The 69859-nt window shown below is 35.3% G+C and overlaps 6 protein-coding genes across 8 annotated transcripts; 5 read left to right on the forward strand and 1 right to left on the reverse strand.

Moving 5' to 3' along the window:
- The first annotated feature begins 15709 nt into the window (after positions 1-15709).
- LOC140958899 (uncharacterized) lies at positions 15710-16324 on the forward strand. The gene has a single exon (XM_073416490.1). It carries the CDS (start codon positions 15710-15712, stop codon positions 16322-16324), a length of 615 nt encoding a protein of 204 aa, XP_073272591.1.
- Positions 16325-16357: 33 nt separating this feature from the next.
- LOC140958900 (uncharacterized) lies at positions 16358-16918 on the forward strand. Its single transcript, XM_073416491.1, has one exon. The coding sequence runs from the start codon at positions 16358-16360 to the stop codon at positions 16916-16918; it is 561 nt and encodes a 186-aa protein (XP_073272592.1).
- Positions 16919-26684: 9766 nt separating this feature from the next.
- LOC140958575 (uncharacterized) lies at positions 26685-36917 on the forward strand. Of its 2 annotated transcripts, XR_012171810.1 has the most exons (9): positions 26685-27192; positions 27424-27918; positions 28079-28299; positions 30439-30543; positions 31671-32933; positions 33247-34419; positions 34497-34710; positions 35790-36796; positions 36902-36917. XR_012171810.1 is itself a non-coding variant. In XM_073416070.1 (8 exons), the coding sequence occupies exons 1-8, from the start codon at positions 27072-27074 to the stop codon at positions 36542-36544; spliced, it is 4347 nt and encodes a 1448-aa protein (XP_073272171.1). In that variant the 5' UTR covers positions 26685-27071; the 3' UTR covers positions 36545-36878. The 2 variants fall into 2 exon arrangements, 1 of the variants encoding a protein (XP_073272171.1); XM_073416070.1 differs by lacking the exon at positions 36902-36917 and having other exon boundaries at positions 35790-36878.
- Positions 36918-40037: 3120 nt separating this feature from the next.
- LOC140958901 (uncharacterized) lies at positions 40038-43104 on the reverse strand. Its single transcript, XM_073416492.1, has 4 exons — positions 42248-43104; positions 41472-41758; positions 41094-41414; positions 40038-40510 (listed from the first exon to the last, which is right to left on the reverse strand). The coding sequence occupies exons 1-4, from the start codon at positions 43102-43104 to the stop codon at positions 40038-40040; spliced, it is 1938 nt and encodes a 645-aa protein (XP_073272593.1).
- Positions 43105-54695: 11591 nt separating this feature from the next.
- LOC140959458 (protein CNGC15b) lies at positions 54696-60286 on the forward strand. Its single transcript, XM_073417283.1, has 8 exons — positions 54696-54943; positions 55590-55672; positions 55784-56327; positions 56405-56617; positions 56716-57008; positions 57125-57236; positions 57346-57582; positions 59438-60286. The coding sequence occupies exons 2-8, from the start codon at positions 55644-55646 to the stop codon at positions 60143-60145; spliced, it is 2136 nt and encodes a 711-aa protein (XP_073273384.1). The 5' UTR covers positions 54696-54943; positions 55590-55643; the 3' UTR covers positions 60146-60286.
- A 3009-nt stretch (positions 60287-63295) lies between these two features.
- Positions 63296-66875, forward strand: LOC140960000 (GATA transcription factor 11-like). Of its 2 annotated transcripts, none has more exons than XM_073418098.1 (3): positions 63296-63457; positions 64882-65127; positions 65960-66875. In XM_073418098.1, exons 2-3 carry the CDS (start codon positions 64885-64887, stop codon positions 66599-66601), a joined length of 885 nt encoding a protein of 294 aa, XP_073274199.1. In that variant the 5' UTR covers positions 63296-63457; positions 64882-64884; the 3' UTR covers positions 66602-66875. The 2 variants fall into 2 exon arrangements, with proteins under 2 accessions (XP_073274199.1, XP_073274198.1); XM_073418097.1 differs by lacking the exon at positions 63296-63457 and adding an exon at positions 64691-64800.
- The last annotated feature ends 2984 nt before the right edge of the window (positions 66876-69859 follow it).

Raw genomic sequence — 69859 nt, forward strand, 5'->3', positions numbered from 1 at the left:
ATGTTTATGATAAAAATATGATATTTTTGTGATATATGCAAAGGCTATATGATTTTTCCTGAAAAAATACTATTTTACGATTTTTAAAGGATACAATATTTTATAAATAGGAGGAAAGGAAAAATATTTTGAAGAATGTGAATTGACTATAACATAAAATGATATGATTGGGGATATCGTGAGGGAAAAGGTCCACAAGGAGCCCGACGATCGTATTTCCATATTTGACCACGGCCCAATGCAAGAGTTGCTGACGCCCCACCGCACCCCAAGGTACTTGGTGTAGCTAAGACTGATCAGTCGACCACATGATGATATAATTACAACTAGTCACTTTCAAGGATCAAACTTCATCCAAAAATGATATACGATGATGAAAAGCTTTATGATTTAATGATTCATGATATGATATATGATTACGAGCTTTTACGCTTGCTTATTTTATTAAAAGATTATTTTAAAGCTGCATTTGTCTGTATATGTATTATTTGTTACGTATGTTTAGAACGTGTCGAGTCATTAGGCTCACTAGGTTTGGGTGGTCGCAGGCGATGATGATTTTGAGGGAGGCACTGACGCTTGAGTGGATCGGGTCCGACAGTGCACTCCCGATGAATTTTATTATCCGCCTTAGCTTAAGATTTAAATATTTTAAAGTAAAGATTTTGAAGATTATTTTATTAGAGATTTTCTGCGTTATTTTGAAGTTTATTTTTGGGATTATTTTAAAATTGACGTACGATTTTGTAGTTGACGGTTTATGGATTGTTATGCATTTAAGATTTTTAAATGTTGGGTTTATTTTTAATTGAGGGTTCAAATTTCATGGGCATAAAAAAAATTAGTAGTATTTTAAAATTAAAAAGTAAGGGACTCAGTTGATATCAGAGCGAAAGATCCCGAAGGAGTTGTGTTTCTGCCACTCCGAGAAGCTCAAAAGGTCATGCCTCAAGTCTGTGAGTTTTACTACTTTAAGATTTATATGCTGAGTTTTAAATGCTTATATGATACATGAATTAAGAGGCTAGAAGTAAATTTAAATTTAAATGCATGTCGGTTACGTGGTTTGGACGACGTGAACAGTGATGCCTCCCACACGTGTTATTCCCATGAGTATTGAGGAGGATTGAGAACTTATGGACTAAATTATGTAAATATAGAAAGTTAAGGGGCTAATTAGCAATTTTAGAATTTATTGAGGAGGAATTTGACATAATTCGATTTATTGATGGTAAAATTGACTTAATTGGAAATTTTGGGGGGACTTAATTGCAAGTTTTCGAAAATTTTGGGGGTGATTTTGCTATAATTCATAAGTATGGGGCTTAATCGTGTGAATTCGAAAACTATGAAGGCTAAAATGCGAAAAAAAATTGGGTGCTAAATTTGAGAATTTTTGGGTCTTGATTGTAAATTTAGGAAAATTATGGGGTCATTTTAGCAATTTTCGAAAGCTATGGGAGCCGTTTTGCATCAAAATTCGATAGTTTGAGGGGCTATGAATGCGATAATTTAGACTTAATCGGATAATCCGAGAATTTGGGATTTAGATTGCAATTTTCATAAAAATAAAAGGTGCTAATTGAATGTGGTCGGTAAGTAAATTACCAATTAATGGTTGCATAAGGAATTGTGATTGAGGAAGTTAGATAGATATATAAATATGAGGATGTCCTAGAAGGAATGAGAAATATTGGTATTAGCAATTTTGATGAGAAAGTAAGATATTTGAGGGGACAAATAACTGAAGGAGAAAATCGGAAAATGAAATACATTTATATTAGGATATTATGAATAAAACTATTGAAGTAATGTTATGAAGGAATCGAGAAATACAAACTAAGAATATCGGAATTCTTATAATTTTGGTAAGCTTCATTTTATAGGATTTGAGAAAAATATTATTTGTGTACTATACGAGGCAATTGTGAAATTTGGGGAAGTAAGTTAAAAAAAGAATTTCATTTTGGGTTGACACTGCGATTGCTATGATTAAGGTCCAGATAGCTCTATTTTTTAATTTTGTCGCTAAACCTTTTAAGGATGAAGACATTTGGGGAATTGTCAAGAAATAACTTATAGGGTCATAAAATATTTATTTTTGGAGATTATGAAGTTTTGAATCCATGTTTTAATTGGCGATTAAGAGTATAATTGTTGTCATGAGATATTTATTGCATATGTTGGGATTTTAAGAATACTAAACACTTAAATTAGATATGTAGGACCTTGAATTATCTCGACTACAATAAATTAATGAATGACATTTCCAGGTTAAAGAAATTACTCTGATTTTTGGGATAACAAATATGTGGGGGCCCGGACGCTAATCATGTTCTTAATCGTCATTGGGACTACTTAATCAATTATAATAAACATGGTCTAAATTTTTTTATATATAATATCAAATGCGGAACGTAATGAAATCACTCTCTTAGACATATCAGTATAAAAGGAAAGTACAAGTCTTGTACTATATACAATCATTTACAAACTAAGGTTCAACTACTAAAGATCAAGTGTTCAACCCTATCTCAGATCAAGTCCGTAGTCTCCACTCTAATTACGATCTCTCTCTTCATCTCCTCGACCCTGAACCTGTCTCACCTGTTGTCATGCACACATACAAACACGACAACAGCCGGATAACTCCGGTGAGAATAAATCCCAGTATAAATCAACGAAACGTGCAATCATTTAATTAATATAAAGCATGAAACAGATATCAGATATATATCAAAATCTGAAACATAATTAATATCACACTATCAATCATACTCGTGACTCCACGACTCAGACTAGACTCAATCCTAGTCTAGGGATCCCGGTTTCCAGACGTTGGTATTCCTATATCGACCAACAGTAATAGAAGAAACTCCGATTCTATCCACGTCGATATAACCAAACATCCAGTGTCTTGACCTATCCGTCACAGACTGTGGCACTATCGCCAATACACTATCTTGTGACATCGTGCAATGTGCCCGTGGCGATCCCGCCACTATCAGGTACTTCTGTCACAAGATCACTTATCTAATATTCGTCTAACACATGCTCTCTATACATCAATAGAACAAGCATATCAAATCAAATCAATGCAAATAATAACAAATAGTATGTGATTTAGGGAAACACAAGTATATCCTACTTGTGTCGATCTCCCAGTACCACATTGACTTATACCTTTCGTTTGTAGTCTCGGTCTAAAGCAATTGAAGTTCTGAACTCAAGACTGTTTCTGTATAGCTGAAACGATATATCAAGAATCATAATATTAATATTTCATTCTCAATTCAATACTAAATCGGATTAATCTGAATATAATTCAAATTAACGGCACAATCCCGATATTCCCGTCAATACAATATCAACAACTATCAATTACAATCCATAACCCATATCTGATACAACTCATAATCAATCTATAACTCAAATCTGTCCGATTTCCAATCAATATACTCAGAAATTCCTAACAATTCCATAATCAATCTGTTCTTCGATCTGACTTCGATTCTACGATGTCTAGTATATCAAGAACATCATATATGAATTTTATTCAATTCTGATAATAGCATAATTTCAACACATATCAAAACGTAACAAAACTTACGTCCAGTTGGAGCCTGCGTCGATAGGAACACAGTACTGAAGTCGGATTGAAATTCTGACGGCCGGATCTTTCACAAAAAGGCGTAAGGATTTTCAACACATTCACAGAAACTTTTCTCGATTTCTTCTGATGGATTTTGAAGAATGAACGTTTCTTTATATATATATTGCATGTCTAGAGCTAGCTGGCTTATCCTTTCACGCAACACGTCTCGCGCATATGCGCGACATCACTCGGCGCATATGCGCGAGACATTATGTATCGGCGCGTAGCGTGCACAGCGCCTCGCGCATATGCGCGCCCCTGCTCGGCGCATATGCGCGAGGTTCTCTGGAATTGCACTTGATTCATCGCACAACTCGCGCATATGCGCCCCCTTCTCGCCGCACATGCCCCACACCCTCTGGAATCAACATGCTGTAATCCAGCCTCTCGCACAGCTCGCGCATATGCGCGCTATCTCGCCGCGCATATGCGTGAGACCTTCGGGTCTCACACCCCACTCAACTTATGTCATTCCAATTCTTTCCTCGAAGTGGTCCGTCTATCATCCGATCAATTTATAATTTAATCAATCTCAGATTACCGTGATAAAATCTCAGGCATTACAAAATAGATAACTACCTTACATAAAATAAGTCACAGAACATAGATAGGCATTGAGAAAAGAGTAGCTTTTAACAAGTTTTGTATTTATACGATACTAAGAGTAAAAAATATTGGAAGGTGTATAAAAGTTTTCTTCCCTAGATGTTAAGATTTTTGTAATTGTAAGGTCATTTGACATAATCTTAAATTCTGAGGTTACATATAAGTGTTTGATTTTATAGCGGGATTTAGAATGAAATCATAATGTGAAATGGTGACTCGATAGACTTGAATCTTTAAGTACTTTGAATGCTTGAGATTTAAGAAAAAAATGATGCTAGTGTTAAGGACAATATGTTTGGCATATACAAGAATGATGTTTTAGTAAGTATCAGTCATTAAAGTATTTTATAATCATGGTTACTATATGATGACTATGGATCGAAACTGGGTTTGGCAATAGGAATATATTTTGGGGAAATTAAATTATACGATTAGGACGACTTAAGGTAAAGTCAACTAATTAATTAATCTTTGGGAAAATAAAATAACTTAAGGTAATTTAGGATTTATAATTGATAGAGGATGTAGATTTAGTTAAATCTTTGATTTCCTTGAGAACAAGAAATTTGGTATAAATGTATAAAAATGAAAGATGGCATATCAGAGTACGCAGCGAAAGCGTGATAGAGTGAATAATTTAATCCAATCAGATTAAGTATGAATTGAATGAGGGAGCCTAAGCTTTTCAATAATCAAGAATAGACAAATTTCGAGGACGAAATTTTATTAAAGGAAGGAGGATTTGTAACGCATGAAAATCAGTCTACGTAGACCGCATGCATGAAAAACTTTAAATTTGCTAATTTATTTTATTTAAATGATTTTTAAAGGTTTATATGTTTATTTTAAGCAAATTGAAATGTTTTCTCGAGTTTTAGCTTTTCAGACGAATATTCGTTGTCGAACCGAGAAAAAGAGACGGGTGACGTTTAAGGTGCCAAAATTGAATGTTAAATTTTATTTTAAACCAAAGAAATTAGTTATTTTAAATGATTCACGAATTTTAGCATTTAAAAGTCTACTTTAATTTATTAGGCAATTAATAAGATTTTAAGCGTTTAAAAATATAGACTTTAAAACTTAAGGATTTAATCCTTGAATTTGGCGTATAATGTTTTATAATAAATTTATGATTTAATTAATTAATTTACTTAGTATTTAAGAAGATTCAGGATTTTTATATTTTAAGCAAAAAAAATTTTAAAAATAGAGAATCTTGATCTTTTAAGATAAGTGATTTAATCTTGTTTAAATTTGGGCACTCAATCTTTTTAAATCAAAGAGGTGATATTTTAATTTATTTATCTAGTGTGTGTTTAAATTATTTATTAGTGTTTTTTTCCAACGTAAACCACTATAACTACTCGGCTAACACAATCACACACCTAAAACACATACTAGCATACGACACTTTGGCCGTGATGTTCTCAAGCTTAGGAGACTAGGATTTTTTGCACCATCTGGGCTTCTACCATCAACGATCACACTACCACGTGTATTCCTAAAGTTTTACGTCATTTTCGAGCAAGAAAAACAGCCGCAAACGTCGCTCCGATTGGCCTCCGTCTTTCCCACAACGATACTCGTATATTCGAGCGTTTTTAACGCAAGGCACGTTTATAAAAAAATTTTTGCACCATTCAAATCATATTATGTATGATTTATGTTTTATAGCATGAAAAACGTCTACGTTCAAATTATTTTACGTTAGACGTATATTTTTGAAAGATTAGACGTTTCTATGCATGTATGAGTCATGTTATATGATATAAGTGACACGCTGCCTATATTAGAGATTTAAGGGACGGGAAAGGGGTCGTATAAGGACACGATGAGGGCTGGACAGTAGCTATAAGGATTCGCGCTTGGGAGAAGTTACAACCTAGGGTTTCCATAAATGGTATGGGTTATAGTGAACGGTTTTTGTGATGGCTGGACAGGGGCTCAATCAAGCAGGGTTGTGACCTTGTGAGGGCTGTGTCCTAGTATAGGGAGAGTCCTAGAATGGCTGGACTCATCGACGCACAAGGATGAAGCAACCGCGGCCGTGGAGGAACTTTAGGGCTCGGTTTGGCGCAGCTAGGTTATAGGGTGCGTAGGCTGGTGAGCGCTGACCCAGGCTGGTCAGGGGAGGTTCAGGTAGGGTCCAGGAGGGTCTGGTCCATGGTGGCTCGAGGGTGGCTCGGGTTTTTGAGAAAGGCGTTGTTTAGGAAGGCTTAGGGTTCGAAAATGGCTTGGGAAAAATAATGGGTTTGAACCATGGTTCACGGGGGTAGTTTAGGGATGAAAAACTTATGTTTAATGTTTGGGAAGAAAATATTAAGTTTTGACATTATTCGGGTTTAAAACGTTTCACGGTTTACCTATTAAGTCAATAAATCGAAAGGCTCGGGTTTACGTCTAAGAAAAATATTAGAAGTCAAAAATAAGATTATATGACGCTATGAGATAGGCTTGAGTCAATAAAAGTAAGAAAAAGTCAAAATTGGGAAGTTCGAGTTCTGGGGATAAAATGGTCATTTTACGTCCCGCGAAGTACGGAAGGTCTGGCAGTGTCCCGAAGAATCATAATACATGCTAAATGATATTTTAAAATGTTTATGATAAGAATATGATATTTTTATGATATATGCAATGGCTTTATGATTCTTCCCGGAAAAAAACTATTTTACGATTTTTCAAGGGTACGATATGTTATAAATAAGAGGAAAGGAAAATATTTTGAAAGATACGAATTGACTGTGACATAAAAGAATATGATTGGGGATATCATGAGAGAAAAGACCTCAGAGGGAGCTCGTTTACGGTAGAAGGCCTAGAGGGAGCTCGTTATCCTATTTCCATATTTGACCACGGCCAGTGACGAGCATGTACTTGGTGTAGCTAAGACTGATCAGTCGACCACATGATGATTTGATTATAGCTAGTCACTTTCAAATATCAAATTTCAATCAAAAATGATATACGATGATAAAAATCTTTATGATTTAATGACTTATGATATGATATATGACTACGAGCTTTTACGTCAGCTTATTTTGTTGAAAGATTATTTTAAAGCTGCATGTGTTTGTATATGTATTATTTGTTACGTATTTTTAGAACTTGATGAGTAATTAGACTAACTATGTTTGGATAGTCGCAGGCGATGATAATTTTGAGGGAGGCGTTTAAGCTTGAGTGGATCGAGTCCGAAAGTACACTCCCGAGGGATTTTATTTTCCGCATTAGCTTAAGATTTAAAGATTTTAAAGTAAAGATTTTGAAAATTATTTTATTAAAGATTTTATGTTTTATTTTGAAGTTTAGTTTTGAGATTATTTTAAAATTGACGTATGATTTTGTGGTTGACGGTTTATAGATTTTTAAGCATTTAATTGAAACTTCCACTATTCGTTTTTCTTAAAAATATACTAGAAATTTTTTTTCTTTTCATATGTTCGGCCGAAATGATACAATACATATATATATTTTTAAAGTACTTTTGCACAGTTTAAAATTAAATCAATCAACTATCATTTGAAAATATAAAAGAACGCATTTAAAACATAGAATCGTAAATCGTCAACCGAACCTAAATTTAACATTTTTTTCCAAAAATAAACTTAACTCTAACATCCTCTCAAAAACCTCTCAAAAACATCATGAGTCATAAAAATCTTTAAAGTAACATAAATCATAAACATATTTTATTTGCAGAGAACTAGCTTCGGTCCTCGGGTTGTGTGCACCTTCAGTCTAGCAAGATCAACCATCAAGATCTCCATTATTATCAAACTCACTTGCATTGATCACACATAGTGAGTCTATTGACATAGCAAACCTTAACCATGATAACATGTAATACATATACAATCACATGGAACAGTGAAAATTACTTTTAATAAAATAACTTCTCATGAGTATGCATAAGCTTTAAACCTTTTTCCTTTCATAATAAACATTTTTCCTTTCATCATAAAATTTTTTTATTCAATCATATCATATCATATTTTCTTTCATCATATACATATAAAATTTTCTTTTTTACTGAATTCGGATCGTTAATTGTGACTTTCGTATCGGCTGAAGGTCGATGGATCCATCTACGTGTAATCACAGTACTGGGCGTCGGGGACATCAATGACACTCTCACCCGTCAACTGAGCCTTGGCCTTACATATCATCGTATCATCATAATCATCGTATCATCGTATTAGTTACAATCAGTTCACCTCCTTCAACGTTTCGTATTTCCATCACTTATAAAAATTCATGTATATATAAATCATTTTCTTTTAAACCAAGCATGCAATATGTCTTTTAGCATTAACGTTTCATAATATAATTTCATAAACATTTAAAATAAACATATTAACATTAATTACAGCATTCAGGGCACTGCCACGACGTCTAACAATTTTATGGTGTAAAATGACTGTTTTACCCTTAGATGCATAATTTTCCATAATTATCCCTAGACCTCGAAACGACGTCCCAAATCATTCCAAACTTAACCTATTACCTTAAAACACTCCCTTAAACATTCCTTAGGCTTAAAGTTTAGGTTTTCGATAATTTCCTCGATTCGTTTTTTTAGCTTAGACGTACATACCGATTTTGATTCGTACTAATTCGAAGCTTAACCAAACTTGAACCAAAAGTTTAATAACACATAAATAAACCTTTTCCAACCCAATTAAAGCTCATTAAGACCAATGATCAAGCCTAGGACTCCTATTGAACTTTAGCACCTATTTTCGAAAAACCCTAGTCCCCATGGCCATGCAAGCTTCGGCCCTAACCCTTAGCCAACAAGACCAGCCCCTGGACCACCTTCTTAGGACCATGACCAAACCCCTAGCAAGCTAATGGACCGACCCTACCAAGCCTAGAAGCCGCAGCCACCAACCCGAGCCCCCTTTTTGTGCGATCACTCTAGTCATAAAGCTGAAATGATTAAGTTGAAAACTGAGAATGAAAAAGTAATTGCATTACCAGTCGCTACTGAATGAGAACAAGAGGTTTGCTTTATTGGTAAACTTATGGAATAAGTATTCAGTTTTTTAGTGAAGATTCAAGAGTTTTAGAAGCAATCAGGAGACAGGACTGGTCTTGGTTTAAGTAACAATGAAAGCACTTCTGAAACGAATATCCAATCACATATGAATATGTGCAATGAAAATACTTTTGAAACCTCTGCCCGAGGATAAGTTTTTTTATTTATGAAATATGCCACGGTTGATTGATTTAACTTAATTATTATTCAGTTACATTTGCATATTCTTAGGGGGAATCGTGATTGCATATTCAATATAGATTTTCATCTTATATATAATTATTAAAGTTCTGTTTCTATGCATTAAATTACATATGCATCCATACCCTTTTGGGAAATTAAAATATTTCATCAAATCTTGGGTACCAACTCCTTCATTTCCTTAGCATAGCCTATGTTGAAACTTCAGCTCAAGCATAGGCAACAACTCCTATAACTACGATAGAGTATTAATTTCCTAGCCTAATACTTCAAGAAAATTGTGCCTCAATTTTGAAGTAGTACTCAGCATGCATTCCCATTTGAACCTTTGTTATGCATACTCAATAACGACCAGATTGAATTCAAATCTTAGCAAGTGTTTGATTGGATCACCGAACACGTGAGTGCCTTTGGGTTTGGTCCATACTCCCGGTAAATTATATACGAAATATTCATATGAACATCTTAATTTAAAGAAAAAAAAGTAATGATGGACTGTTGGAGTACCGTTTTCTCGCACCTAAAAGGCATGGAGGTTTTAATTTTTTTTTTTTGGCATTCAAAATGTTCTTGGGCATTGTATGAATAAAATCATTCATAAGGCGTTTGGATTTGATTTACCTTTGCTTTTAAGAACGCTGGACACCAATCACTCTGGGATTAACGGAGTTGGACCTTCTTGTAAATTCCTACGAGCGGTCTACTGGAATCAACTACCTTCTTCAATCTCCTGAATCAGGTCCACAATCAGATGTTTTATTCTTTGTATAGATTGCACTAGAAATCCACACGAAATTTGCGTCGAGATTTAGATTGTCGGAATTTCAAAACCTCCGTAGAAGTGTTGGCGGTGGCGTTGGGAAGTCTCGGTCGTGGGGATTATTTCCCAATGTGGCCGATGGCTTTTAATGAGGGAGAAGGGAGAGAATTTTTGTTGTGCCAAAATTTGATAGAAAAACCTATATGTAAAATTTATGTATGATATGTTATGTTTATCAACTCTTTGATAACATATATATAAACACAATATTTCAATCCCTTTAATATTCTAACCTTATTAAGATTATTTATTTTCATTATTTAAAATTCTCATCTAGTATTTTTCTCGCTTGAAAAAATACTACGCTTTATTGGACCATGAGAATCTTGTACTTAATAATCGCCTCTATTAATTTATTATTTAGTTAATATTTTCCAAATTTACTAAATAAATAATTTTGAATCATTATAACTCTAATCGACGATCAGACGACGCTGATGTGTTGAGTGTACAAAATCTTGTTCATATGACAAAAATTTCCACTGATTCATTTTTTGTAGCTGTAAGTTTTATGAACCCGTTCATTAAAAAAACTAGTTCTACTCTCATTTAATTATCAATTAAGCTAACTTTCACAACTTCCAATATATGGAATCAACTTGTAAACTCTTTTATAAACAATGTGACATGATCAGTTAGGGGGTAAACCGTTGAACTAAAATAGCTCGGTTCTTGAAATAATGAACACCGATGAATTAAATCGAGTTTGGTGTTCAAACCAAGCGGAAGACACACGAAATAATCATTCGTAGAAACCGATTAAATATTTTATAAATCATTTAAAATATATGCAAGTTGAATGAGTAAAAATATTTTGGTTGAAGCATTTTATCAAACACTTTGTATGCAATAATTTTGTATTTGAAGAACACATAAAATGCTTCAACAATACATCCTTAAAACAATGGAAATGATAAGTATATGCAATAAACAAATAGACACGAATTTATTTATGGATGTTCGGAGACTTCAAATGCTCCTACGTCACCCCTTCTTCTCGTTGGGAAGGATTTACTAGAAGACTTTGATTTATACAACTACTTGTACAAACCCGATCCAGAAGGACAGCACCCAACTAGAACTCCTAGCACTCAAGATTGTAGGCAGCACCTCACAATCAGCATATTGTTTAATGTCTCATATGCAAAGACTACATACACAATGTTTTACATCTCTTTGTAAAGATTCACTCAACTAATATTTGAAGTTCAACTTTCTTGTATATGTGTGAGTGATTTTGTGTGAGGAATTTATCCTTTACAGTATACATCTCAAATGTATCCTCACACAAAGGCTTGTGCTCTCAACTAGCAGATTTCTTCATGCTAACTGCCCATGCTTTGAATCCTCTTCAAAAGCTCTTGTTTGATCTTCGAGATGTTGTATTTATAAGCCCCAACAATGATATATATGTTATACACAAGAATATGACCGTTTGGAAAGTTCTGTACTGTTTCTGAAATTTCAACGGTCAAATTCGCTTGTTGGACATTTTCCTGAGTGGTCAACTCTGATCAACTGGTCAACTGATTCAGGCCAACTGATCTGGTTCAGTTCAATTGGTCTAGTTCAGTTTCAGCTGGTTCAGTTCAACTGGTCTGGTTCAGTTCAACTGGTTCGGTTGAGTTCAACTGGTCTGGTTCAGTTGGTCAACAGCTGGTCTGGTTCAGTTCAAATGGTTCAGTTGCTCAGCAGCTGGTTCAGTTCAGTTCAGTTGGTCAGCTGCTGGTTCAGTTCTGTTGATCAGCTGCTAGTTCAGTTCAGTTGGTGTGCTGAAATCAGCCTAGCTAATTTCAATTTGTTCAGAACCAGTAGATTCATTGTCATTTATCAACATCTTAAGCTCCAATTCAGACTTTGACTTTTGAAGATGATTTGTAGATCATCGTCTTATCTTTTCAACGCATATTTAATCGCTTCAGTCCAATAACCGAACTAAGAGATATGACAAAAATACCGTAATTGCTCATACACAACTGATTGCTGTTTTCGTACAATCAGTTAGGTAATTCAGCGATCAGTTAGACCTTGATAACATCCGAATTTGCCCAACTGACATGAGGTACGACTTGTTCCAAATTGAGTTTTCTGATCAGTAACGGATTGCCATTTGAATCATCTATTGAGAGATATCATCAAAATACCGAAGCTTGCCAGAAATTCAGTTTGTGCAGAATTTAGTTAACGGATTGCCATTTGTGTAAAACCCGGGATTTTGTAATATCGTGATCATATCAGTTTAATATCAGGTTAATAATTTGATGGTGTAATCTTGGATATTAATATTTAAATCATTCAGAATATAAGATTTGTTTTAAGGTTATCTAAGTTGTGTAGATAATTTTATCGTGTACAGAATTATGAAGCTCGAAATTAAGATAGTATTATTTAAACTTGAAAATTTGGTAGGAATAAATTTATCTCAATCTAAGGAATTAAAGAAGCAATTTTGAAAATAAGCAGATAAATGTCTAAGATTTAGGTTGATATTGAGATACCGAGATAAAAGATCAAATAAGAGATAATAAAATCCCTAGAATTTGAAATCTAACAATATACACCATGAGATTTTTGAAAATTAGGTGGGGAAAGAAGAAGAAGATTTCGAATATCTACCTAGATCACGGATATATCATGATTCTAGATTTGATTCACAGTTCAAACGCACTATCACGATAGCAGCCAACTCCTATAAATAGGAGGGCCCTATTTTCGAAAACTACACCTCATAAACATAGCAAATTTTCGAAAATTTGTCCCCTAGTCTCCTTAGGATTTTCGAGCACAGCGAAGCGCTGCCGCCGTCCAGCCGTTGAAGAGGAATTTTCGAAAATTCCTGTGCAAACAACCCTAATTATTCACGTAATTTTTTCATCAAGAATTCAAGGTAAGTGGGCAAATTTTAAAGTTTTAAATTTTTGGGTTATGTGTTTTTCTTTTAAAGAAAAAAAATACGATCGAACACCGTCTACGTTTTTTTAAATCTTGTTACGTTTTTGTGAGACACTGTGAGGATTCCCTGAAAATGGGTGGAATTCCAACATATGGCCCTTAACAGTGGGATAGAACTGTTTTACGGCCTCGCCCCCTTAGAGGATTAAAACTTAGGGACTGACGTCAGTAAACCATGAAAGGTGAAAATTTGCAGTGTTAAAATTACGAAAAGCATGTTGTAAATATATGTTATTTTCGAAAATATGAAAAATTTTATGTGGTGTTCGATAATTCCCCCATTTACTGAGTATTCCCAAAATACTCACCCCTTACAACCTTTCCCAGATAAATCCGAAGAACAGGTAGAAGAAGAAGAATCGGAACAGTTTTGGGGATGATGATTAGTAGACATGATTATTTTTTTTGAATTCTAGGAATTTAGAATTTTAGGTTAGACGTTTCCGCAAATTTATTTTATTTCAGTTGTAAAGACAATTGTTTTTTTGGAGAAATTATGAAAAATAAACTGGTTTTCGGTTTATACTATGCTACGAGGCTGGTTGTTTCAATTGTGTGATTGTTAAACAACGCCGGTGTCAAATCCCGAGTTTCGGGGCGTGACATTTTAGTGGTATCAGAGCCGCCAGGTTCATAATCCGAGTAGGAAAAATCGAATTTTAAAAAAAAAAAAGAAAAAAATTTCGGAAAAAAATCGGCCAAACAGGGCCTTAGCGCGCGTGCCGCGTTTCCTCCGATTCCGGCCGCCTCCGGTAACCTTTCTTCGATCGGCGACCAGTTCCCGAACCGCCTTGATGAGACGAACAAAAGCCCTTAAACAATTTTAGATTTCGTGTTCGTGTGAAACCGGAATTTCAGATCTACGAAATTGTGATATAAACCCTAACCCGAAAAGTATTTCGTTCAATTACCCTACCAATCCTACTCCGATTTTCAATTACATTTACTCAAACGATATACGATCCATGGGTAACTTTGCCCAACAATCAATTTCAGGATCAGATTAACCAATCGGAAACGCCCAAATTCAAGTGAGTCCAACGATTTTGAGCGAATTCCGGCCAAATTAGGTAGTGTTCCGACCGATTTTGGCCGTGCCACCACCGGTTCCGTGACCCTCACCACTTCGCCGTCCTACTCCTTTGCTCCGACCATACTCCGGCGAGTCAGCTCGGCCGAGTCAGCGAGTCAACCCGCCAGCATACGTCCTTCGATTTTTTCGTAGGAAACTCCGAATTCGGTTCCGTCAACTGATCTGAAATCCTCTCGATATACTCTTCGAATCCATATGTCTATCTTAAAACTTTCCATTTTGGGAATTTTCGAAGAAACTTTTAATTTTCAGTACTTTATTCTATCCTGATATTTTATCATATTTATGATATTTTGAGCATTTTCTTTCCCTTTTTTTTTCAGGAAATGTCTCCCCAATTCCGCACTCGTGCCCAAGCTGCAATCCACATGAAGCAGCTCGCCATTGATAATCAGTCGCGCCTAATAAAGCGCCTTAGAGCCAGACTAGGTGAGAGAAGACGGAAGAATGCAACCTTAGCCACAGAGAAGGAGGTAATACGAACCCAACTTAACAACGCTATCTACCAGGGAGAGTTGGTAAGAGGAGATAACATGGACTTGAGGGATGGCATAGAACACGGCTTGCATCGAGAGAGAAAGGTGCACGAAGACATCGACCAATACCGAAAAGAATTGGAAGAAGAAAAACAGCAAAATGCCAGGAGAAAGAAGAGACTGGAGAATTTAAGTGAGGCTATAAACAGCATTTCAAAGGTGAACCATCATCTGGCTCAACAGGGTGAGGTACTGAAGAACAAGATCAAGCAGAATAAGAGGGATTACGAACTGCGCCACCAGCTTACCATTGAGATGTTGGACGAGGCAGAGGCAGACGTTCAGGGATGGAAGACACAAGTGGCCCAGCTTAATGCAGAGAATGCCCAGCTCACTCATATGGTAGAGCTACTTCAGGAAGGAGAGCCGGAGGAAGAACCGGAAGAGGAAGAGCCGATAGAGATTGAGGAGCCTATAGCAGCCATTGGGGATGGAAAGATAGAGGATTAGGCTAGGATGTCCTAGTGATTTTGTCCTAGGAGTTTATTTTACTTTTTCGTTGTTGCTATTTCATTCAGTACGACTTTTAATTCTTTTAGATTGGTCATGTTCATTTTAGTTCTTTTGAGAAATCAATAAAAAATTTTGTTTTATTTGATTCATTGATTTCAATTTATTTCCGCACAATCTATTGCATGAACTCTACTAGTTCAATAAATTCTTAGAACTCGTAATTGTAGGAAATGGCCGGCAGACTCCCGAAACAGAATCGCAACCCGCGTTATGCTAATACTGACCGTGAAGGCGGACAGGAGAACGAGCAAGGAAATGGACCCCGCCTGCAATCAACTTAAGTCGAGCTGATATTATGGCCATAGCCACCATTGTAGCGACAACACTGCAAGGATTGAGAAATCAAAACGCTAATCCGCCACCACCACCTCCACCACCAAATGGAATCAAGTTCCACTATGAATCAGTCCGCAAGAATCGGTGTCCAACCTTCAGTGGAGCTGCAGACCCTGAGGTCAGCCAGAGCTGGCTGAAAAGTGTAGAGACTCAACACCGCCTATTGGAAGTTCCCGACGCACTGAAAGTGGACGTGACTGTGCCGTTTCTAGAAGATAAAGCAGGAAAATGGTGGGAAGCAATTTCGCCAGCCATGACAGCTGCAGGACCAATGACTTGGCAGCGATTTCGAGAAGCCTTTTTGAAACAGTATTATCCAGCCGAGGTCAGACTGCAGAAACTGAGTGAGATTGAAAACTTCACTCAAACTCCGGATATGTCAGTTGTGGAATACACCTCCCAGTTTAATGCCCTTGGATCTTATGCTCCGGCAATCATGGCGGACGAAGTTTTGAAGTTGCACCGCTTTAAAAAGGGATTGAACAGCAGGACCCAATCAGCCCTAACAGTCTACCAACCCGCGAATTTTTCAGATCTAATGGGTGCAGCTATTCGAGCCGAAACTGACATCTAGCGCAGGGAGAAGGAATTTAAGAACAAAAGGCCCATGACTAGTCAGTCCTCACGCAGTAGTCAGACTTTCAAGAAGCCTAACCAGTCCGGTCGACCATCAAAAGGACCTTCGCCTACATCAAGCTACCAGGATATTAAGCCTTGCCCAACTTGTCACTTACGACACCTGGGAGAATTCCGAAGAAACAGTGGAGTATGCTTCAGATGTGGGAAAGCGGGACACCGAATTGCCGAATGTCCTACTGCCGCCAACCAAGCAGCCGGGCCCAACAAGGGAACAGGGCCAAATACAGGAGCTAACCCCAACAAGCCAAAAGAAGGCAAGTCTAATGCCAGGGTCTTTGCTATGACTCAAGAAGAGGCCGATGACACAACTGAAGTCGTGTCAAGTACCATTCTTATTCAAAAAGTGCCTGCTTATGCGTTATTTGATTGTGGTGCCACGCATTCATTTGTATCTAAGAGACTCGCTAAGAAACTAGGACTTAAGCCCGAATTATTAGCCGAACCTCGAATCAGGAAAAGATCGTGTATCATGGTAAATCCAAGGAACGGAAATCACTCCTTTCCGCTACCCAAGCATGGAAGGCAATGAAATCCGGAGAAGATATCTACCTAGCAATGGTTAGCGAAGTGCAAGGAGAAGCCGAACTAAAGATAGAAGACATCCCAATAGTATGTGAGTTCCCGGATGTTTTTCCAGAAGAACTCCCAGGGATAGTCCCGGACCGCGAAGTTGAGTTCGAAATCAATCTAGTTCCTGGTGCAGCACCAAAATCTAAGGCACCTTACAGGATGGCGCCAGCTGAACTCAAGGAGCTAAAAGAGCAACTCCAAGAATTGCTGGACAAAAAGCAAATTCGACCTAGTGTTTCCCCATGGGGAGCACCAGTACTCTTTGTAAAGAAGAAAGATGGGAGTATGAGATTGTGCATCGACTACAGAGAACGGAACAAGATCACTATCAAGAACAAGTACCCCCTCCCAAGGATTGACGACCTATTTGATCAACTTAAGGGAGCCGCAGTATTTTCTAAACTGGATCTGAGGACGGGATACCACCAACTTAAGGTCAGGGCGGAAGATATCCACAAAACAGCTTTTCGGACAAGATATGGACATTATGAGTTCACAGTGATGCCTTTCGGGCTGACCAACGCACCTGCAGCCTTCATGGACCTAATGAACAGAGTTTTCAAACCATTCCTGGATCAGTTCATAGTAGTATTTATTGACGACATCCTCGTCTATTCTTCCAACGAGCGAGATCACGAAGAGCATCTGCGCATTGCACTTCAGACTTTGAGAGAAAAGGAGCTCTATGCTAAGTTTAAGAAATGTGAGTTCTGGCTAAAGAGTGTATCCTTCTTAGGACACGTAATCTCTGAAGCAGGAGTATCAGTGGATCCCAGGAAAGTCGAGGCAATTACAGAGTGGCCGAAACCTAAGAACGCCACCGACATCAGGAGCTTTCTTGGACTAGCAGGTTATTACAGGAAGTTCGTCGAAGGTTTTTCTTCGATCGCCATACCACTGACGAAACTCACTCAGAAGAATTCCAAGTTCGTCTGGGACGAAAGTTGCGAGAAAAGTTTTCAGACATTAAAAGAAAAGCTCGCATCTACGCCAGTACTGATCTTACCCACGGAAGATAAGGAATTCACCATCTACAGTGACGCATCTAAGGAAGGTCTGGGATGCGTGCTCATGCAAGAAGGAAGAGTGATCGCCTACGCATCAAGGCAGTTGAAACAGCACGAGCAAAACTACCCTACGCATGATTTGGAGCTAGCAGCAGTTGTCTTTGCCTTAAAAATCTGGATACACTATCTCTATGGCGCCAAGTGCGAAATTTTCATAGATCATCAGAGCCTCAAATACCTGTTCACCCAAAAGGAACTTAACATGAGGCAAAGACGGTGGATCGAACTTCTGAAGGATTACGATCTGACTATCAGTTACCACCCGGGTAAAGCAAACAAGGTGGCCGATGCTCTGAGTCAGAAAAATGAGAGCAAGATCACCCTGGCCTCACTCTCCGCGAGGCCATGTCTGCAAGAGACTGTAAAGTTAAACCAGGACCGAGACCCTGAGCAAACGAAACTCAAGGGACAGGTTGAAAGTGGGAAGTCTCAAGATCTACAAATCGATGACGGAAGAGTCTTATGGATGAAAGGACGACTGTGTGTACCAGACAGCGATAACCTTCGCCAAGAAATACTGTCAGAAGCACACAAGTCCAAATTTTCAGTCCATCCAGGGAGTACAAAAATGTACAGAGATCTCAAGAGCAATTTTTGTTGGAATGAAATGAAAAGAGACGTGGCAGAATTTGTCGCTAAATGCCAAGCGTGTCAACAGGTCAAAGCAGAGCACCAATGACCTGGAGGATTTTTTGCAACCCTTGGAAATACCTGAATGGAAATGGGAACATGTCTCCATGGACTTTGTGGTAGGGTTACCAAAGTCAAGGCAAGGGCAGGACGGAATATGGGTAATCGTAGATAGACTTACAAAATCCGCACACTTCCTACACGTCTTTATGAACTACAATCTGGACAAGTTGGTCACACTGTATATGGATAATATTGTACGACTTCATGGAGTACCAGTGAGAATCCTGTCTGACAGAGACCCAAGATTCGTCTCACGATTTTGGAAGAGCTCCCAAGGAGCCATGGGAACAAAAGTGACACTTAGTACGGCCTATCATCCACAAACCGATGGCCAAACCGAGAGGACAATTCAAACCTTGGAAGATATGATGCGAGCCTGCGCTCTAGAATTCAGTAGCAATTGGAGCAATCATCTACCATTGATCGAGTTTGCTTATAATAACAGCTATCACAGCAGTATTGGGATGGCTCCATACGAGGCTCTGTATGGGAGGAAATGCCGATCACCATTATATTGGGATGAAGTGGGATAAAAAGCAATAGTAGGACCCGAACTCATACAGACAACGATAGACAAGGTTACAGTGGTCCGAGAGAAACTCAAGGCAGCTCAAGATCGACAAAAGAGTTGGGCAAACCTGAAAAGAAGGCCAGTAGAATTCAATATTGGCGAGAAGGCCTACGTAAAAGTCTCGCCCATAAAAGGAGTGGTCCGATTCAGTAAATCTAGGAAGCTGAACCCTCGTTATGTGGGACCCTTTGAAATTTTAGAAAAAGTGGGCACGCTAGCATACAGATTGGCACTGCCACCAAACATGTCTAGAATTCACAACGTGTTCCACGTGTCTCAACTGCGGAAATACATCTCGGACCCAAGCCACGTGTTGGAAGCAGATCCACTCATGATCGAAAGTAACTTGGGAGAAGAGCTGAAATACGAAGAAGTTCCCATTAGAATTGTGGATACCAAGTATCAAGTACTAAGACGACGAATCTTTCCCTACGTCAAGGTGCAATGGTCTAACCACACGGAAAGAAAAGCCACATGGGAGCTAGAGGAAAGGATGAGGGACCAATACCCGTACCTTTTCATAGACCAAGCCAACCCAAGTTTCGAGGACGAAACTTCCCATAAGGAGGGAGGGATGTAAAACCCGGGATTTTGTAATATCGTGATCATATCAGTTTAATATCAGGTTAATAATTTGACGGTGTAATCTTGGATATTAATATTTAAATCATTCAGAATATAAGATTTGTTTTAAGGTTATCTAAGTTGTGTAGATAATTTTATCGTGTACAGAATTATGAAGCTCGAAATTAAGATAGTATTATTTAAACTTGAAAATTTGGTAGGAATAAATTTATCTCAATCTAAGGAATTAAAGAAGCAATTTTGAAAATAAGCAGATAAATGTCTAAGATTTAGGTTGATATTGAGATACCGGGATAAAAGATCAAATAAGAGATAATAAAATCCCTAGAATTCGAAATCTAACAATATACACCATGAGATTTTCGAAAATTAGGTGGGGAAGGAAGAAGGAGATTTCGAATATCTACCTAGATCACGGATATATCATGATTCTAGATTTGATTCACAGTTCAAACGCACTATCACGATAGCAACCAACTCCTATAAATAGGAGGGCCCTATTTTCGAAAACTACACCTCATAAACATAGCAAATTTTCGAAAATTTGTCCCCTAGTCTCCTTAGGATTTTCGAGCACAGCGAAGCGCTGCCGCCGTCCAGCCGTTGAAGAGGAATTTTCGAAAATTCCTGTGCAAACAACCCTAATTATTCACGTAATTTTTTCATCAAGAATTCAAGGTAAGTGGGCAAATTTTAAAGTTTTAAATTTTTGGGTTATGTGTTTTTCTTTTAAAGAAAAAAAATACGATCGAACACCGTCTACGTTTTTTTAAATCTTGTTACGTTTTTGTGAGACACTGTGAGGATTCCCTGAAAATGGGTGAAATTCCAACATATGGCCCTTAACAGTGGGATAGAACTGTTTTACGGCCTCGCCCCCTTAGAGGATTAAAACTTAGGGACTGACGTCAGTAAACCATGAAAGATGAAAATTTGCAGTGTTAAAATTACGAAAAGCATGTTGTAAATATATGTTATTTTCGAAAATATGAAAAATTTTATGTGGTGTTCGATAATTCCCCCATTTACTGAGTATTCCCAAAATACTCACCCCTTACAACCTTTCCCAAATAAATCCGAAGAACAGGTAGAAGAAGAAGAATCGGAACAGTTTTGGGGATGATGATTAGTAGACATGATTATTTTTTTTTGAATTCTAGGAATTTAGAATTTTAGGTTAGACGTTTCCGTAAATTTATTTTATTTCACTTGTAAAGACAATTGTTTTTTTGGAGAAATTATGAAAAATAAACTGGTTTTCGGTTTATACTATGCTACGAGGCTGGTTGTTTCAATTGTGTGATTGTTAAACAACGCCGGTGTCAAATCCCGAGTTTCGGGGCGTGACAATTTGAATCATCTATTGAGAGATATCATCAAAATACCGAAGCTTGCCAGAAATTCAGTTTGTGCAGAATTTAGTTTCAGCTTGCTTCTTGTTTTAATAACTTCACACTTGAGTAAATATGTTAGAAACACAATAACAAGTTTTGTTAACATCAAAATCAAGATTGCAAACATAAAATGTTCCAACACAATGTGTTTGATATCCATCAAACTACAATTGACAAGACCCACTCAACTAAACTTTGAAGCTCAACGCTCACGTATAAGTGTGAGTAATTTTTGTGGGGATTTAATCCTTTATAGTGTATCTATCTCTCAAATATATCATCATACTTGTGCTTGCTCTAATTCTAGCTATTTCTTCGTGTAGGCTGTCCATGGTTTGAATCCCTTTCCAAAGCTTGTATTTGATCTTTCAAGATGTTGTATATATAGTCATCAACAATAATATATACGTTAGATATAAGAATATGACCGTTTAGGAAGCTTCTGGAAAGTTTCTGGTATTAAAATGATCAAATCCACCGTGTTGGACATTTTTCTCGAGCTTAACTAATTTTGACGTTTTTGTTCATTTGGGTTCTTCAACTAGACTGATCATTCAGTTGGGCTCGTCAGCTAGACTGGTCATTCAGTTTAGTCTTGCAATCATCAGCTTGCCTAGATAACCTTAGATTTAGCTCAATTGACGTGAAATACGATTTATCCCAAATTTAATTTTCTGTTAAGTAGTTATGACGGTTTGTCATTTGCATTACCGAGTTGTGAGATATAATCAAAACAGTGAAGCTCACCAAATTTTCAGTTTGTCTAAATTCGAGTTCCAGCTTCCAGCTTATCAAATTTAATATCACTAGCTAACTGTCAGAATTTGTTCATATTTATATTTCAATATATTGATCTTTACTTATTATATTTGTGCGTATGTAGATAATAATTAGTTCGGCATTATGTTATATTTATAACAATTTGTATCAATGTGGTCTTGCCTCCGTCTTGATATGTTTGATATTTTGAACTGGGCAAAATTTATGAAAATTATATTGATTCATTTAATTTTATATCACGACATTTTATATAATTTTCGAAAAAAATTCTTAATTTTGTTCAATTTTCAAAAATCAAATGAATTGGATAGAAAACTCTAGTTTTGAAATTGACAAAATTGGCCATCATATGGAACCTGAATCCAGCAATCGGAGTTACCGACCAACATCCCAAATCGATGCAACCAAAATGACATTGCTAGTCGTAAATTTCAGTCGGAAAGGTTTCCTGAAAATCGCTATTATTGTCGCGTGATATGACCACCAATTTCACAGCAATCTGGTTCGATTTCCGACCATTAATGAGTGGTTGGTGGGATTGAACGTCGATTAAGCGGAGCCCTTTCCCGTTGGTGTTTGGTCGGCATTGGGAGGCGTAGTTTTTCCGGAAATCCGATTGAATCATGTGCGAGCTCACAAAAAAAGCACAATTCCAACCGTGGGGTGGTCGGAGAGGGCACGATAGTGGTCGACCATGACGTGGGCGTGATGGGTCAAAGATGGTCGGCCGTGGGGTGACCGCAGAAGGACGACGGCAATTGTTATCCAGATTGGGATTTTTTAGCTTGGGGACTTTCTGTAATTGATTATTTTTATTTAAGTGTTTGTTTGGCTTTCAAGAGTTTACTAAATTGTTTGAAAATTTCAAAATATTGACTTCAATTTGGGGATTTTGTTTTCCCAAGAAATTTGAACTTTTCAAAATTAATTGTGATAGAAAAAATTATTAATTCGAGAATTTAATTCTCAATTTTCAGTCTATACTATTTCCAAATTAAGAATTTTCAAATTTTTGAAATTTTGATTTATAGGCATGCTTGCATTTTAATTTATGAAAATTCTAAAATTTGGTTTTAGAAATATTGACACTCCAAAATTATAATTAGTCTATTTAGAATTTATTTGCATGAAATATATTATGACAAAAGTTTGTGATTATTGTTTGGTTGTCCATGCAATTTTTTATTATGGTGATTGTATTTATTGTTATCGTGATGTTACATTTAAATAAAAATAAAATAATTGATATTTTAAAATTCACATCTTATTCATATTTAATTTTTTTCTTATAATTTTATATTAATAAAATGGAAAATATTTTTTTGTCAAGTAACTTGTCCTTTTTTGGTTTTGATCTACTAACTATTCAATTTTTGGTATTGCTATAATACTTTTTAATTTCGTCTATGTAGGTCTATATACTATCAGAATTTTCAATTTTCGTCAGAAAACAATGATTAGATGGTGACTAAAACACATTTTGGTGTCACAATTGTTTAAATTTTTAGTGAAATGCTTATAACTTGTTAAATTTGTTTGAATTTTTTTCATGTAAAGTTGCTTTCAAATAAATTGCTTTTCTTTCAAAATCAATAAATCCCTAATTTTTTTGCCACGTCACCTTTGGCCGCTATCTAGTCAGCTATTTTCGACAAAAAATGAACATTCTAGTGGTTGATGTACAAAAATATCCGAAATTCCAAAATTATTGTACCAAAAATTTAAAAATTAGTAATCCAAAACCCAAAAAAGAATAAGTTATCAAACCAAAAAGGCTATTTTCCCTATGAATAAATTAAGTTAAATGTGAATAATAAAATTACTAAATAAATGAAAATTTTGGATTGTAAAGATCCAAATTATGGATAATTATGTTGGATAATAATTATGAGGCGACATATGAAAGCTTGATATGAGGGATTTTGATATGAATCTGGTCGAGCATGACGTGCTAAATCTTGCGATTCGAAGCTTCAAAGAATTCGGCATGCATAACAATGAAGTTGGAAGATATTTCAATGTTATTCAAGTGCTAAATTATGAAGAGGATGCCAAATCTAGACCACGGACCCGAGAGCCCACGCTAGGGTGGTCAAATATTACCGCCCCAGCACCAAAGTCACTGTCCAGAAAGTGAAGTCCAAAAACCTCCGCGCGAGGGCGGTCAAACTATACCGCCCCAACGCGCCCAGTCTAGAAGAGTTGGTGCTAGGGAGGCCAAATAATACCGCGCAGCGTGTGGCCTACGTGAAGAGATATTATTTACCTAATTTAGAGTCCTAAGTTATTTGGTAACTAGATTTTGATATCTTTTAGATTTTGTAAAAAATATATGGACGAAAATTGATCATTGTAAAGAATTAATTCTTGAGTTTTATAATATTTTGTGAGTTTTTCTCTCAAATTCAAAACTTGACTTTGTATACACCTTCGTGTGTTTCTCAAATCATACTTATCAAAGTTTAACACTATGTGGCGCTTGTCGATTGTTTATTCACTCGGATTTCAAAGACGAGTTCTATGAAGGTTCGCTTGAGTTCGATTGTTTATCTCTTTAATAGTTGTTGTTAAATTATTCGTAATTTAGAGGTGAATATTACAACCTTACTTGTTCAAAAAGATCGAGACAACACAATATTTTCTTTGTTTCATCGAATCGAAGGCGTGACTCTGTTTTTGAGCACATTTGCTTTTCATGGTCGAAGAATCGCATCACATGAGCCGTAAAAAATGTAATTTTTGATATAATGTTATGAATGATGAAGGAACTCAATAAAAAATAATACAGTCTAAAAGTTGATTCAGTCGTCGTTTGTTGTACATGATTCTTTAAAACAAATGAAATCTCATTGGGTAACGTTGAACAACATAAGTATATACTCGTTACTACTCAAGGGAAGGAATCGACTACTTGAGAATATTTTTCATGTATATAAGAAAAACTCTCTTCATGACATTAATATACCATTTGATTTAGATTTGTGTTGGTTCTAGAGAAAAAGATTAAATAAAATAACCTTAAGGATTTTTCTCTGGTAATGTGAGTATTTATTATGAAAGATTAAGAAAACTATATAGATTGAAACAAATGTGTGGTTATTAAGCTTTCACAATGTCATCTCTTCATTAAGTTTTGTTGAGAACATCGTAAGTTATTAAGTATATCAGAAAGTTAATGAAAGCTGAATTTATATGGAAATTATCAGAGTAATCTAAGTATTAATCACTATAAAGTTGCAGAATGTTATGAGATAACTTCGTGATACTAAAAAATGCATGCTTATGAAAAGATGAACAAACAGTTTGGAAGTGATTTGCTACTTCCACTATGAAATCTGAATTTATATCTTATTTTGAAGTATGACGTATGTTAAGAAGTTTCATTTGAGCTAAGATTATATTACGAAAATTCGGCCATAGTTTTTTTTACTAAAGCGACAGTCAAATTAAATATATCGATATAAAGTGTTTGTCGTTGGAAAATGTGTTAAAAAAAATAAAGTGGCATTGAACACATTGTCACTGAATTGATGATCATTTGACATAAAGACAAGTAAATTAAAATGTTTTAGGATCATGTGGTAATTAATGATTGACTTGGTTCATGATCTTTTAGGCATTGTTTGGTGTGCATGATAAGGGGTGATTGATTTTTTATCCTTCACTGATCATGTGTTTGATGTGCATGATTAAGATTGTGATAGGCCCGTTCATCCCGCACCCGACCCGCACTGTATGCATTATTATCCTCTTGTTGGTGTTTTTAATTTGACTAATATTCTAAATAATTTAATTATTGTTGATCATATTTTTATTATTATATTATTTTTAACCGTAATATTATAATTGTTATTAACCATTATTTAATATTCAAATTTGTATTAATATTTTAATTATTACAATAAATGTATATTTATGTTATTATCAAATTTAATTATTTTCTATAAAATTAATCGATTTTAGTAAATAATTAAGAAAAATAATCAAGCAAGTTAAATAAATTAATTCTAGAAATTTTATTTATTTATTCCATCATTTTAAGAATATATTACTAATTAATATATGATGAGGGCATTTTAGTTAATAATTAAGAAAAATAATTAAGCAAGTTAAAATTATGTCAAACATCATATAATTTATCATAATGTGTTATTTATCCTTACTTTTTATTTTATAATCACTCTTATTATATATCATTTACTTATCCTATCACACAAACCAAACGATGTCTTATAGTATATACATTTAGTTTTGATTTATGAAACTCATTCAATTATAATATTTCTCATATTCATTTATATATTACATTACATTGAGAAAAAATATCAATGAAGTTGGAATTTGTTCATGTTTATATTTTCACATAATGATCTTTATATGTTATGTTTACGTAGATAGATCGAATTTAGTTCAATATTATTTTATTTTTTTAATTAAAAAAATAGTAGGATATTTGTAGTACTGGTCGGATTGATTGCAAAGGAAAATATAAAAACTTATAATATTTATAAATCAAATTAATTAAATTAAATTAAATTAATAATATGAAACGTGTGGAGATTGACCGGTGTGGGCCTTTGAATCGATTCTCCATTGATCAGTTATTAGATTTGTATTTGAACGTCCAATTATTATTGATTATTGTTTACTGTACGCATGAATGGTAGTATCTCTGCAAAAATCGAATTTTCTTCACCGACCTGGATCCTAGGGTTTCCGCTTCTACTTTTTATTACTCTCTGTGTACCTTAATTTGAGTATCTGTGACTGCGCGCGCCTGTTTTGCGGCTACTGATTCTTATTTCTGTGCTATTCTCAGTTTCATGTTTCGTATTTTACTGTTTTTGTATCAACAAATACAAGAGTGCTGGGTTCTTTGTTATAATGGGCAAGTGGGTTCCTGTATGTTCTTCGTTATATGAACTTGAGAAACAGTATAACTGGGAAATGTATGACAAGTTCAAACCAATCTGTGAAGGGATTTTGTCCGTCTGATTTATAGAGAAGAAAAGGAATATTTTGATGATGGGATCAAAGAAAGCTGAAATTTACCAGATATCTGTTGGACAGAAAAGAAAGAAACTGGATGCCCGTGCTTTCAAGGCTCTTTTCAAACGACAGCGGATAAAGGGTGATTTACCTGGTATAATAACGATTTCCCCACTCAACGGGATTACTTCCTGTTGCATTCTTGTTTTTTATTCTTTAAACAATATCTGGTTTTTGGCCTGGTAGCGAAAATTTTTTTATTTGTTGACTGGGGAATTGCTCGTGGTTTTGATTTTAAACTTTGTGAAGTGACCGATAATTAGATTTATGTCTCAAATAAATAATAATAATTAGATTTATGTGACTGTTGCTGACATTACACTAGATATCCATGGGAAGCTGGAAGGACCGGATAACATGTCTCACATATGCAATGGTAATGACAGAGTAATCAGCTCTAAGCCAATCGGAGGAGGAGAGGATGTTAGTGATGAGTGCTGTAAAAGGTTAAAGGAAAATTCGAGACACTTGAGAATTGATAAAGAATCTGGTGGCGATCTTCAGAAGTCCATTGATAACTCAAGAAGAAATGATTCAGAGATATTAGGGAATAATGTGACTGTAAATTCTGATTACATTGATGATGTTGTCGCTGAGTCTCCGAAGCCTCTCGGTGCAGATAGTTTAATTAATACTAAGACTGATTCAAGTACCAGAAAAAGCTTTGATGATTCTGAAAGGTTGCCTACAGGTTGTTCAATCACTGAGAATACGAGTACTTCAGGAAGTGCGGATTGCATGGTAGGACCGCAGCGTGTGGATCCAGCAATTGGTGAGTTAACTGAGCTTCAAGGGACTCAAGGTACTGCTTCAAAGGAAGGTAATGTATATCCTGAAACTCAACTTATGCCACCCTATGATTTCTTCCAGTTTTATATCGTCATTGCCATCCTTACTTAGTGATGTCCCTTGAAATAATATATTGTTATCCTGATACTTGTACCCAAGTAACTGAAAATATGTTTGGTGATATAACGCAGGGCATTCCACAATCACAGCTACTAATCTCGCTGAGTCCTTGCAAATGGACGGTGTCTCTACTGACAAGGATCCAAATTCCATGTCTGGACGGAGATCTTTTGGTGCTGAAGTTGGCACCTGCGGATTGGAGGAAAGATTTTCATTGCTCTCTGAGCAGAACAGCAGCCATAATTTTCTGCAAGTAGAATCGGGGAGGCTTTGCCAAATTCTTAAACTTTCGGTAAATTTTCAATTTTTCCTTCTCAGGTGATAATGTTAGAAGCATCACTCAAACACATGGCAATATTTCCTGAGCAGACGGTGTTTGTGACTTGCAGTTTTATTTAGTTGCCACATACTCTTACAGTTGTCTTGTCTTCTTGGTTGCCGAGTCTTGCAAATATTTACCAACCATGTGTGGGATAGAAAACCTAGCACTTTAATAGTGGTTTCTTTGTTTGAAAACTTTGGATATCTTTCCCTCGATACTTAAAAGGTACGAAGGCATTTTGTTGCTTTGAGAGTGTATTATGGATGGTTCTACATTATTGGGATAATGCTTCAGTTTAAAGAGTCAATAGGTGACGGATTACTCGATTTGCTACCTATATGTCAAACTAACATAGTCAATTTAATGTGATATAGATATCACATTTTTTGCTTTTTCACGTAAATATCATTTAAATACATGTAATGGGCACAATGTTGTAAATGGCGGGAGGCGGTGGCGGGGTGGTCTGTGACAGCCTATCGCCTCGGCCAGGTGGTGCCCAGGCAGTGCCTAAGCGGTTGAATTTTTTAAGTAATTTTTTTTTATAGATAATCATATATAATCATGCAATATAATCACAGCAGTACTTAGGCGATTGAATTTTTTAAGTAACTTTATAATCACGGCAGTACCTAGGCGATTGAATTTTTTAAGTAACTTTTTTATAGATAATCATATATAATCATGCAATATAATCATAAATAGTCATCATTTTTTATGGAAGATGTGTGATTAAATAATGTCTAAACATAAAGAAGCTTCATACAATATAATATCATTTAGATAATGTGCAAATAAATATATAAACTTCTCATCGGATGCTTTAAGACATGCATCAACTTGTTCTAAAATACCGCAATATGATGTTTCATCATATTTACTCCTCCTTTTATGAGTTTCTTACACAACTTGCATGTGATCCAATCCCTTTTCTCTTTATTATACAACACCCTCAAACAATATCATTAGATTTTGGCTTAAATTTCAACTCCGGTTGTTTATTATTTTTTCGCCATTAATCTTCAACAATAAATCAATAATAATAGGAAAAAAACAAATTTGATTTTTGAAATCTCAAAATCTTAAATATTATAAAAAAAATGTTAAATAATAAATATACAATGTCTAACCTAAAGCTTCTTGCGGCGGCGGCTAGTTTGTGTGGTAGGCTTAGTGGTTAGTAAGAAGAAGTGAGAACCAAAAGTTAAAAAAAAAGAAAGTGAGATGTGATTTAAATAACTAGGATTTTGAGTTTTAATATTAGTTGACTTTGACTAGGTTTTTAAAATTTGTTTATTACAACTTAAAAATGTTGATTGTCTCACCTGGCCCACCTGCTCGCCGCCCTCGACCGCTTGCCCCCCGCCGTATAGCTTGGACCGCCTAAAACAACTGCCTCATGCGTAGACAGGGCGGTCGAGGGCAGCCTAGGCGGACGCCTTGACCACCATTTAGAACACTAAATGGGCATAAAGAAGCAAGGAGTTATTGGCTAATTAAGTCCAAAGACATGTTACCTAAATTACACGTGTTTGCTTTCTAAAGAATTGGTTTCACATTTTTGCCATAGGGAAGGTATTTGAAGGATAAAGCTTGTTCCAAATGTGACTCAAAATAGGTTGATGATAGTTTTATTTTGTAAAACCAGATTGATTTTAATTTCATCTAGAGAGAATATTTATCTATTTGAAACTCTAGGAGCAAGTTGATGATGAACCACTTAAAGAAGTTGGTTTCTTGCTGCTGGCCACTGTCCACATTTAAATGAGTCTCCTCTTCGAAGAATATTCTTGACATTGCTTTAATTCCTTTTTAAGTAGAAATGATATTGAAGATAATGTTTTTAACTATCGGATTTTGTGGTGGACTTAATCTATTCTTTTCTGTCAATTATATGACATATTTTTGCTTGTTCTTTCAACTTGTGGAAGAATAGTTTCTTTGCTAATCACCGAAATGGATAGAAAATCCCCCTTTCTTGTGAAGTTCTTGGAGCTTAATGGGCTTTCTATTGTCTGTAATAACTTGCAAAGATCCAGTTTTGTTTTCCTTGTGAATTGATTAGATCAACATGTATAACCACTACAATAACCTGGCATCATAATGCAGGAGGATGTCACACATAGAGTGGGAGAATTTCTGAAGTATGTCATTCAAAATCACGATCTCAGTAGTAATGCACCAGCAATCATGCATGCTTTCCAGTTATCTGTGGTCAGTGTGTTTTTATGTTTTATTATTCATATAAATCCAGTGGAAGATTGGTGGAGCCATGAGATATGAATGTGATTTACTTTAAAGAGGTTAACTCTACATGTAATTTTTTTCTTAGAACATTGGGGTTAGTTTCTTTGACCTATTTCTCTTTGTATTTGTTGTTAACAACTTCATGCCAACTTCTTTGGCTTTTACCTATTTCTCTAGGGATTTGTTGTAACAACTTCATTGATTTTCTGCCACTGTAAAGGTGTGGAATATTCTGAAATCACATTGTCTCAACTCTCAAACAAGAGTTATTGTATTCCTTGCCTGATAGATTGGAATTCCACTTTTAAAACATTCCACATCTTTAAGTAGAATTTTATCATTGTTTTGGTGGTTTCTCCATTCTAGAAGTCAAATTGTTATAATTGTTTTCGTTATTCTTGTGTTGTCTCTTCTGCTGTTCAAATTTACTTTTTATTTCAAATTTATTATTTGGATTGTACAGAAAAGTAAGTGAGGAGCATTGAAATTTAGAATGGTTGACGCTACTCTTTTTTTGAATTAAATAAGCACAATATCATTAAAATAATCAATTTCAATGAATTTCCCAGAAGTGGTAATTTAACTGCATTTCAATTTTGTTCTTAATAAGAGAAATCCGTCTGATAGAAATCAACCTTCTGCTTTCATGTTGAAAAGGAATGCCAATGAATTAAATTATCATGTTACTAGTAAGATAGCTGGTAGCGAAGCAATGGAACGATTTGGAAGCGGGATCTTAGCGCGTATAACCGGAACCAAATAAATTTATGCCTTTTGTGTGTCAACTTCCTTTACATTGTCTCTTGTTAAAAATTCAATGGATGATGGAATCGCACCCTAGACTTGATATTTTCAATTAGTTGGGAGACTTTGTCACTACATGTCCTATTTCAGTTTTTCTTATCATTTCTTGTTGTGCTCATGCAGTTTGACATATGAGATTGTTTTAGCTCGATATCTATCGCTTTCTTCAATTTTCTATTGGTTTGCTAACTATGTGGTTTTCCATAAATTTATGTGTGGTTCCTTGCTCAAGCACGCTGTACTTCTTGTTAACTCGTGCTCCAAGTCTGATGATACTTCTTCTTTACCAGTGCTGGATTGCCACCCGAATCGCCAAGCAAAAAGTTGACAAGAAGGAATATTTTAATTTAGCGAAAAAGCATCTAAATTATCAATGCACAGAAGAGCAAGTCTATTCCGTTTATTCAAAGATGCTACCTCTGAAGTTGATGTATTTGCAGTCTTCAGAGAACGCTTCTGACTCTGGGAAAGATTGCATGTTAACTGATGAAGACAGCAGCAAAGAGCCATCTCATATGATCAATAGCACACCATTATTTTCGTTGTCGAAAGAAAAAAAAGCGAAAGTAGAGATTGGAGAAATTTTCAAAATCAAGCAGAAATCTGGTATGAATGTAAAAGCTTCTGAAAGTGAAATACATGATAAGATACAGAAAATTCAGAAAAAATGTGAGAAACGAATGAAGAAACTTGTTCGAAAACAGGAGGAGGAAGTACAGGGATTGCTGAGAACCTGGGAGGAGGAAAAGGTAAAACTGGAGAAGGATCACAAATTGGAGTCGGCTGTTACGTGTTTTATATATGGTCAAGGCTTGGTACAAACTTCCAAACTCAAAATCTTGGATGATAAATTTGCAAAGAAAATGCAAGAACACAATCTCGTAAAGGACATGCAGCTTAATTCTCTCAAGGAAAAGCAATTAGCTGCTCGAAGTGAGGCGTGTGAAAAGGCAGCTGACTGGTTGGCTGAAGCAGTAGCCCGCGCCAGCAAACTCGGCACTGTGAATGGGCCACAGCCATTTGGTTTTCAATCTGAGAATGGTCCTGAATGTACTGGGTCAGGTACACACGTTGGCCTGGAGAACGTATTTACCATGTTTCAGGAACATGCAGAGGATCCAAATCCAAATATGAATTTGTGTCCTCAGGGGAACGACGTGGCGCCATCTGATGCAGCTATTAGTGTACTAGCTGAGACAACAGACAGTGGTCTGGCAGAGACCATTAATACTACCGAGGAAATTGGCGCTGCAAATCTCCCTGTCTGTGGAGAACAAATTACTGATGAAATTCGACCTGTGGAGATGTATCAAGAGGGTCCAACAGAGTTGACCAGACCTGTTTCTAATGATATTGTATTGCATGGTGATCCCGTGGAATCGAATAAAACGTCTAATATAGGGGATTCAATTGGTTTGCCTAACACTGAGGTGAATCATAGAAGTGAACCTTGTCAGTCTGGCAATGGTAGTTTACCTTTCCCAGGACAACCATTGGTACATTCAGAGGAAATGCTAGCTTTCCCAGATCGTTGTGGCTTGTTGAAACAGCATGTATGTACATTTTTCTTTAATGAAGTCTAATTTTCTTACATGTTCTATCTTCCCAAGTTATTTGCTCTAGGTGTGTGTAAGCCTTCGGTGACCTGTATCATGGAGAGGAGAGAATTCAACAAAACTTATAGAATATTATAGCTACCTTATAATTCTGACCAATAATTTTAAGATCTTATTTTGATGATATATTCCAGATTCGTTTGGAAAAGGGATTTCCTTTGCTTTTCTGAAATAAATGCTGGAAACTGTGAATGTTATAAAGGATTTGGCAGTGTTGACACAGAAATAACAAGGTTTGATTTGTGTTCAGGTGTCCCAAAACGAAATTCACCAAGTGGCATCTGCTGAACTGGAAGATCGAGACACACCAGCTGTGGAAATTCAAAATACTTCTCAAATTGAAGTTGCAACCACGGAACTTAGTGATGCTGTGACCCTTGTTCAGTTGAATCATGCAGTTCCAGTAACTGGGAACGGCGAGCAGCTGTATCATTTGTCAGCTGATGCACCTCTTGTATGCATTCAATATCAGCCCCATGAAATGGAGCATCAAAACAGGGATCAAGGAACCAACCTTTCTCCAACTGTTTTGGCTGGAGAAAGGGAAGACTTTTCTCATGAATTTATTTCCCATAACAATCACCTGGGTCTAGGACAAGCAAGTAGAATTTCTCATGAACAAATTGTTGAGTTTGTTCGTTCCCCAGACAACACAGTTATATCTGAAGTAGCAAGCACAACCGAACCGCCAAATCAGTCATCTCCACAATTGGGAATAGATGCTGATCATTTTCATGGGCCCATAAATAATGACACAGAAATTACGATGTCAACTTGTGTCCGGGACTTGCAAAATGAAATTCACCAAGTGGCATCTACTGAACTGGAAAAACTAGACACACCTGCTGTAGAAATTAAAAATACTTCTCAGACCGAAGTTGCGAATGGTGCTGTGACCCTTGTTCAGTCGAACCATGCAGTATCAGTAACTGGGAACTATGAGCAGCCACATCATTTGTCAGTTGATGCCTCTCTCATCTGCAATCAATCTTCGTCCAATGGAATTGATCACCAAAACGGGGGTCAAGTAACAAATTTCTCTCAAACTATTGAGGCTGGGGAAACTGAAGAGTTTTCTCGTGAATTTGTTTCTCAAAGTAGCGAAAATTTGCATCACAATCACCTATATATGGGACAAGAAAGTAGAATTTCTCGTGAACCAAGTGTTGAGGTGTTTGTTCATTCCCCAGACAACACAGTTATGGCTCAAGAAGTAAGCACTACTGAACTTCCAAATCAATCTGTTCCACAATTGGGAATAGATGCTCGCCGTCTTCGTGGTCCCAGCCACCTTCTTGTTCATCCCACTCATACAGTAACCTCTTGGAATTCAACTCCGTCCTTGGTTGCTGAACCACTTCTAAATGAATTAGAAAAATTGTCAAAAGAAGCTGAACAGTTGGAAAAGATATACGAAGATGCGGTCTGTCTTAATTGTTTCTTGATTGATTGTATTCCTATTTCGTGCCTTGGAAGTAATGCAACTCTTTCTTGAAACAGGTATCACAACTTAAATCTGCCTGTGAGAAGGAGATCCGAGAAATTATTAACAAAATACGTACTAAATATGATGAGAAGCTTCAGGATGTCAAGGCAAATTTCAGATTGAAAAAGAATGAACTTGAGAAGAGTAAGAATTTAGTTCTCATGAATTCTAAATTGGCTGAGGCTCTCAGATCTAAGTTCCAGTTTAGACCCCTGCAATTACAGCAAGGTATGTAAATTATCTACAATTCCATTTAGGAGGTGTGATCTCTCTTTTTTTTCCCGATTAATAATGTGCGTCATTTGTAAGTAGTTTCTCCTTTTTCCTTTATCGAGGAAAGGATTGAGGGATGAAGTTAAGATAATTAATTGGTACCAAAAAGGGATCTAACTGCAAATTAAATTATATCCAAGGTTGTAAATGGCGGGAGGCGGTGGCGGGGCGGTCGGTGACCGCCTACCGCCTTGGCGGTTGAATTTTTTTAAGTAATTTTTCTATAGATAATCATGCAATATAATCATTTTTATATAAAATGTGCAATTAAATAATGTTTAAGCACAAAATACAATATCATCTAGATAATGTGCAAACCATAAAACGGGCGGCGGCGGGCGGATTGTGTGTGGTGGTTGGGAGTTAAGAGTTGAGAGTGAAAACCAAAAATAAAATAAAGAAAGTGATGTGTGCTAGGGTTTTAATATTTAAAATTAGTTGACTTTGACTAGGTTTTTAAAATTGTTGACTACAACTTAAAAATCTTGACTGACTGCCTCGCCCGCCTAGCCCGCCTGCTCGCCGCCTCGACCCGCCTCCCCAATGCCGTATAGCTTGGACCGCCTAAAACACCCGCCTCATGTATAGGCGGTGCGGTCGAGGGCCGCCTACCGGTGCCTAGGCGGCCGCCTCGACCGCCATTTAGAACACTGATTATATCTGAGTTTGTAGAATACTGTTCACAACTTGAATTGTATTGTTCCATCACCATGGGTTTTTATTGCCTGAAATCGCTTCTGATTTGATTTAATGCATCTTAAGACTTGAAATCTGTGGGACTCAAAAGCTTGTCTGTGCACCAACTTAATTTGTAACCTTCTCAAAGTTTTGTTATGTTGTTAAGGTTAGCTTCAAACTGATGTAATTTATATTTTTATATGAAAATTGAATATCATTGAGCGTAAAGCTTTGGTTCTTTAGTGAGTAGGCAAAATATGCTTCTCTCTGTGAACACGTGAATTTTTTCTGTATTCATATTTGAGTTACTTATGGCTGCGTATTTAGTGCTGAAATGGTGCTTGATTTCGCTGCAGTTTTTACATCTAGTTTCGAGCAGCACCTGCATCAGCCGTCGCTGCCACCTTCGACGAGAATTTCCCCTTTGGCATCAGCAAGTCGACCTCCTTCCAGTCAGCAGACCTTGGCTTCATCTGCAGAAGCCCAGAACCAGATACATATGCTTCCTCCTGTGAGATCTTCCCCTGTTGCTATTCAAACTGCTACAGCTTCACCACCCATACAAGCCATACAACGAGCAGGGTCTGTCTTATCAGGCACTTTAGCCAGACCCCTAGTGATAGCTTCCCACACTCCTGCTGCATATCCCGGCATTGCAGAGATCCGTTCGAGGGCTCCACACCTTCAACCTTTTCGACTTGCTGCAGCACCATCTATGGCTCCCTCCAGTTTTTCGGCAATACCTCAACGGCATCATCAGCCAATATTTCCTCCCCAGCTTGTAGCGACAACTCGACCAGCACCATGCTCACCTCGACTACCTCAGACGATGCCAAATCATGTCTCTCAAAACGGTCCCGAGCCTCGAAGTCGACAACAATTCCATTTTAACCAGTCTCAATCTCCTATCGATCTGCTAAGGGACATGAATCGCCATGTACTCATGAATCACAATTTGCCACCTTTAGCTGATGTTGATCCAAAGGTTCATTCCTTAGAACCTTCAAACCTTGTTACTCTAGGTAATATACAGGGTAATCCAGCGTCCTCTGTTGTAGACAGAGACATCATTTGCCTCTCCGACGAGGAAATCCGGCCTCCTTTGCTGTAGACACAGACATCATTTGCCTCTCCGACGAGGAGTAACGTTTTAAAGACATCCAAGATTCCCCGTCATTAATGTATATGGTCCAGTAGGAAGTCAGCTCACTGAGCAACTTGACCATATTTTTCACCATTTTTACTAACATGCTGCAAATATTGTCTTCCCTTTCCATTGTATGCTGTGAATTTTCTTTTTGAGAGGGTGATTGGCTGAGTTTTTCCACTTTCCATCTAATGTAGAGAACAATCTTTACACTGGGTAAATATTTTTTTCGACAAAACTTGTATTTGCATTAGAATTTTGTATTCTTCCTTGTTTGAAATTTTTGTTGTTTGTTACTCATTTTTGCACCTTTTGTGACAGTTCTACGTGGCAATCTTCCTCAACTTGAAATTTTATTTTATTTGCAAATCAAGCCATTGTGCTTTGTGGGAACAACGAAACATGGAAGTTGAATGCCATTTTTAAGCACAAGGGGGTCCGTGATCTGATTCTTTGTTATTTAATATTTATTTTTTGAAGAGGTTAAAATGTCATTTAAGATGAGAGGATGTTATGTTTTTGTGTAAATAAAGAATCAGTTTAGAAAGACCAAGTTCAAGCATATCTACTCAAATTCGGAAACGATGAAGTTAACTTTCCGGTTGTCGGCAAGAAATGGCAAAAGTATTTATCAGGGTCACACATACTCACGACAAGGACATGACAATTTTCGGACAATAGCATGAAATTGTTGAAAATTCAAATATGACCATTAGAACCGTCAATTTAGGTTCGACTTATTGGCTCGACCCAACCTGTTGCAAACAAAAAACCGCAACCCGAGGTGGTTTGGGTTGAACCCGTTTGGTGGAGGGCTAAGGCAGGGCGAGACGACCCATTTTCACAGTTCTAATGGCCATTGTAACTTTGGTATAAAAATAAGAGATTGTTGAAAAAATGCACGAGAGAGTTCATGTAAAGTGAATCAACATCGATTAAAGATGTAAAAAAGCTCTCGAACATCATGGATGGACATTTCACGGCAACAAGTTAACATGAATTTTCCATTGCTCACACTCAATTGTTTATCAACTCATTTAAGGAGTTATTTGAGTATCAGAGTGCCCCATACTCGTTTACATCATATCTTCATGGATTAGTGCTCAACTTGCAACATTCATTGTTGCACACGGGCGGAGCCATGAGTTGCTCCGCCCAGACGATAGTCCGGGTGAATTGTTTTTTCCCTATAATTTTTATACATAAAATTTTGTCTTTTTTCCGGTAGCCTGGTGGCTCCATTTGTCAATATTAACTCAACTATGGTTTAAAAAATTCTAGTCCATCAAAAATGAAATCCTGGCTCCGTCACTAGTTGCACTACATCTCAATCTTCTTATCAGTACAATCTATATATAAAAAATGAATTGTTGTAGAAGCGTTAGGATAAGTTGGCTTCTCGTTTGTCTGATTGTGTGGTAAATCAGATGACTTATCAAACTGATCGAATGTGTGTGTCAGGAGTTTCCACTGACGATGTGACGACAATTGAATGAGATTGTATAATATGATTTCATATACCAAAATTTTTTAGTGTACTTTTTCTATTCTTGAAATAAGTAGAGATGTAAAAGTATTTTTCCTTCGAACTTCTATAAACAAACCATACGTTCTTACTTGATAAATTTTACTTATTTGCACGTGATATAATTGTTCATGATATTTGTCTTACATTACATTTATTACATATGTTTTGACAATTACCGGTCCTTAATTATTTTAACATTCATCAGTTTAACATATGCACTACATCTACATGAACAAGTTTCGCACTTGGACAAATTTTAAGTTGCTCAACTGATCGGTTTTGATTAAGAATTGTTGTTTGGGTATTCAAATATGAGATGAGAAGCAAGAAGAAAACAAAAATAATGGCTTGTAGAGGCAAGTGTTGAACACTTTTTCCTTAAGAAGAATTTGCCCTCACAATGTGCTAGAGTTGGTGGCAATCTTCTCCCAAGATACATACAACACTTGAATAATGAGCACTCAAATATTCAAGTTCTATCACAAGGAAATGAAGGAACTCTCTCTTGTTGAAGAAAAGAAGAAGGAGATATGCAAATGATATGTATGTGTTTTTTTTTTTTTCAATAATCAAACATTTAATGTTTTTCAAGTGAAAAGACAAGAGCTTTCATTCATAAGGGTGTCCATTGGTCATTGTAACTGACCACAATCATCAAACAATGCCAAGGAAATGAAAAAACATCAGAAAATTCGAAGAGACACGAAGCTGGGCGCTTCGCGCACGCGCCTCTCCGCGCGCATGTGCGCGCTTGCCACTGGCAGCCGTGCGCAGGTGCTCGCCTGCTACTGTTCACGCGAATTAATTTTTTTTTTTTTTCATTTTTTTTCTTCGGTTTTTCGTCCCTTACATGTTCCGACTACTCGTTTGAAGTTCTTTCAACATTTGATGAACTCGTTTCGAGTTTAATTCAAAACCACCGAACTAAATATTCGTTCATTAAACTTCGTTTTTCTTTTCGAATTTTTTCAATCAAACACATTGATTAATTTGCTTAATTTTCATTCATTAAGCATCAAAATTTTCCAATAATCCCCCACATGAATGAAAGTAATGCATGAATGCTCGTGATGCATAAGAGAGAGTATATACGAAAAATTATCACATCAGGAGAGGTGGCTTTTGGCTTTGAACCTTCCCTAGTGGAATACAATCGGATTTAATAGGCCACGAAGTGAACGTGATGTCTTGAACTTCTTGGCGGTTCATGTAAACCCAGACAATTGTACCCACATGATAACCTTTCTTCCATTTCCATTTTGTTTTATCGGTTTTGTCCGTTTTAGTCATGGAACACATCTTGGCTTCATACGTGTTTCCTTGAGGCGGCCCGTCCTCACACGTACATAGGTGATCTCCTTGTAAAAGGGTATCCTACTTACCCCGCTTTTGCAAGCTACGGAATCATTAAAAGTACAATACTTAAACTCACTATCTTTGTAGGCAACTTCACTCATCGTCTTAGGAATGAGGAGTGATTCCTCAAGTTCTCATAATTTAGTTTTCCCATTGAACCAAGATCTTGGGATCTCCAATCAACAAGGTTGGGTTGCCACTATAAAAATTTTATTTGGTAGGTTTTAAACCCATTCCTCTTGACATACAGTACATTTGATCTCTATCTAATGCTTTTGTAAGCGGATCCGCTAAGTTATCCTTTGATTTAATATAATCAATTGATATAACTCCATTAGAGATCAACTGTCGCACAGTATTATGTTTTCGACGAATGTGTCGAGACTTGCCATTGTACATACTGTTTTGTGCCCTTGCAATTGCCTACTGACTGTCGCAATGTATCAAGATTGCTGGCACTGGACTTGTCCAACATGGAATGTCCTCTAGAAAGTTGCGAAGCCATTCAGCTTCTTCTGCAGCTTTATCTAGCGCTATGAACTCCGATTCCATAGTAGATCTAGCAATGCAAGTTTATTTCGATGACCTCCAAGAGACTGCTCCTCCACCAATACTAAATACATAGCCGCTTGTGGATTTGGAGTCTTTGGTGTGAGAAATCCAATTTGCATCACAGTATCCTTCAAGAACTGTAGGATACCTTGTGTAATTTAGTCCATATTCTGATGTGTGCTTTAAATATCTAAGCACCCTTGTCAACGCCTTCCAGTGTGCATCACTAGGATTACTTGTAAACCGACATAACTTGTTAACAGCACAAGAGATATTAGGTCTAGTACAGTTAGTGATGTACATAAGGCTTCCAATAATTCTGGAGTATTCCAATTGAGAAACTGGTTCTCCACGATTCTTTGCCAAATGGGCATTCACATCTAAAGGCGTTTTTACTGAGGTAGAGTCGTAAGCATTTAATTTCTTCAACACTGTTTCTACATAATGAGACTGAGATAAGATTATTGCTTCTGGAGTTCTAAAGATTTTAATCCCTAGAATTACATCAGCAATACTCATATCTTTCATATCAAAATTTTTTGTCAACATTTTTCTTTGTACTCTTAATCAACTCTTGGCTATTCCCCATTATTAGCATGTCATCCACATATAGACATACTATCACATAAGATTCTCTAGTGTCTTTAATGTAAACACATTTGTCACACTCATTAATCTTAAATCCATTTGACAATACTACCTTGTCAAATTTTTCGTGCCACTGCTTGGGCGCTTGTTTAAGTCCGTACAGTGACTTAATTAAACGACAGACTTTTCTTTCTTGTCCTTTAACAATGAAGCCTTCATGTTGCTCCATATATATTTCTTCTTCAAGTTCACCATTTAAGAATGCGGTTTTGACATCCATTTGATGTATCTCAAGGTTATGCAAAGCTGCAATAGCAATGAGCACACGAATGGATGTTATTCTTGAAACTGGTGAATACGTGTCGAAGAAATCATGACATTCTCTTTGTCTATAGCCTTTGGCCACAAGCCTGGCTTTGTATTTTTCAATACTTCCATCAACTCTCATTTTCTTTTTCAATATCCATTTGCATCCCAATGACTTGGTACCTGGTGGAAGATCCACTAGTTCCCAAGTATGGTTTTGTATTATGGAATCCATTTCGGAGTTGATGGCTTCTTTCCAATAGGGAGCTTCAGGGCTAGCCAGAGCATCTTGTATGTCTTTTGGTTCATTCTCCAACATAAAAGTATGGAAGTTTGGACCAATGGACTTTGAGATTCTAGCCCTTTTGCTTCTTCTTGGCTCTTGCTCCTTTGAAGAGCCTTCCAATGGTATAGCATTTATATTTAGAGTTGGCTCATGTGTAGGTCCTTGACCTTCATGCTCCGTCTCACATTTTCGCTTGCTAGAACCATTTTCTTTCTTTTCTTTACAAGGAAATATATTTTCAAAAAATACTGCATTTCTTCACTCAATTTTCATGCCTGTATTCATTTCTGCATTTTCAGATTTGTGCACTATAAACCTATAGGCACTACTATTATGTGCATATCCGATGAATATGCAGTCGACCGTCTGTGGGCCAATTCGCTCTTGTTTAGGCTTTGGTATTTCAACCTTAGCTAGACACCCCCACACTTTGAGGTACTTGTAGGAAGGCTTATGACCTTTCCACAATTCGTAAGGTAACTTGTCATTTTTCTTGTGGGGTATCTTGTTCAGGATGTGATTAGCCGATAGTATTGATTCCCCCACAAGTTTTGGGGTAATCCTGAACTTATTAACATAGCATTCCTCATATCTTTCAGAGTTCGATTTTTTCTTTCGACAATGCCATTCGATTGTGGAGAATGAGGAGCAGTCGTTTCATGAATCATACCAACAGATGTGCAGAATTCATCAAACGGTGCTCCGTATTCGTCCTCTCTATCGCTTCGAACCCTCTTTATTTGTTTGCCTAGTTGATTCTCAACTTCGGTCTTATAACATTTGAATGCTTCAAGAGCTTTATCTTTCGACCTCAAAAGATATACGTAACAGTACCTCGTATGATCATCAATGAATGTCACGTAGTATCTTTTTCCTCATCTAGTTTGCACAAACTTTAAATCACCAAGATCAGTGTGTATTAATTCTAGAGAAGTTGTACATCTTTCAATCGAATGGTAAGGCGCTTTGGTCATTTTTGCTTCAACACATATTTCGCATTTGTGTGTTGGATCGACGTTGTATTTAGGTAATAATTCCAGTTTCATTAAACGTTGCCATTACATTCAACTTGAAAAGGTTCTCATCGAGATATCCTTTTCCAATAAAATGACCATTCTTAGTCAATACAACCTTGTTAGACTCAAATACCAGTCTAAACCCGTGTTTGACCAACAGAGACCCCGACACGAGGTTCTTTCTTATGTCTGGTACATGAAGTGCATCAACAAGAGTTACTTCCAAACCCGATGTCATTTTCAGTACCACATTTCCGGTGCCCACCACCTCAGATGTAGCGGAGTTCCCCATGTATAGTTTTCTCCCGGTCGATGGAGTGTATGTGGAGAACATCCCTTTGTTGGAGCAAATGTGTCGAGTTGCTCCAGTATCAACCCACCACTCGTTGGGGTTTTCCACCAAATTTGTTTCAAAAATAACTGCAGACAAATCAAGTTCAGAAAAATCAAATGGTACCGACCTTTCTTGAATTACGTTGGCTTGAGGATTTTCCTTCTTTGGCTTCCTACAATCCTTAGCCATGTGGTTCGGTTTTCCACAGTTATAACAAGTGCCTTTGAACTTCTTCTTGTTTGGTGGTTGTTGGCCTTGTTGTGGTTGCTTCTCAAACTTCCTCTTTTTTCCTTGAAAACTCGATTCAACAATGTTCACCCTTGCTGCCATTTTACTTGCCTTGGCCTCGGTGCTCTTGTTGTCGTCTTCTATCCTCAATCTCACAATGAGATCCTCCAATCTCATCTCCTTTCTTTTGTGCTTCAAGTAATTCTTGAAATCCTTCCACAACTGAGGGAGTTTCTCGATCAATGCAGCAACTTGAAAGGACTCGCTTAGACTCATTCCTTCCGCATGAATCTGGTGCAAGATAAGTTGTAATTCTTGCACTTGACTCATCACAGATTTTGAGTCCACCTCTTGAAGTCCAAAAATCTCCCAACAATGAACTTCTTCAAACCCGCATCCTCCGCCCTGTATTTCTTGTCAAGCATATCCCAAAGTTCCTTGGCGGTCTTGACTTGACAATACACATTGTACAATGCATTGTCAAGTCCATTGAGGATGTATTTCTTGCACAGGAAATCACTTTGGTTCCATGCATCCAAAGCGGCCCTCATGTTGGTATCTGTCTCGTTTTCAGCAATAGTGGCAGGATCCTCCTTTAAGAACCTTGAAAAACTCAAGGTTGTGAGATAGAAGAGCATCTTTTGTTGCCATCTTTTGAAATCTGCACCAGAAAACTTTTCTGGTTTCTCTCCCGGTGCAACGGTTGCATGTGGTGTTGTAGATGTTGATGTCATTGATATTCTTCTTGCAAATGATCAAAAAACCAAAATTCTTCTTAAGATTGTTGTTTGGGTATTCAAATATGAGATAAGAAGCAAGAAGAAAACAAAAATAATGGCTTGTAGAGGCAAATGTTGAACACTTTTTCCTTAAGAAGAATTTGCCCTCACAATGTGCTAGAGTTGGTGGCAATCTTTTCCCAAGATACAACTACAACACTTGAATAATGAGCACTCAAATATTCAAGTTCTATCACAAGGAAATGAAGGAACTCTCTCTTGTTGAAGAAAGGAAGAAGGAGATATGCAAATGATGTGTATGTGTGTGTTTTTTTTTCAATAATTCAACATTTAATGTTTTTCAAGTGAAAAGACATGAGCTTTCATTCATAAGAGTGTCCCTTGGTCATTGTAACTGACCACAATCATCAAAAAATGCCAAGGAAATGAAAATACATCAGAAAATTCGAAGGGACAAGAAGCTGGGCGCTTCGCTTGTGCGCGCGCCCGCTCGCGCACTGCCGAGCGCTCCTGCGGAGAGCGCTCGGCGCTCTCGGCAAGCGCACGCACATGCGCGCCTCTCCGCGCGCACCTGCGCGCAGACCCACGCGCAGGTGCGCGCCTGCTACTGTTCACGCGAATTTTTTTTTTCTTCGGTTTTTTGTCCCTTACATGTTCCAACTACTCGTTTGAAGTTCTTTCAACATTTGATAAACTCGTTTCGAGTTTAATTCAAAACCACCGAACAATATTCGTTCATTAAGCTTCGTTTTTCTTTTCGAATTTTACCAATCAAATACATTGATTAATTTGCTTAATTTTCATTCATTAAGCATCAAAATTTTCCAACAAGAATCGCTTTAAACAACCCTCCATCTTAATTTATATAAAAAAAAAATCATACAAATGTTAATTCCTAAAATTATTATTACGTCAAATTTATTGGTAAGAACAATATTTTATTGCGTAGTTGAATATAATAATAATTAATTTTTCTTTTTAAATATGATCCCACATCTCAGGTTCTTTTTTTTATCACTTTCTATTATAAATAAAAAATCCAATTTTGAAAAGACAAAAACTTGTGTGAGACGGTCTCACGGGTCGTATTTTGTGAGACGGATCTATTATTGAGTTTTTGCAAATAAAAAACTTCAAGTTGAGGTATGTATTATTATAAATTAAGTTAAATGAGTATCTGAATATTAATGTTATTATTGATGCATTATTATGTTAAATATTGAATTTATGATTGGAATTGTTAATTATTCTTTTTATAGTTTATTTAGTGTGTATTATGTTTAGAATATTTTTGCAATTTGAAATATTATGTTTTGTATTATTTTTGTTGTTATTATTGTTTTTGTTTTGTTTTTTTTTTTTTTTTTTTTTTTTNGTTAGACTCAAGTTCTGAGTCCAATTATTACATTGTCTCAAATTTCTACTAAGTATATAAAACTTAAAATTATTCATTCTCCTTATTTTATACTATACATTAAAATAATTCACACTCAAAATATTCTCTGTACAAAGAATGTGAAATGCCGTATGGAGGGATTCAAGTTCTCTAGCAATCAACTTTAAATTCAACACTAGGAAAAAATTATAAATGAAACGTATAGTATTATTATTATTATTATATGACAATAGTAATAATATTGTTATTATTATTTATTGGAGAAATTGGTGGAAAATCCCCACCCACAAACACAAGTTTGTGTTCAGTCCTCATATATTTCGAAATTTCTCTGCAATACTTGATAGAAGGAAAAAGTTTTTTTAAACTACTTCCTCAAGTTTTTATTCATTTTCCTTCCGATTTTTTATTATCTCCATTTTGTTTCCTCTCTCTCACCCACCCCATTCTCACTTCCCCCGATTTATTTCCCATCTTTTTCCCGTCGATCCAAAACAAGCTTCCACCACTTCCTTCAAAACTGCATGCCATGCAAAACCCATCTCTCTCGTCGACTCGTAAAAACCCCAGCCTTCCCTTAGCCACCAAAACCCATCGCCTCGAAATCGACGGACAGCGAAGGTAACTAGAAGCAAACCTTTTTTGGCTTAAAAAGCGCACAAATCTTCCCTGTAGGCGTGTGACTGTGTGAGTGAAAGAAGAGTGTCAGAACCAGAGGACTTTCGTTTTTGAAATTTTCATGGTAATTTAAAAAAAAAAATTGTCCACTTTTGTTTCAAGAAATACCTTATTTATAAAAATATCTTAGTTTTGTGATATCTTCGATAGATGTTAATGTACTAATTTTGGTTTTGCATTTTTTAGATTTTATAACTTTGCTAGTACTTGTCATTTTTGCTCAAGATATAAACATGAATTGTTTGATGCGGTTGTTGCTATGTTCTCTATAAAATTGAAATTTTAAGAAATGTGTGGATTTTGATGTGCTTCCCATTTTTCTGTGGTTTTATCACTATGTTGTTGTGGAAAAGGATTGGAGTGAGATTTAGCGCGGAGACGTTTTAATTAGTTTTTTGGACTATTATGATGAATATGTTTAAAGGTGAGTCTCTCTGTTCAAGGAAATTCAAACTATCATACATTTTTGTTACATTAACCAATATTATGTAGATGTTGAGATCGTCAATTCTTTTAGAATGGATCACCTAATTGGAGAGAAACATGGGTGGAAAAAGTAATTGATTTTTGTTGTTTCTGCTGAGGTCAGTTGTGGCATAGTGGTAGAAGGGTTAGCAAGATAGACGTATTGGCAAGTTGCATGATAAATTTGTATAATATTTCTATTTGATTACAATTTTTTTCTGCATATATGTTTTGTTTTTTCGATCTATTATTAATTTTCGTACCAATGGTTATAATATATATTAATGTTAGATTATTATGTTGAAAATGCCTGAGATTGACTGCAATTGTTAAATAAATGATGATTTATATAGAGGCAACATTTGCTGATATTTTGTGATGTTGTTGCACAAAAAATTGTTAAAATCATTGAAGTTAATCTAGCGTTTGATTTTTTTAAGTTCAATTTGTTTTTAAAGTTTGAAATGAACTATAGTTATGAACTTATTGTTTATGATTAAATGGTAAATTATACAATCATCCCTTCGATCGGTCATGTACAACCATTTGCTTGTTTTTTTCTTTTTCGTGATAGCAAGCAAATGTTTGTCGTCGATTTTAATATGTTCTGCATTCTTTTTGTTTATATTATTTTTTTATGTTATTAATTTTGATGGTACGTGTTGTTTGGAATAATTTTAGAAATTTAAGTTTTTAATTTTTTATATTAATATTTTTTTTATTTTATGTAGAATGGGTTAAAAAAATGTCGATGAAAATGAGGCTCAAATGCAGAGCAGAAAAGATGTAATGTCACGATATTCTTCTACTTATTTTAGAGAAGTAACCAATAAGCTTGAACCAAAACTGAACGAGAGGCAACGAGCAAGGATCATTAGTATCCTTTCGGTAAATGGCTGAAGATGCCTAAACTCTCCATCTATAGTACAAGAGTTGATATGATATTAAAGAGTTTCAACAATGACTCCTCATTCTTTGTCTTTTGGAAAGACATTGTCGTCCCTTTCACATCATTTAGGTTTTCGATCGTCCTTGGTCTACTTCATGGAGGCCAACTTGTAAACCAAGACCTCATAACAAATTTTTTAGCACTGCCAAAACTCGAATTCTTAGTCTACTCAACTGAACGAAGAAACATTATACATATTGTTCTCGAATACAATGAATTACAAAGAATTTCTAGCACTTAATGATCATCAACTATCAGATACAATACTTTGTAAAGCGTGCTCGAGTGTATGATTAGTTTTGCTTGAATTTATAAGCTTGAAACAAATAGTTGTTGTAAGTTTATAACTGTTGTTCTTGTAACTTGATGTCTCTCTTTGGCTAAACTGATCTTCATCATTATTAATAGACTTTCAACTGCAACGGTCGAGTCTTAAAAAAAATTGTTGTTGCGTCTTTTCTTCATGTCATCATTATCTGACATCCGTACAAGATGTAGTGCAGTTGACTTTGACTGTGTCAGCAAAATATGGAAAAACTTGTCCAATGATCAGTTTAGTTATATGGTGTAAACCGATGTCCTTGAAATTGAATGATGATCTCTAAACTGATAGCTTGATAAAATGTTTTGATAACAATAAGTTTTGATCTGAGTCAGTTTTACTTCACTACTCCAGTTTAGGTAAATCAGTTTAACTTGTGGACATAGTCAGCTCCGTTTGATTCGGATGACTCGGATAGTTTGATTAAATTTAGCTTACATCAATTTAGCTCATATCACTTTTGCTTAAGTCATTTGTTGACACCAAAACATAAATATTCCAACGAATAGAGTACGAGCTTGTGCATAAACATGTGAATTTGTGTGTTATGTTATCTCTCTCACCGAATGTTGTTTAAGCCTTTCGTCGTTCTCATTCATTTTGTATTTTTTTAAACTAGCTTGCAATTATAGTACCGTCTAGGTTTTCTTTTTATAGAGTAATGTTCGGCTTGACTTGGATTTCTACAATACCAATTCGAGCTGGTATGGTGACTATGACCAGCTTGAATTCACTTCATTTTAGCCATTTTCCCAAGACCTTAATGATTAGATCTGCTCAAAAGTTACAGTCTGACTGATTTGGATTTCTGGCTTATCATGTTCATATATCGTGTTGGACCGAACAAAATGTATAATTTTATATTTTTCTTTGTCTAGACACGATTGAAAATTTGATTTATAAGAACTACAATCATTGTTTTCAAACCCTAAGCTAATTTTTCCTCCGAGTAGTTTTTGCATATCATGCATCTTCTCAATTGAAGCAGAAGACTTTTTTCAAGAATTGACTAATTGCGTCAATTGTTTATTTTCATTGATAGTTACTTGGAACACTTTTTGCAAATCATCATTCTCAATCCCTAGCAGATTGAATTTTACACTTAGACTGTCAAGCTTCTTTCGTTTGATTCAACTAGAGTCACTAAACTTGTATGTTAGTCATTTCTTTTCTGCTTTGACTTCCTCAAATGATTGTGATAGTCTTTTAAACTCTTTTAACATGTTGTTCACTGCAATAACAAGATCCACACGTGTAAATTCATTTGAGTGAAATCCAAATACCATATCATCGGTATTTTTCAGCACAACTTCAGTGGTCTCCAGCTCAACATTCCCCATAAGGTACTGGACTCTCTTCCTCACTTTCGTCGGATGAGATTTCGGATAATAAAATCGTCATGAAGAAGAACTTTCATGTCCTTCTTCTTCTTGTTGAATGATTTTTATCATCTACGGACATTCTCTTCTCATAGGGCTTTTCGTCATCCTTCATTTGTCTATTACAATATGTAATAAAATGGGCCCTTTTTTTCCACAGATAAACAAGCTTGATTGTCATCGATTTGATCTTTTTTACGATAAGAATTAAACATAGATTGATTATTTCTCATAAATTTGTTAAAAATCTTAACAAATAATGATGTGGCCTTGTTACTCGAAGACTTTTCACCATTGGTTGGTGTAGAGCTTGTAGAGGCTTCAGCTTTGGTAAGTTGAGGGGTGAAAGACTCTTCTTCTGTCTGAATCCTCAGCTCGAACTCATATGTCTTCAAATATGCAAACAATTCATGCAGCTCGAGTTTGTTGAGATCTTTGGACTCACTCATTACTACGGTCTTTAAGTCCAATTTTCTAAGCAGTGCTCTCATCACCTTCAAAAAAAGTTATTGGTTAGATTATTCTTTGCCAATAGAAGCATGTTTTATTACAATGTTACTAAACCGTTCATCAAACGCATTTCATTTCTCAAGCTTCATTTTTGTATTGTTGAACTATTGGATCGCCATGATCAAGTTGTTGTCTTTTATTTGGTCAGTTCCTTCACAGAGTTAGGTCATGTTCTCCCAAATCTCTTTGACCGTAGAATAAGTCTTGATTTTACTGAACATATTTTTTTTTAAGAGGATATCTTTTGCCACGTTTTCCAAGTTAGATTTTTTTTTATTCTCAGCAGTCCGATCCGACTTGACCTAACTCTGTGAAGGTTTCGTTTGAAAGTAATTCCGAATTTCAATACAAAATTCAAATCATGTGATTCAAATCATGTTCCCATATTCTGGCATTCCCTCAAACATATCCCCAAATCTTTAACAAAATGATTCACATAGAACTCATCTTCTAAATTCATGTTCAGTATCATGTAACCCAAAGATTTCTAACCCGCGGCCTCGGTGGTGATGGCATTCAAGTAATTGGTCAAATCCAAACAAGCTTTTGATGCATAAATCAAACCTTCACACACCATATTTGTTGTAATATAGACTTTGAACGAATAAGTTTTTTTTATATAAAAAGTTAGATCCATAGGTTGCTTGCGTCATATTTGTATTTCACAAATCTTCAGATATTTAATTTTTTGAGATCGGGAATATGTTTAGCAGAGAATTAATAAATACTTTTAAAATTTTAGCGGTTTAAAATCTCACAAACGACTTCAATTTGATTATCAACCAAAGCCTATATCTCAATCAGTTCGGTGCAACAGACAACTAGTAAAAATGTTTTATGTTAAGATACAATTTAAATCTATGTTTTGGTGAATAAAAACTAAACTAATATGACTTAGCCAAAATTAATAAATGCATATCACCTAAACTGAATTGACTCGCTGAAAGACATACTACGTGGATTCGATATGAAACGGACAAAACGAGTTTTGATGTCCAACTAAACTGATCCAAAGAATATCTACAACACCTTAAATGGAACCAAGTTGTTCAAAAATATTCTGTAGCAGAACAAATTAAGTCGCAAACTTATATGACAATTTTCTCTAAAGAAAAAAGATAGTTATCTCCGAGTATATCCCAAGTGTTGTCAGAAAAAATAGTATAAAAGATATGTTGGTTTACGCTTTCTAGCTAGAGTCCATGAAATTTGAATTGGTCATTACTTCGGAAACATGAAAAGGACATGTGGCATTCTCTGCACAATTGTCGACTTCCCTGTACATATGTGAGTACTGTCTCTATTTATTGATGTTGGGGGATCAACATATATAAAAGAGGATGCATCATCATTGAAGAAGATTAATGCTACATTGAACATCGTCTAGCATTTTCAAAATACTCAGCATCTCTAAAGTAGATTTATCATAAACTGATTTGTACCCTCAAAAAAGTCTATTAGATCGATTAAGGATCATTTTGTGCACACCTTGTTCTCACTTATCATTTTTATACACGAGCTTTATTGTAATGTGAGAATTTTTGTAACTGTAAGAAACATGTTTCTAAACATATTAAGTTAATAAATATTTACTATGAGTTTTAGCTCAATGTGTTTTGCGAACCTAGCTAAAGTGGGTGGTTTGTATAAAGGGTTGTATCGATCAAATATTCTAGTAAAGTCCTTCTTGAAACAGAAGAAGAAGAAAAATAGAAGTTTAATCTTTGAAATTCCATAAACAAATTCTTGTTCGTATTCATCTTACATGTCCTATTTACATTACTTGTGGTGTTCATTCATTTACTCAAATTCATCTATTTAACTCATGTATATCTTATTCACTGTGTACTTTGATTTGTTTCTGCACAGTATTATAGTAGCTCATTTTATTCAGTCTGATTAAATTATTAACTTGAGCTCTTAACACAGTTTAAGTTTTGTATTATTTTTTTATAATTGCATAAAAGTTCATTCAACCCCTTATTTTCGACCCTAACAAGTGGTATTATAGATGCTTATTACGTTCTCTGAATATCTCATATACTTTGATGACTTCTTTTAACAAAATCCCTATGTTTTCTAAATAAGAGTATGATGACTGGAAGATCCTAATAGAAGCACATTTATTAGCTCAAGATGAGAATATTTGATATGTCATCACAAGCAGATCTATGAAGATCATGAAAGCAAATATAGTTGTTTTTGTAATAGAATATGCTCTTCATATGATAGAAAAACACAAAATAGAGTGGACTTGCTGACGACAAAAAGAAAGCTAATTTGAAACATTGTCAAAGAAATCTTTTATAAATATTAGATAAAAATATGTTCAACAAAATTAAAAAAAAATGTTCAACCGCTAAAGAAATCTAGAATAGATAAAAATACGTTTAGCAAAATTAAAACATGTTCAACTGCTAAAGAAATGTAGAAAAAATTAACCAAACTTTTGTGAATGGCATGATCAGACTAAGGAAAATAAGTTGATAGTGGTCATTCAGAAGTTCGATAATATCAAGATGAGGCTGGAGAGACGATGAACAAGTTTGATAAGATTCAGCAACATTGTGATCGAGCTGGCTGCTCTTGGAAAGAAGTATAGCAACAGATAGGTTGCACTTAAAGTGATGAGGGCTCCGCCAAGAGAGTGGGACGTCAAGACTATATCCATGTAGGAGTCCAAAAATCTTAATAAGCTCGAGTTGCATAATCTATTTGCTGATCTGAAGGCTTATGAGTTTGAGTTGGGAACAAGTACTAAAAAGAGCCCTATGTTCCACAAGTTACAAAAGCTCTTGTTGTAACAGAAGAATCTCCTTCATAGTCAGCATAACATCTAAGCAATGACTCCATGTCAATGACCGTCGGGAATTTCGGAAAATTCATGAGAAATGATCGTAATAATTTTCAAAATTTCAATAAAAAGAACAACTACAAGAAAGAATCAAACTCTTCTGATCAAGCGTGTTTTAATTGTGGTAGAACATTTCACTTCATTTCTGACTATACCAAACCAAAGAAAGATTAAAAGAAGTCATCTGACAAGAAAAGAGTCAAAGAAGAAAAGAGATCATTCATAAAGAAAAGAGAACAGAAAGTGTTGATAGTAAAAGAGAGCAAAATCAAGTGGGTTAAGTCAGACTCAGAGAACATCAAGTCAAATGATGCCTCCAGTAAAAGTGATGAAGAGTCGTTCAAGTGATTAATGGCAGATGATGATCTGGAATCCAACCCTGATAAGGTATTTGATTTTGCCTCTGGCAAATTTACACGAGAAGATTTAGTCACTGCACTTAACGAGATGGTTATGTAGTACAAAAGACTTCGTAGACATTTGTAGAAATCAAATCAGAAAACAAATGTCAGACAGACAAGTCTAACAACTCAAGTTGTGAACAGCTTGATGAGCAAATAGTCTAAAGACCAAAGTCACTATGATAACGACTGAATATGAAAATATGTGATCTAAACTTCAAGTAATAATGATTGAAAATAAAACATTGAACAATTTGGTCAACACTTGAACAAATTCTTCTATTTCACTTGAAAAGTTGCATGAAGGTCAACAGAAAGCTGGTGCCATATCAGATTTAGGCTTTGGCAATAATGATTGCAGTTCTTCTGAAATAAGTATTCAGTTGTGCCTAGAGAAAGGCAAATTTAAATTCATATATTTTTTCATATCCAACACCATTTATGAACATTTAGAACCCAAAATTCAAAATAGTCGATCTATTTATCAGAAGAACAAAAGAATGCATCGTGGACTTGGATATGTAGAACATGATATTTCTATTTTAGGATGGATCAAAAGAATACTAAGCACAAATGGTTATGGTTCTCATTCCAAATCGAGATGGTATGATAAGAGTCAGAACAGGCAGAATTCTATGCGGGTCAAACATAAAAATTAATTCAATTGCAAACGTGTTAAAAAATACAAGTTAACTGATCAAAATGGAAGGTGTTAAGCACACATCATACAATACTAGTAAGATTTCAGCACAACCACACACTCTTTGGAGACACGCAATGGAAGATTTGTCATGATAGTTTAGGTATCGGTCCCAAAGGACTAATCTATTCTGGACTCAAATAGACGTGTGTTCCAAAGTCATTCTTAATATGTGATTGCAGGTAAAATAGATCGAGATGTTGAAGAAATCAACATGATAATATTGTTATTAAAGATGTACTTTTAGTTGAAAATTTATGTTATAATTTAATTAGCATAAGTCGGTTATATGATAATGGATATATTGTAGAATTTCACACACACTTGCACTGTTAAGCATCCAAATTGTAAAACTATGATGACAGGTAATAAAACTAGTAACACATATGAAATACACTGGTGTGTATAACAACCATTTGATCCAACATGTTTTATTGTTTTTAATGCTGACAAAAATTGGTTGTGGAACAAAATGTTAAAAATATATTGATTACAATTTATTTCGAGAGAACAAAAATGTTTCTAAAATATCATCCAACTTTCGCGTGCAATTAAATGAATATCAAATCAACTTGAAAATTCATTTGACTCCTTGTAAATAATGCACACGAACACTTGCATTTGCTAGGTTTTCACCGTAACAAAAATATATATATTAGTATGGAAAATTGTATTTTCAGTTATTTATGTTAATTTTTTTGCGACTTCGATATTTTATATTATCACATTTCAATTTAGTATGATAATTTTTTTGACAATTTTAATCATTTTTCTGACGTAAAACAAAAATTCGTGTTGGATTAAGCGTGCATGAGTGATAATAGTACTGACATGGGTGACCGCCTGGGAAGTTCTCATGCGTCAAGTTGCTAACATTGCGCCGCTTGATTTGGTTGACTAAGTGGGTCATAAAAGAGTGACACCAAATCTTAACGGGTAATATTGTCTCTGTTGGTGACAGAGCTGATGGTAGAAAAATGATAAGATTGGTCTCTAAGGGATATGAGACAACACCTGCAGATAGACACGCACTTCTCCAGACTCATGGGCCTAACAGCCCGACCCATTAACACTCAAGTAGGTGCACTCTGCGCTGCCACAAGTATAAGGAAATAAAGTTGTGTCTTAGCTAACAGTTATATCTTTTGGCCTAGTGGTAAGCGCTTGATGCTAATAATTTGTATTATCACATCATATTCCAATTAAGAATGTTTAAAATTCCAAAAAATAGACAATACAAAATTAAAATTATTCAATTAAAAATGATTAAATTTACCCCAAAAATAGATAGTAGAAGACTAATATTAAAATTCCATAATACATATTATTGAAATCTCAAAATCAAACATATAAAACCAAAATACAATTTTCTCATATTATAAATATAAACAAACATAAAAAAAAAAAAAAACTGAAATTCATACTATCGATGAGTAATTTCAAAGAGTTTATGGGGCCAAACTGCAGTTTACCCAATTGACTAATTCAATATTTCAAGCAGGACTGACTTTTGGGGTGACAAGAACAAGGAAAGATGGAGACCCGTTGGAATTAATAAGCTAAATTAACTCGCCATTTCTCCTTGTTTTCAGTCTCGTTCTCTGTCTTATCGAATCCTTTTTTGTTTTCGTTTTCTACGTCGAGTTCTCTTTTTTTTAAAAAAATAAAAATAAAAATCTGTTTCACAGTTTACAGAGAAGATTTGAAGGAGCAAGGGAGAGGATGAAAGTTGACTGAAGTATTTACAAACCCGAGGAGCTTTTGCTTACCAAAATGTTTGTAATTTACACTTTTTCTTTTAAAAAAGGCTTTGTTCATTGCATCACTAGCATTTAGTCTTTTTGTTTTAAATTCGTTTTTTTAGGAGCTGTTCATGTTATTTTCACTGTTATGCTGTAAATTACATAGACTGCTGGTAAAGAATAACCTTTTTCTCTGTTTCTTTATCTTTGGCTCTTATATTTTGTGGGTTCAAACTGATACGTAGGTGGAGCGAGAAAGATTCGATGAAAAAGGATTTAAATCGTGATGTAAAATTTCTCATCCTTTGAGCTTGTCTATGAATTTGGTTGAAAATACTGAAGAAAGAATATTTTTATAGTGTTGACTGGTTCCAACGCGAAGAAAACGTAAAATCTGAAACGTTGACATTAGAGTTGAGCTGTCTAAAAGAATTGACAGGATTGGCGACAAAATCAAAGGATTAGTCACGGGTTTGACTTCTCTTTGTCTGAAAAAGAAAAACTAATGGAGGGTCTGATTCTTAGTATCCAAAGTTGGGCACAGCAATTAATTTCTTCACATAGTTCTTATGAATTGAAAGACAGCTGTTGTGCTTTTTTTTTTTGCTTGCAGCCATGAATCCTTTATCAGAGAATTTTAGTTCACCAGTTTCCTGATGTTTTCGATGTTTGGTTTCAGATGGAGCAGTTATTTTCATCTTAGCAAACAGGAGGGTTTTCTTGATCAATCGCCATGGCTTTTAGTCATTCGAGATCTATAAGGTGTGTCCGCATAAATTCCATCTAAATTTTGACCGAGTATATGCAGAATTTGATCTTTTTGTTTATTTGTGATATTAAAAATGATATAATAGTTTGTGAATTGTTGCTCAGAGTCCATGACGATTCTGAATTAGAAATGGTCTCAACATCGAAGGGTGAAAATGTAGTTAAAGTGAGGTACAATATTCATGGAACGCGAACACTCGAGTTGAACTCCAAGAATTGTGAAAACGAGGCTGACAGAAACAGGAAATCTAGAGTGTTGTCCCGAGTCTTCTCAGAGGATTATGAGCGTATGAAGAAAAAGTTATTAGATCCTCGAGGACCTACGATTCATAGATGGAACAAGATTTTCTTGGTAGCTTGTTTAGTATCTTTATTTGTTGATCCTCTATTCTTTTACTTGCCTGTAATAAAGCCTGAAAGTTGCATAGATATTGGATTTACTCTTGAAGTTATCCTTACTGTCATAAGATCAATAGCGGATATCTTTTATACGATTCAAATTTTCATACGTTTTCGAACTTCGTATGTGGCTCCTTCTTCCCGAGTATTTGGAAGGGGAGAACTAGTGATCGACTCTTCAAAAATAGCGTCTAGGTACTTTCAGGGAGGTTTTTGGCTCGATTTGATTGCAGCTCTGCCTCTTCCCCAGGTTAGGAAAAACCAGTTTAATTGATTTTCTTTATGTAATTATGATGATGAAAGTATTATAACTTGGTCCAATCGCAGATTTTGATATGGGGTGTTATCCCGAATTTGAGGGGATCAACGATGATGAACACAAAAAACACCCTTAGGTTCATTATCATATTTCAGTACATTCCGAGATTATGCCTTATATATCCACTTTCATCGCAAATCGTCAAGGCTACTGGTGTTGTCACACAAGCAGCATGGGCTGGAGCTGCTTATAACTTGATTCTTTACATCTTAGCAAGCCACGTAAATAAACCAGAATTTTGTGTAACAATTTTTGAACTCCAACTGACAAATTGTTAACTTGTTGATCTAACTAACATTATTCTTCGCTAAAATAAAAGGTTATAGGGGCATGCTGGTATCTTCTCTCAATCGAGAGGCTAGAAGATTGTTGGAAGCAGGCCTGCAGGCTTGAACAGAGTTCTTGCCAATTCAAATTCTTTGACTGTAAACGAGTTTCAGATAATGAGCGAAGATATTGGTTTCAGTCGAGTAATGTCACAAATAAATGTGACCCAAACTCTAACCTATATCCTTTTGGTATTTATGCTGATGCCATAACGAGCCACGTCGCATCTACTGAGTTTTTCAATAAGTACTTTTATTGTCTGTGGTGGGGGTTGAAGAACCTCAGGTAATATATGTACATTTGATGCTCCTTAAAGTTTCATATATTTTTTTGAATCTCAATGATCACGAAATAACATTAATTGTAGAATGGACACTGCTATTGTTGTTATGATTTTACAGTTCTCTCGGGCAAAGTCTTTCCACAAGCACAAATGTAGGAGAAATATGTTTTGCTATAGTCATTGCGACTCTTGGTTTAGTTCTCTTTGCCTTGCTTATTGTTAAAATGCAGGTAAGTCTGTACTTAGATGGCTTTGTTTTTCTTCACCTTTTCAAACCCATAAAAAAGGGTTTGTATGATTGAAATTGCATCTCAGCAACCTATTCGTATCTGTTTTCAGACGTACCTTCAGTCGACAACTGTAAGATTAGAGGAATGGAGAATTAGGCGGACAGATACTGAACAATGGATGCACCACAGACAGCTACCCAAAGAATTGAGGCAATCTGTTAGAAAGTATGATCAATACAAATGGGTGGCCACTCGCGGAGTTGATGAGGAAGCTCTGCTCGCAGGACTTCCTTTGGATCTCCGAAGAGATATCAAACGACACCTCTGCTACGATCTAGTTCGGCGGGTTAGTAATTTTCAAAGTTTTTCATGCTTTATACGTCGAAGAGTACCAGTTATCCTTGTTATCGTGTGTAATATTCATGTGATATATCCATCAAAATACGTAGTTTGAGCTGCCAATATGCGCAGGGGAGGATGAGAAGTATGGGCAAAGGTGGGCTATTGCCCGGTAGAATTTTTTATTTAGGTAGTCATGTCCAACAAAAATATATTTAAATAAGAACTATCAAATTCTAATTTAATAGCAAACATGTCAGTATTTTTAATTATTTTTCAATTTTCAATTTTCAAGCTGTCTTCCCTTTTTTCTTGGTGATGCATTTCATTTTCGTTTATGCTTTTAATAATCTAGTTTTTGCAATTTCGAATTGGATCTTGATAGATGATATTTGATTTTATGGCTTTCTTTATCTTGAATGTGGTTAAATCGGTTGGTTTGAAGAGAGTTTTATTTTTGTGTGAACATTTGTCACGTGATGAATGATTGAAAAGGGTCCGATAAAATGTTCACATGAACTTTTTTGTTAAGCTCTTGCCGGAGATCTTTGTTTATGTTAAAGTTTTCACATTGCTGAAAGAGGACGATGTAATTTTACTACTTGGTAACTCATCTTATGAGCTAATTATTGGAATGAATACAAAATATTTATAACTTTTGGGATTTTATTAATTTATTATATGTTTTCAAGTTTTTTGGCAAAGATAAAATTTTATACTATTTTCATTTTGATTCAAAATATGTTTTCATTTGTACACGATTATGAAACCAAAAGTAAAACAATCATTGATAGTAGATGATTTAGATTGAATATAAGTTATCTTTTCAACTCTATAAAATTCTTTATATTTTTTTACACATACTTATTTTTATTAGTATCTTGATTATGGTATTTTTTCCCACCATTTTTCATTTTATTGAGACCATAAAACAAGTTTTTTTAAGGAATATAACTCGTCAAGACGTTTTGTCGGGACAAATTTGCCTATCTGGTGAAAAACTTCGAGCTACTCCCCTGCATATGCTTTAGAAAAGAGAGTAAATTTTCATTTTATATCCTATATGTATGAGGATGTTATCGTTTTTTCCCTATTTGTAAATTATTTAAAGCTAGTCGTTTAACTTTAATATAATCAAGTTAATCATATTTATTTAAGTATCAAAATGCATCCTGTAGCAATGATCGATAATCTATTAAGTTGATAAAATCCGTGCTCAAAATATTTTTATTTGATTTTGAGTACGGATTTTTCTGGCACTTAGTTTTCGACTTTTCGGGAATATCTTAGCTGATGATTTAGTGGCAGTAATGGTCGGAGAAGGGCAATCACTCATTTTTAAAACCAGTTGTCTTAAGAATTGAGACCAAAGACATCCAAAGAAGAGAAGCAAATGAAAGACTTTCATAAAAATTCTCGTAGAATCGAGAATGAAGTTATCATTCTATACATGTCAGATCATGAATTAGTAAATAATAATAATTCTACTGTTAGTTTCAGTAAAAAAAACAAACTAACTATTGATACAGTGAAGAGACTATTCATGTTTTAAATTCTTGTGTATATACATTAACCAACAGATTTTGGATATAATTTGTATCCTTTTATTGAATTAAGGGTTAAATTTTTCTATATGAAAAAATACTAACTTTAGTTATTGGCAATGTTGCACGACTAATGTCCAAAAATAGATTAAAAAATATACTGGATGTGTTCCAATAACACCAGCTATATCTTTCAGTATGGTGTGATTTCTGAACTTAGTTTATTATCGCAAGTAAAAGTCTGACTGTGGCTTTGATTGTCTTGTGGTTTACAATGACTTGGATGATGCCAGTTTGAGTTAATTTTCTTTGATACAGGTGCCACTGTTTGATCAAATGGATGAACGTATGCTAGACGCCATCTGCGAGCGGCTAAAACCTGCATTATGCAAACAAGGCACGTGCCTAGTCAGGGAGGGAGACCCTGTGAACGAGATGGTATTCATAATCCGAGGGAACCTCGACTCATACACCACAAACGGTGGCCGCACAGGGTTCTTCAATTCGTGCCGTATTGGTCCAGGTGACTTCTGCGGTGAGGAGCTTCTAACATGGGCTCTAGACCCTCGTCCCAGTATCATCTTACCATCATCCACACGCACGGTGAAAGCCATTTCCGAAGTGGAAGCATTCGCTCTCAGGGCGGAGGACCTAAAATTCGTGGCGGCACAGTTTCGAAGACTGCATAGCAAACAACTCAGGCACAAGTTCCGATTCTATTCCCACCAATGGAGAACGTGGGCAGCGTGTTTCGTTCAGGCTGCGTGGCTGAGGTACAAGAAAAGGAAGAGTTTGGCCGAGCTTAGGGCATTGGAAGGCCGACTACCGTATGATGACGAAACGTTGAATAGAGGAACAGAGGAAACGGAAGTTGTTCTTCTTGGTTCTGGGATGGCTGGTTATGGTGCAAGATTGGCTGTTAGTAGTAGAGGAAATATTCATAAGCATTCGGAATCGGATTCAGTGGCCGTGAACTCGCTCCAGAAGCCAGCGGAACCCGATTTTTCTGCTGTTGATGATGAATGATCTTGGGGACATATACATCTAAGTTATATATGTATTGCTTCAAATTAATTTTTTGGTGTGATGTAGAAAAGTGTGCTTCAAATCTTGGCATCAACAGTGATATAAATAATTAAAGATATCAATGTCTTTTTTCCAAATGTCAATACTACTCCTATCACATAAAATAAAATAAATAATACATACATCTTTTTTATTTTAAATTGTTTACATATACAAACTATAAATATGTATATAATAAAGTTCTATCTTATTGACATTTTATTTGTAGTGTGTATTTCATTATATTTTAGTTGTTTGTAATTTTTTAAATTTGTGTATTTTTTATTTCGTATAAGTTTTAATTTTTAATTTGTTATATTTATGTTCGATTTTATAATGTTTTTTAAAAAATTATTGATTATAGTCTTAACTTATTATTGATTAAAAAAGTGATGTTTTAAAAAACATCGATTCAGCTTGATAAATAATTGATTATAGTGTTAACTTATTATTTGTTCTTAAAATTATTTTTGTAAAAACAAAATCATCATCCCACCAACTTTTGGATTTCAATTAAATTAAGCAAAGTTAATGCATAATCTGAGTTTAAAAAACCGTATAACTGATTTCTTTTTTAAGACAGAAGCCAAAAGAATTTTTTAATTATTGCTAACACTTCCTAGATCATAAATTTTCGTTATCACCGAAGTTGAAATATCCCACTAGCTAGCTTACAAACTTTGTTTCACTAATTTAGAGTTTGCTGATGACATTGATATTCCTTACTTCAGAAACCTTGGGAATGGTATCTTTTGTTACCACCATCGTAATCAGGTCATTATATGTTCTAAAGAAGATTTTGATAACTGAAAAATTTTATACGTATTTTTGTCTCAAATGTTATGTTTTTGTTAAAAATAAACAAAACGGTACTCAATTTCTTCCAAAAATCGGGGGACTTGCGTTTTTCCGTCCCAGTATTTTGGACCAATATCGTTTGGCAAAAACTTGTGTGAGACGGTCTCACATGAGACTCACTCATATCGTTTTAGTTCCTCTTGTTCTCACACAATACACGTCCAAAATTTACAAGTCAAAGGAACCTTTTGCCTTATGAGTGTAATATTTGTCACATTATGATGCTTCATAAGTCCGAGTCATCTTATAACTCGGATTGTGGTGAAATTGGGAAGTCAAAGAAGTGCCAATATGGGAGACATATCAGATTTCAACAAAGCACAGATGAGCCCGAGCTCTCAGCTGAGCTCGGGTGAGGTAAGTCCGGACTTCATACCATGGTCATCTATACGAGCACCTTGGTATAAGTGTCACTCTCGAGCTTATAGGTATAAGAGACAATCATTTGATATCATTTAAACATCTTTTAGTGTCCGTAAAGATGATATGACTAGAACATGATGAGCATGGGTTGTCAGATGCTGCAGTATCAGGGAGCAAGGCATGGACAGCCATCTTACCATGAGTAGCAACCAAACACTGAAAACAAGATCATCAGTGACTTTGTCTTTATAAATACCAAGTTTAATTGACATTAATGCATTCGCATATTCACATATTTTTCACTCGAAAGCATATTCTCTATATACTTTCTTTTGTGTATATAATTTTCCAGCATACATGGGTACTATTGTAATAATGCAGGGCCTCCTAAAAAAATAAAATTAATGCAGGGGGCTCGCACAATTAAAGCTGGAAACGAGACTAACATTTGGGCAGGGCCGGAAGGGAATTGATTGAGCCAAGCCCATCCAAGATTCCCATGTGATATGTTGGACTCTTGGGCCCCATTATGTGCTAAAGATATTTTTTTCTTTTTTTGTGGTAATTTTTAAATATTGGTTTTGGATTTTTCTTTTTGAAATACGGGAAATTGGTCTTCAATCTCCAGCCGTCGTTTTTTTTGTGTTCAGTCCCTGGATATTTTTTTAGTACCATATTTCCACATGAAGTGTACCACATTTCCACATGAAGTGTACCACAATTTGTATGACATAGTACCACAATTTTGTGGGTAGGGAGTGAATCCAAAGAAATATTTTGATTGGAGACTTTTCACCAATTTTCCTGAAATATCATTATTTATTATTATTCTTCATCAATATCAGTTGTGTGTTGTGAACTTGTGATCCACTTCACATCACTAAATTCAAACCAACATATCATGAGAGTTCTATCACACCAAATTATTAATAGTTGATTGTCAAGTATGGAGAAATAAATATCAAATCTTGTTACATGAATTTGCTCCAATGGAGATAACAAGTCTTCAAAATTATTTAAGGCAAAAATTTCGATTTTTCGAGAAGAAATATATAATTTAAATGTAAAAAAAAAAAACTAAAAAATGATGGGTTTTAGGGGGCAAAAATATAAGAAAATTTCGGTTTGATGATAAGGCACATACCACCATCACATTGTGGACCACCTTTGTTCATCAATCTTAAGAGGATAATATTTGAACCAAAAGGGACCAATAATACCACTCTTAACATGCTTACCCTTCACCAAGAGTTTGGTAATATTTTGATCGTTTACCAGTATTTGTGATCGTATGTTTGTATCTTTATCAAAAATTATAATTAATAATAACGACGTAACTTAACTTTTTAAAATTATATAATAATATAAATGTCATGTTTCGTTTTATCAATCCAGTAGAACAATTACACCCCAATACTCTTATATTTATTCCAAAAATGAATGTTTTCGTTATAATTTGGAGAGAACACATTCTAAATATCATGATTAACTATACGTTTCTCTTGTAATTCATGGTCTTTATTTTTAATTTTTTTTTAATAATATGAGCTTTTCAGTGCGGATAGGATAAACTTCTGAAATAACACAATAATCTGTAAATCACATTACATAGATAAACCACAGTTAAAAAACTTCAGACGACATTAATCAAACACTCAAGTATTTAAACACTCCATTTATGTGTCACACCTAACGTCTACTGGCCATATAAAAAAACCTAATACTTATTAGTCATGATGAAATTTTAATTATAAAATTAAGTATTAAAAAAATATAATAATTTAATCTTACTAAATGACTCTGAAGCAAGTAAAAAATAAAAAAGAAGAAACAAATAATTATTAATTTATTATCCCTAAAGTTCAAAATAAATAGTACATATTTATCTCAGACCAATCAGTCTGATAGATTATTACATTACACAATAGAAAAGTGCGAAGAAAAGAGATCCCCGCCTCCACTTACCCTATCTTTACCCTCTTTTCCCCTTCCTTCTTTCTTGAATGTTTGCAGACATAATGGCGTGAAAGATCTGTAAGGGTTTCTTTAACGGTAAGCACACTTCCATTTTCTCGCGTTTTTGTATCTATTTTCCATGTTTCTGTTTGAAATAATTTGACTTTTTACTGCAAAATTTACAGTCTTTTTTGAAAAAAAAAACAATAAACAAAAAATAATTTACTTTGCATTTCTTGAAGTTCTGGTGTATGGCTTTTCTTTCTCTCTCTTTGATTAAATGGTAACTGGAGCTTAGTTTAGTTTAGTTTTTAAAGCTACACATTTTTCACCATTCTCATTTGCTGTTGATTTTCTTGGAAAAAAAATGGTGTTCATGTTTTTTTTTTTTCGAATGTCAAATCCTTTGCTTCTTGGTTTTATTTTTAATTTTTTTTTCAAATTTTTGGGATTTCTATGTTTTTTTTTTTTGGGTGGGTTTAAGTTTTCCAACTTCCAATGGTTGGCCACTTTTTGGAATTAAATTGGCATTGAAGTTTAAAGCCCCTTAAAAATTGGTGCAAAAAGAGATCCCCCGCCTCCACTTACCAGATTAATCTGGTAATTTTGGGAGATATTTTGATGTTATTTACCCCATGGTAATTTTGGGAGATATTTTGGAAAATAATTTTATTTTTATAAATCATTGGATATAAAATTTTCTGTGTAAACATTTTTTAGTAGATCTGATGAATCTTTATAATATATGAGATGGGTAACTCTATTGATATTTACAATAAAAAATAATATTTTTTCATGGATGACCCAAATAAGAGATCTGTCTCACAAAATACGACCCGTGAGATCGTGTCACACCTCATTTTTTTTATCCATTAAAATGTATTTTGTATTTAGAATATATGTGTTGTATGTCCATAACTGATGAATTTTGGTTTGTTTATGATAATATTGATATGTTAGTAATTTTAAAATCTTGTAACTTGAACTTATCACATAACAATTCAAAGAATTGTTTGTTCTTGTTGCATTTTTTAGATCATCATTTAATGAGAACCAAAATCTTTTAAAGAAATTGAAATTATAATGATAAATATGACTTTAATTTAAAAAATTATATCTTTGATCTTAAACTTATTTATGTTACCATATATTTGGGTTTTTCAAAAGATAATTTCGAGAGAATAAATCAAAATTATCGTTAGTATTCTGCCTATGATGTCCCAAATATATTGTTATCCGTGTCATATTTATGGGCGAGATAGTGATATCATAATACAATTTTATCCTCTAATTGGAAACCTTCAAACAATAATTTTCCTTAGTCAATAATATTCTCATTTAAATTTAAGAGTTTTCAACTATTTAAATCTCGTCCAAAACATTACTATATATTCGCGTTAAGTACGATTACGATGACAATTGTACTTTTCATGCATATGGTAAATCTTTGTTATTGTCTTGTACTTTTTGATGTTCTTGTCTTGATCGTTTGTACATGTAATGTTTTGTATGTATTTCAGGACATGGATGTAACTGTCGAACGATCCGATAGTCGTTTGGACGGAGATTTCGGTGCTGAGGACGAAGAGTTTGAATTGAATTTGTCCCATTTTTGGGATTTTCCATTGGAGGACGTGAGAGCCGATGAATTTGTTGGAGATTGGGACGATAGTAGTTTGGAGCGTCTTGGACCGATGACGTTGGACGCAATGATGCCGCCTACTATCCAACGCCCAAAAGTTGATACTTTGCCAATGGATGCACATGTGAGTAGTATATAATTATTTTATGAGTGAGGTTGTGATACTGGAAACAACATGAGATGGGAATTGAAACTGAACCATGTGATATTGGCAACACAATTCCAATTCATGTCTCAATTTCGATTTCATGTTACTAGCTAGGAATTCAAACCTGACTGTAAAAATATTGGGTCTCGAAACTTAAATCTGTTTCAGTTCATAGTTTGAAGGAAACTGTATTAGTACAGTAAAAGGGGTGAAACAAGGTGGGGATCATTTGATCAATTTTGGGTGAATTTTTAGATAAATCCCTCAAATTTGTTGAGGGATTCCTTTCTTGATCCATGTTGGGTCTGGTAGATGAATAACGTGATTGTTCTTGCGCTTAAAGAATTGTATGTGATTGCTATCTCGCATCAAGAATGGTGCATGGATATTATAGGTAATCCAAGGGTCGAAGAACTCGAGTAAATGAATGAAGTACCACTGTTATTTCAATTGAAGAGAAGATTTTAGAAAAAATAGTAGTAGCATTTGATTCATTGAGCAAAACTCTTGTTTACGTGTCACACTCGCTGTTTGTGAAATTTAACTAAAATATGTGTAGCGCCTGGAATTCATCTAAGTTGAACATTTTCTGTAGCGTCGGGTTATCATTATTTTTTCATTACTGAAGCCCGGACTATTGAATAACAATTTACTCTTCTGGGTTACATTTTGCAAATGGCTATTCTTGAAATTTAGGAAGAGAATTCTGACTCGTTGCAAAAACATTTCGTCGAAGCTATTTTATGTATTTTATATTTCATGTGTTTTATGCTCTAATCATTGTTTTTTGCTTATTCAACCCTGAAAGATTGATGATTCTCACAAACCAAAGCAGCTGCCAGACTATGTTGGAATCGCCTCTGGGCCATGTATTCTTAATCAGAATGCATCAGCCGAGACACGAGAGTCGGGCGCATTCCAGACACAAAGCCCTGATTCTGTTGTTGAAAGCAGTAGCTCGTGCTTCACTGGAATTTTTGGTGCCATTCCCGGGCAACCGAGAAGTAGAACAGTCAAAACGCGCCCACGTCTAAAACCATGGAATCTGATGTCTCCTTGGCACTCTGCGAAACCTGGCTCTGGAAGTACCTCAAATCACCAAAAAAATAAAGGGAGGAAGAAAGTACCTGGCGACGATGTATATTCGTTGCAATCATCAGAAGCTGCGAAGAAACTTCATTCAGGTTCAACTAAAAAATGCGCTCATTGCGAAATTACAAAAACCCCACAATGGAGAGAGGGGCCGCTGGGGCCGAAGACATTGTGCAATGCTTGTGGTGTTGGGTATCGATCAGGACGTTTATTCCCCGAGTATCGACCTGCAGCAAGCCCTACATTTGTTCCAGATCTTCATTCAAATTCCCACAGGAAAGTCTTGGAGATGAGAAACATAGCTACACCACATGCAAGGAAAATGGATGAGTCCGGGGTGTTAGCCGTTGGGATTTGATAGCAGTTTCTTAAATTCCGAATTCAAAATTATATGATAATGGTTCTTGTTTGGCTAGTTTTAAGTAATTGAATCGTTGATGTTTTCAGAGACGTTGATGTTTTTCCCATGATGTGTGGTTCCTGTACGGCCGTACCAAAATGAAACCGAGTTTAGCGTAGGTAATGGTCGGAAGGATCATATATGTTAATGTTGGCTAGAAGTGATAGGATGTCAAAAATGAGACTGTGTCATTGTTATTGAATTTTTTCATTTATTTTTTTGTTTTGTGGTTGAGAGGATTTTTGTTATTACTGAATCTAGAATGGATGACAATTTTTCAGCGAGGAAAACCGAAACGGGGCGAGTTTGAGGACTAATTTTCGAGTCCGGGTTCAAGGACTTTTTTGAATCCGAAATGGTTTGGGAAGGGTATGGATGAATTATCTTCATCTCCCTGTTTTGATAATAATAATATTTTCGAAGCGGAGATAACAGGAGAGTTATGTCTTCATCTTGTTGAAGCAGAGAGATCGGGTTCTTGGAAGGATGAGGATCCGATTCGGGGGTGGGAATGAGGATGACAAAACCATCTTGCTACGATGTCATATTTAAATTATTGTTGAATGAAAATGTTTTTTTTATGTCATAACACAAGAAATTGCTAAACTATCAAGCATTTATTGTGGTTTTTGATGGTTCTATTAGGTTGAACTGTCAACAAAAACGAAAAAAAAAAATCTACAAAATGTTTTTGATCTTACGTAAAATTGCGGCTACCAAGTTCACTAGGCTGCGCAGAGCTTATTCGCTGAAACTATTCATTTCCTGATAATTATCCCATAACGGGTTTGAATATACAAAATAAACACATTAGATAATATCAAGATAACTTCGTGTTTAGTTGTCATGGTTGAACTTAGAACCTTGAACAGTTTTCGGTGATAACCCGATGAAAGATAATGATGACGTCAAATCATCATGCTTTTGATGTCACGGGTAACGCACGTGCAAAGATTCAGACATGCTACATTGATTCTTGATAAGAGTCAAATACTTTTGATATTCGAGAGTTATGATATGATCTTTTTATGGTATATTGGAATCTCAAAGTTAGCTCTTATATCACCGAGTTAATTTTCGTTAAAATGTAATGGACTCACACAATCTAATAGTGTTGGATATGAAAAGACTACCAGGTGCCATCAGCCATGGATATCTCAACGCATACTAGTTGATGTATGTTATTTGTCTGCGTATATAAAATTGAATTCCATGAAGGAAAAAAAAGTGAAACAATCGTGCATAAATAATTAATAGTCACTGATTTGCAATAATTTCGTGGCGAAAATAAATAAGAAATGGTCCATCGTGTACAAAAATATGGTCCAAAAATGATTATTAGTTGGGAAATGTTGGTTGTCTCATCGATGTTAGATGGATGGACAGTCCATTTTGCATGTCTGGCGGTAAAGTTTTGAGGTGCAAATTGCAAATGTAAAATGTCGATGTTAGCCTCACAACCATTTCTGTGATTCTTCCAACTTGTTCGTGTTAACATTTGAACCACACTACTTAAATAGCTTGGTGTGTTTCTAATTAGTTTCTCATGTTATAATTTTGACGATAGGATGCATAGTCGCTATCATTCAGTGCACATTGAGTCTTGATTGACGGGGTAACCTGCAAATCATGATAGTCAAATAAACCACATCGAGCAAACCGTGTTCTACAAACTCGTCCGAGAAAGTATCGATAGGAGGAATCGTACTTATGATCATTCTGTAAATATATATGATTTTCATGTATAAATATGAGTGTGTAAAATAAAATGAACATCGAGAAATGGTTGAACATTTTCCTTTAATTACATGTCTCCAAGCATAAATGGTGCATGGAAAATTATAATGTGGAGTAAATTTTGTAACCTCTTGTATTCATTTGAATTTTACACATACACACAGAGAGATTTATGGGATATATCTGTAGATTCATGCATATAAACATTAAGTAATCCGAATATTCATAGTAAACAAAAATAGATTTATTTTAATACACAAAAATTCTTGTGAGACGGTCTTACAGATCAATTTTGTGGGTCAAATCTCTTATTAGGATTATCCATGAAAAAATATTATTTTTTATGCTAAGAATATTACTTTATTGAGAATATCGGTAGGGTTAACTCATCTCACAGATAAAAATTCGTGAGATCGTCTCACAAAAAACTTACACATTTTAATAAACATGGAGGAGTTATCTAATAGATATGCTAAAAGTTTTTTCCTTCATGAAGGGTCATGTTTAAAAGGACCACCTAAAATAATGACAATCAATAAAGGTAGCATAAACTTGGACCAATACTTGAAGGTTGTGACACGGACCAAGCACGGAAAAGACGAAAATTGTCATAACTCGATTAAAAAATATATGTCGAATGGTAATATTTATTAATATAAAAGTCAATGAATTATTAGTGATGCGACACGAGATAATTTGGTAGGTTGGGTTAGCAACTTTTGGGTGGAATTTGTTCTTCCTTAAGAGTATTCGTGACCGAACAAGATGAATTCGGATAGGACGGCCTACATACTTTCAAACAAAAAATGTTAGTGGGATGTTGAAAATATATCCCAACATGATAATTCTAACGTTCAAGTCAATCAAATATTCACGTACGCAAAGGAAAAATGCTTCAAGAAGATGAGTATTAAGAGAGTTTGTGAGAATGAAAATGAATTTGACTTAATTTATCTCTGTTAAGGATATTTATAGGATAACAAAGTTGGTGACATCACAGGATACTTTGGTATTGGCCACTGATCAAAATTTTCTTGCACTGTAAATTCTCAAGTAAAATCAATATTTTAAGTTTGAATAAATCACAAAAGCACGAGTCAAGTTATAATATAGTTTATGAAATACAATATCGTTGGTACATAGATTGATTAGACAAATTTTTCGTAAGTTAATTACATTGACAAATAAATTTAAAAAAAAACAAATAAATTAATTTATAAACTACTTTAAAATTCAAATAAAATGATAAAATAAAATATATAAATATTTGAAATGAAAATAATAAGCAAACAATTGTCAGAATCTCAATTCAACTACTCATAAATCTTCTCTAATTATTGAATTTCAATTTATAAGTCATGCTTTTGACGAGATTAACTGATTTATCAATATACTATGTCGGACTCTATTATTTCTAATTAACAAAATTAATTAACCAAGTGTCTTTGTTTTTTTTTTTTTTTTTTTTTTTTTTTTTTT

Source organism: Primulina huaijiensis, chromosome 15 (assembly GCF_012295235.1).
Source record: "Primulina huaijiensis isolate GDHJ02 chromosome 15, ASM1229523v2, whole genome shotgun sequence".
In the NCBI taxonomy this organism is placed as follows: domain Eukaryota; kingdom Viridiplantae; phylum Streptophyta; class Magnoliopsida; order Lamiales; family Gesneriaceae; genus Primulina; species Primulina huaijiensis.

Coding starts and splice junctions, on each gene's coding strand:
- LOC140958899 (XM_073416490.1), top strand. CDS start 15,710: ATGGCCATAGCCACCATTGTAGCGACAACACTGCAAGGATTGAGAAAT.
- LOC140958900 (XM_073416491.1), top strand. CDS start 16,358: ATGACTAGTCAGTCCTCACGCAGTAGTCAGACTTTCAAGAAGCCTAAC.
- LOC140958575 (XM_073416070.1), top strand. CDS start 27,072: ATGATGGGATCAAAGAAAGCTGAAATTTACCAGATATCTGTTGGACAG. Junction 27,193..27,423: donor GATAAAGGGTGATTTACCTG/GTATAATAACGA, acceptor ACATTACACTAG/ATATCCATGGGAAGCTGGAA. Junction 32,934..33,246: donor GTGGCTTGTTGAAACAGCAT/GTATGTACATTT, acceptor ATTTGTGTTCAG/GTGTCCCAAAACGAAATTCA.
- LOC140958901 (XM_073416492.1), bottom strand. CDS start 43,104: ATGAGTCAAGTGCAAGAATTACAACTTATCTTGCACCAGATTCATGCG. Junction 41,759..42,247: donor AAGTTGAATGTAATGGCAAC/GTTTAATGAAAC, acceptor TAATAAGTTCAG/GATTACCCCAAAACTTGTGG. Junction 40,511..41,093: donor ACTAGTGGATCTTCCACCAG/GTACCAAGTCAT, acceptor ATGTAATTCTAG/GGATTAAAATCTTTAGAACT.
- LOC140959458 (XM_073417283.1), top strand. CDS start 55,644: ATGGCTTTTAGTCATTCGAGATCTATAAG. Junction 56,328..56,404: donor CAGCTCTGCCTCTTCCCCAG/GTTAGGAAAAAC, acceptor GTCCAATCGCAG/ATTTTGATATGGGGTGTTAT. Junction 57,237..57,345: donor TGCTTATTGTTAAAATGCAG/GTAAGTCTGTAC, acceptor ATCTGTTTTCAG/ACGTACCTTCAGTCGACAAC.
- LOC140960000 (XM_073418097.1), top strand. CDS start 64,774: ATGACAATTGTACTTTTCATGCATATG. Junction 64,801..64,881: donor TTGTACTTTTCATGCATATG/GTAAATCTTTGT, acceptor TATGTATTTCAG/GACATGGATGTAACTGTCGA. Junction 65,128..65,959: donor CTTTGCCAATGGATGCACAT/GTGAGTAGTATA, acceptor CAACCCTGAAAG/ATTGATGATTCTCACAAACC.